Source organism: Mytilus galloprovincialis, chromosome 8, assembly GCF_965363235.1.
Source record: "Mytilus galloprovincialis chromosome 8, xbMytGall1.hap1.1, whole genome shotgun sequence".
Lineage (NCBI taxonomy): Eukaryota > Metazoa > Mollusca > Bivalvia > Mytilida > Mytilidae > Mytilus > Mytilus galloprovincialis.
The window spans coordinates 56,951,329-57,012,276 of NC_134845.1; the positions used below are offsets into that span (position 1 = coordinate 56,951,329).

The 60,948-nt window shown below is 33.5% G+C and overlaps 3 protein-coding genes across 3 annotated transcripts in view; 2 read left to right on the forward strand and 1 right to left on the reverse strand.

The window, feature by feature from the left end:
- LOC143042258 (uncharacterized) overlaps positions 1 to 1,291 on the forward strand; it is an 8,260-nt gene extending 6,969 nt beyond the window's left edge. Inside the window, exon 2 of the mRNA XM_076214521.1 lies at positions 1 to 1,291. This exon is cut by the window's left edge and continues 805 nt beyond it. Within this exon, the coding sequence (XP_076070636.1) occupies positions 1 to 1,144 (1,144 nt within the window). The 3' untranslated portion in view covers positions 1,145 to 1,291.
- A 24,302-nt stretch (positions 1,292 to 25,593) lies between these two features.
- On the reverse strand, positions 25,594 to 42,819 carry LOC143042259 (uncharacterized). Its single transcript, XM_076214522.1, has 4 exons — positions 42,348 to 42,819; positions 31,376 to 31,597; positions 28,862 to 29,519; positions 25,594 to 27,796 (listed from the first exon to the last, which is right to left on the reverse strand). Exons 1-4 carry the CDS (start codon positions 42,745 to 42,747, stop codon positions 27,736 to 27,738), a joined length of 1,341 nt encoding a protein of 446 aa, XP_076070637.1. The 5' UTR covers positions 42,748 to 42,819; the 3' UTR covers positions 25,594 to 27,735.
- A 4,158-nt stretch (positions 42,820 to 46,977) lies between these two features.
- Positions 46,978 to 60,317, forward strand: LOC143042260 (uncharacterized). Its single transcript, XM_076214523.1, has 4 exons — positions 46,978 to 47,521; positions 49,901 to 50,055; positions 50,907 to 51,040; positions 54,408 to 60,317. The coding sequence occupies exons 1-4, from the start codon at positions 47,020 to 47,022 to the stop codon at positions 60,043 to 60,045; spliced, it is 6,429 nt and encodes a 2,142-aa protein (XP_076070638.1). The 5' UTR covers positions 46,978 to 47,019; the 3' UTR covers positions 60,046 to 60,317.
- The last annotated feature ends 631 nt before the right edge of the window (positions 60,318 to 60,948 follow it).

A 60,948-nucleotide genomic window follows, 5' to 3' on the forward strand; every position in this document is an offset into this window, starting at 1 on the left:
AGAACTACCACTATCCTCATGGACACCTGACAAACTTATACCTTGTTTTATGCAATGTTTTGACAGACTTATTTATTGCGTTCTTTATTCAGTTTGTGCGCATTACTTCATTCCAGAGAACAATATGTTTGAGAATAAAATTGAGGGCCGTGCTCGTAAAATACTTTTAGAAAAACTGTATACATTGCATAGTTATGGTTGGCGATGCGTTTTGTTTTCAGATCAAGTATCCACTTTTTGTGCATCAATGCAGTATTTCAGCATAGAACGGAACCCATTGTATATAAATGATGTTGAGAAAACAATTAGTTCGACCTTACTGCAATTGGCAAATAATTCTTTTCGAGGGGTTTTCAAAATTTTGCATAGTTCTTCATTTACTAGACAAATACAAAAGACAGTTTCGTGCGAAAAATTTTCCATGAAATATGTATATACATATTACATGTCAATGATGAGTGCAGTGCGTGCCCAGTCTATTCAACTTAACAATGCATACAGTAAAAATAAATACCAATACCAACAGTACAAATTCTGTCTTAGTACTCTGCTAAAGAATATCTATCATGACGCTGTATCTGGATGGCTAATGTTAGCTTCGTTCTTCTATAAAACAAAACAATATACTAGAGCTGTACGAATTATAATGGATTGTATATTGAAATGTTCCTCTGAAAAACTCTACCCTTACATAAAAATGTCGGACATTCATCATCGACTGTTCAAATTGAAATCACTTCAGAAGAAGAGTATTGTTCATTTGTGGAAATATGTTCTTGTAGATGATATAAGATTTGAAGTAAACTCTCTGTTAATACCAGATGAACTACTGTTAGAAGTGGATTACAACCCGCTTAGAATTCCATCTTCAGTTTATTCCTGTTTTCTTTTTTTTCTTTGTCATTATAATTTAAATGATGCCAGACAATGTCGGGATAGCCTCCAAGTTCTACAACTTGTTACAGAATACAATTATTTAAATGCAGATATGGACGCAAAAGCCGCAGCCTATAATCTTCTTGGTGTTGCTTTACAGACAGTAGGTGAAACTGAAACCGCACGACAAGCGTACTTACTATCTGCTAAATTACATATAGATCCAACCGACAATCCTGCCGTTAAGAGACTTTTTTTATTGGATTAATTTAACTCTTTTAACAAATTTTCAGTTAAGTTTTTATTTCAATGTTGCATGTACACGTGATACTAGGCAAGTGATTCGATAGGAGGGGAGTCTAAATTTTGAATTATATACTTTATATGCTTACACAATAACATACAATTCCAATCATTTATTGTCGTTAATTTCATAAAAGCTGTGTACCAAATTTTTGAAAATGCATCCCAGATTGTTAACATTTCATTTCCATGTATGAACATTCAAGAGACGAATGCATATTGAATATCTATCTGCGAACTGATACGATATTCCAGGGCTAGCATTTCCTTTAACATTTTCTTGATAGAGGGCTGCTACTTATACAAGTATATAAGTTTTCAAAATCTCAGTTGGTCCGGAAGGGTAAGCATATCATGCTCCATATGTGGCACATGTTGTATTGCTCATGTTATTACAAACCCAGTAAATAGTCTTATTCGGTAGATCACATTCGTTGAAACGGAACGGGATTGAAGTTACGACATAAGGAAAATTTCGGATATCATTTATGACACGAAACTTCTGTTACGGTCAACCAACTTGTGATGGCGTCTGTAAAATTCACGAAGGGATGAATCCATCTTCACCGTTTGGAACTCTTAGTTTATAACTTCCTTGTGAACAGCAATCATCTATTAAGGAAATCATGAGAGGAAAAACAAACCAGGGCGTATCGTATCAATTGGGAGATATATACTCCGTATGCAGGCATTGCTGGAATGTTTCTATATTGGAAAAATTACAATTGTGAAGCTGAAATCATCTCTTTTGTTGTAAAGTTTTATTTTCAACCGACCCTCTCTGTCAATTTCTAGATGAAAGTCAAGATATGAGGCATACTTTAACTGTATCTGTTGTATCCTTTATATCTAGTTCAATGGATAGATGAGGTCAATATAGTTGCCAAGTTTTCAATTATTTAGTGAGAGAACATTATCCATATAGCGGAATGTAAAGTTAAAGGATATTTCTCACTCTTTTTCTTTATTACTTTGAAGCTTTTGTATGAAGTCAACCTCATGAGAATAAAGGTACAAGTCGACAGAAAAAGGAACACAGTTACTTCCCATGGGAATACCGATATATTGTTAGAAACACGCCCTCCTACCGTAATAAGTATATTGTCAACCAAGAAATCAAGTATCTTGATAATGACAGTTTCAGGGCCATTTTTGTTTGAATCAGAGGGATTCTTTACAAAGTAGGAGTTATCCTTCCCTAAGACAAGCTACTTTTATTTACGTTAGCCATTCTTTTTTTATGAAACAAAGCAATACCAACTTTTTTAACTTTTCTTTTTGTTTGGAATGGGAAAAAAGTTTAGAAAAGTCATTTTAAGGATCCACATCTGATTCACGTTACCCTCAGAATAGGCTGTTGCACAATAACTTTGAGGCCCGGTTTTGAAAGAAGTTTCGTGGAGCACTTGGCATACCCAGCAATATACCGTTGTGTGTAAGGACACTTATGTAGTTTAAGTTTCCAATACAGTGATGGCGGATCCAGTTCTTCATCTGTAAGAAATTTCAAATGAACATAGAACAGACCTATGATTATCCAGGATTTCCTCTTTGGTAAGTGTCGTAGGGGTATATGTTGAAGTTTAAAGTGAATTGTCTCAGAAAGACTAACTCATTTATCAAGCAGTTTATTAAATGATATTTACACACAAAAACGATATTGTTTGGGAATTTTTCTGCAGGAACAACAACCTATTTGATATGGCAGTAGGACAAGTGTTTTGCAACATTTGGGTCTTTAAAGATTGACGTAGCATGGGTATTGAAAGACCCATTCAGTTCCTAAATCTTAATTTAAACAATGACCTCACAGCCTTAATCCAAATTGAAAGAGTATCTTCGTCTTTCCGCGTTTAGCCTATGGCCTGTCATAATCCTCGACTGAATCCATCATTATTTTGAATTTGTATTTCCAATTGATGGATATAGGCTCACGATATTTCGAATCTATGGATAACACATTTCGCAGGGAAGTTTTATTGACAATGTTGAAGTCACCGATAATAGCATGGCCAGTCGGATTATATGTGAATTAGGAACTAGCACAGGTACAATCAGGAGGGTTAGTCGTGAATTAAGATCGGGGTCGAGCGCGCATGCCCGTGCTCGATTCGAACTCGCAATCGCAGTCCTTACTGGCTAGTGATGCAGCTGTTTACCTATGGATACTACTGGCTAAACGAAGCTACTATCTGAGTTAAGGATTTGACTTGATGGTCGAATGTTTGCATTTATATAAAAAGAACAACATTCGAAGACATCAATCCAATTCACAAACGACTTGTTTTATGTAAAGAACAATATGTGATTGGAAATTTAATTTCCACAACATCTTAATACTTTACATTACATAAAATCAAGGAAATAATACTCGTCATTCATTGCGAGAATTGAATCTGTGTACTGCTTGTGTTTAAAAGGAAATAGAAACGTAAGTATATTTTACGATTTTTTTTTAACACCTATACAAATAATAATATGATATCAGGTGTGCATATGACGATAAGTTTTTAATATATAATGTGGACGAAATTAACATTTTTTTATAAGTTTTAAGTTTCTGTTTTTACATAAACAGGGAATTTCTATGAACATACTCAATGAATTAAGTGTGGCGAATTATAACTACGAGTTAGACGTTGAGTTTCAATACAAGATCCGGTTATAGTCGGAGTTACAGTTCAATTATAATTAGTGTCTAGTTAATTTTTGGAGTAGTTCTTAGTCTTTGAGCTATACATTGGAGTTACTCTTTCAGTTACCTCCCCCTACCTGTTATTGTTTTCGGTAGATTTTCTGTAAGAAAGTCAAGAAACAAAAAAACGAATTGTTTTAATGATACAGTACAACCTTAACACATCACAATAAAAATTGAAAAAGAGAGAGATTTCAATATTTAAAACGAGGATGAATGTAAAGAACAACTCTAAATCTATATTTTTCTTTCTAAAAAAACACCCTACATATCGACTATAGGTGTACCTCAACATGGAAGTCATCACCAACTAACATGCGCATTGTCAACTTCTCACAATAAAGAGTTAAACATAAATATTAATAGATAATTAAAACATTATCGATTTATATCTGGTATTTGAATATCTAATACCATGAAAAGCTGTTTCCCGTTAGATGAGATACAGATATTTCGAGAAATTTCTCGTGGAAATGACAGTAACTCATCTGTTTTTATTTTTCTTTAAATCTTGGGCCTTTGCCCTCATAAATTTGCTAACTAAGCTTTTTCATCCCTGTTAAAACATACCGCACAATGTGAAAATGCTAATGTGCTATGTATTAATTGTAAAAGTAGGTTGAAATAATACCCCTGTGTCAATTTCATGAAAACGATCAAGTCAGTGACCGTAGTTTACTTAATGCAAAGTTAGCTTGGATGCGTAAGTTATATGCACCCGCTGACATGTTGGTTAATAAGTGAACGGATATTATCAAATTGAATATATTTGAACGTGAAATAAAAGAATTAGTCAAAATTACTTTTGATTTAGTCTTTGCGAAATATTTGTAAAAATTTAGCTACATTAAAATACAAAATAAAGTCAATCAGTCACGTAACACAATAGGTACCAATTGGACGACTGACTGTTTGTTAATACATCAATTAACCAAACATTATAAATATGCTGTCAATTTAAAAGGTTAGAACATTCTGCTATATCATGATTCATAGAATTAATATCTCAAAATTCCAAACTACAGGTGCTTCATGTAATTCAAGAAATATAAAACTACTAATAATACAACTGTGACATTGAATAGAATCGAAAATGAAAACACGGTGGAAATGTTTCAAACAACATTTCCTGTTATTTGTGTGAAAAGAAAATAGATTTTATAATTAAAAAGAGTCTATTTTATTTCTGAAACGCTTGAATTTGTAGAGAGATAATGTCCTTGAAACTGAAAAAAACCTGTGAATTACTTTGTTTACAACTATTTGTTTATTTAGAAATACAAATTAGATTGTACAAATCAGGTGATGACTAAACAGCTATAAAAAAAATGTTCATTTTCAAAACATTTACACCAAATTATGATCATAATTTGTAAAACACACGTTTATTTACATCACATAACAGACAAACGGATCATAACCATCTCTAAAAATCAGTTCTTTGTTTGTTAACTTTTTAAACATATTTGCATTGAAACAATTGTGCAAGTAAAAACAAACTTGGTCATAAAAAAGCGACTGAAGATATCACAAAAACATTCAAAACTCATTGGTCGAAGGGAAACTTACAACCACATCTTATAATGATCATAAGGGTGTCAAGTTTTATATTTGTCCAAGCTGATCATCTAGCATGACCCCTATTGATTATATAGAAAATAGAGATAATTGTTGTACGTGACTGATTGACTTTATTTTTGTATTTTTATGTAGCTAAATTAATACAAATATTTCACAAAGACTAAATAGTTTGATCACCTTTGAAATAGATAGAGTAAGTTTGACATATTTGTAAAGCTCTGAATATAAGGATCTACATACTGATAAATCTCAATAGAAGTAATTGCCATTGAATTATGTATTCGATCAGTTTAAATGTTTAGCGTTTAATATCGAAAACTAAACAGAAATGATTAAAGAAGCAAAACAAGAACTACAAAAGTTTTCAATATGATTAAAACTATCAAAGAATTCCTTTAGATGAGTCACCAAATAAAACGACGATGTTTCTACATTTAATGCATCGTTTTCAAATATCCAACAAAGGGAAACCGTAGTTAACTAACGTGATCAGCACGCATTGCCACGATCTACAAATATGCTAATATAAGTGAAATCATATAGTCATATTAATTTACGATTTGTCTATTTTGAAGATTTCTTCTTTCTGTTGTTTTCTACATTTTAAAATGCCTGTAACAAGTCAGGAATATGACAGTTGTTGTCCATTCGTTTTTGATGTGTTTTGTCATTTGATTTTGCCATGTTATTAGGGACTTTCCAATTTGATTTTCCTTTGAGTTCAGTATTTTTGTGATGTTACTTTTTGACACTAGTAAACAGATAGTTTTTTAATAGGTACATGTAATCAGCAATACAAATTATATCGTTATATAGAGCTTTAAAACCCGCTTAAATGACGATTGTATACCACATTCAGTGTTAAACCTATTATATCTCAACACTTTTTGACAGACATACTAATATCAACAGGTAAAATAAGAATTACTTGATTTTTACTGTTGATTATTTTACTATGATGTACCAGCTTTTCATGAACTATTGCACATGTTGTCTATTATTAGGATTAGACTAGATCGATCACAAAAAATGCCCTATTAAGTATGTCTGCGTACCAAGCAATATGACTGTTATACAGTGTTTTCTGTTTACTTCCGTCTTTCTTTGTTATACTCACCGAAAATATTTTGGAAGCATGCAGTGATCACTATGTTCGATCCTCCGTCAATCATTCCTTTCGTATGTCCAAAAGGTGTGGTTTCTACGAAAAGTTGTGAGTTACTTAATTTATTTGTATCATACACATCATCAAAAAAGGATGAAGGAGACGTCTTTTGATTATTGTGTCAAGGGGTCAAGGCCAAGGTAATCCAAAATATGATTAGGAAAATGGTTTCTGGATGGTATTTTAGATTTTCCGTGATTGGTTGAAGTGCAACTTGTACATATGGAACACATAGGGAAATGAAAAAAGTCGACAAATTTGTATAGGGTCACTGCTTCTTGAAAAAAGAGAAGAGTAGGAAAAATGGTTTCTGCATGGATGGTAACTTGAGTTTCCCTTGCTTGATTCGAATGTAACTTAAACATGTTGAAAATTTGTGGAAGACATAAACTCTTATTGAATATTGAGTTTTATGATCAAGATAAGGTCACCGTTTCTACTAATTGTTTTATTGAAATGCTTTATGGGTTTCATGAGTTTCTTTGCTTGGTTAGAATGACATTTATACAGAAGAAAGATTCAGAAAAGAAGCCTATTGATTATAGATCAACAGGTAAAATTTCAAAGTTGGTTTTTCGGAGGTATCTCTCTATTTACCACTCCACAGATATAAGTATCTAATAGAATAAGTATTTGTCCTATCAAGCATATTTTCTCTCAATATGTGAAATTTGGGGAGTATCAGTGGGCAACGCAAGCGTTTTACCTGTCGTTTTCCACTTAATTGTTTATCATAAATAACGCAGTTGGTTTTCTCTCTAAATTTTTTCATAATTTTGTAATCCTGTGGCCTGCTTTAGCTTACTATACGGTAGGGCTTTTCTCATCGCTACGAGATGTACGGTGACATTTCAATGTTATACATCCTTGTCTTTCATTTTCGATGTTGAGGGATCCTGATGGAAGTGAAACCATTCAATCGCATTAGACGCTCCATAGTTTAAAAATAGTTATTTCATTTAAAAATAGTTTGCAATGTTATTTAAATTATCTTCTTCCCTGTATCTAATAAACCATCATGAATCAAATTAATTTATCATAGATACAATGTCACTTCAGTGAACCTAAGTTTATATGTATAGATGTAACTGCCAAACGAATCTCAATGGCATAAAGTATGTCAAAGACCAGACAGAGAGTTTATAACCTGTGTCCTGACCCCTTAGTGGTTGCATTACTTACAAAGATATTTAAATCAAACTAGATATCACTGGAATCAGATTTAACTATTCGCCTGCACCGGACAGAGCTACCGTAGATACAAATAAGTGTTCAATGTTCAAACTAAGAGAGAAGCGTTGTCTCCTCTAATTTGTTAAATCATTTGATAAAAAAATAAAAAGAATCAATCTGGATTTGTTTACCCTAAACAAACATAAGTATGGTACCAGTTTAAAGTTTATACAAATAAAAAGAGATTTTCGCCATGGATATTTTTATTAGAGAAATAACCCCTTTTATTTAAACGAACTGTGTATAGCCAAACTCAAAAAACACTCAGCACAGAAACATACATGAAAAAATAATGCGATAGTACATTACAACATGTAAACCGCAGAATAAAAAAGGTCATCGTCCATTAATTATTGATAGCATATGACATCACACACTACTATTATCAAATAAACTATGTTTGATAATTGTTCAATTGTCCATCAATATATCGTATCATGTGGTTAAAGCAAAATTGAGTTGTTCTTTGAATATGACATTTTACTTGACAATTTGAAAATTCAAAGAAAAAGGTGTGCTCTTATTTCGTCATCGCTTTTTTGTGAAATGTGGAGACGTTTATCAAAGATCGTATCAGACCAAAGTGCTTCTTTATTTTAAGACATATCTCTTTAGTTGAAAACCTTAATAGTAAAAGACATGTACTATTTAGTAAATCAAGTTAAATATGTTAATCAAATCTGATGCAGTCTACCATCTAGAGTCAATTAGATCGCAATAATGAACTTTGTAAACGGACGCTCCGACAAAGCAACAAATATTTATTAGCCGTTCCAAAGTTTATGTTCGCTACAAAAAATGAATGATAAAGAACATTGACTTTTTTATTTCTATAATTTGCATATATTAACCTGCATCTCACTTGCGTGAATAGACAACAATATGGTACTTATGACATTGACGAAATGTGTTTTAACTTAGAATCATAACTTCAAATCTGTTTTCAGTTACGCTCAACCAGGCATCAATATTACTATCCTCAATCATTTTGTATACATTCTAGTTGCAATTGTTTAATTATACTTCTATGTTTACAGTTCGCGTTAAGATAGTGAAGCGAAACTTTCCATTTATATAAAGCGTTAACATTTTTTAACTTCAATTTACACTACTCATACGTATACACAAACTCGAAGTTTCAACTCTTACTCTTACTCGAACTCGAAGGTTCATATTTTACTTTTACTTGAACTCGACGCTTCGACCTTAAAGTCATATGAAACGAGTGAAAAATAATGTTTATCCAATTATTGAACGAATGCATGTATATATCATAAACTTAGTCCTCTGTACAAGATTTTATCATTTTTTACGCAAATATATCGTATAATCGTCAATTTTTTTTTCTCTGTCTGTTATGATTGAACAGATATGGCTGCTCATTAAATGTCGTGTTTTGAAGCCGAAGTTTACCGATTGTCACCTTATAGTAAACAATCAACAAAAAGCATGGGTATTGAGCACGTGTTTAACATGTGCAATCAGATAATTATTTATTCTAATGACAGATCCATGCGTATAGCGATCACCGGATTTTTACGAGGAGGGTCACGCTAAGGTCACTGTGCATACGGAAAATATGTCGGCGATGTGCTTCCTGGAAGCAAGCAATTAAAAATAAATAAATTTCTTCTAAATGTGGACAAATTAAAGAATTTTCCTCAGAAAAAATGTATATGTACATAAGTTGTATAATGAAAACTATCCATTTAGTCATAAAAATAACTATTCATGATTTTTTTTTAATTTTATGTTTCATTTGACTTTAACTCTTATTTAATTGTTGTTCTGTTGTAATATTCAATATTAGGAACACTGTTATTTCATGTTTGCATTTGTAGAAATTTATAAGTAGGAAAATCATTTTTTTTCAAGCTGCGATATAAAATTTAAGTTCATGCGAATATTACAAATTATGTCCTTTTTATGTGGTTTCTAGTAGCCTTTTGTCACATCAAAACAAGTTGTGTCGTGGTTTATTTTTCTGGGTCTTTCGACTTAATTGCTTCATTTGAAAGTTTTTATTTCTAAACGTGTCAAAAGATGGCTTTATATACAGTGGACCATCCATAATTATACCGATTTGAATACAGACCAATTATAAATACATCACGACAGTACGTCAGAGATATTATGGACAAATCTAAATATGGCATTTCCCCCCCCCCCCCTCAATAATTTAGAGCTTTAGATATGAATTACTAGTTCAATCTATTATCTACGAACTATCATAATCAAGCAACCTTTTCCTTTATTTAAAATTTAGCTATGTTTTAGAATTTTGAACAAATTTCATATACAGATAAATGTAATATATATTCGAGTTTCAATTCGTTTTCAATGTCGTTATCTAAATGTATTTTTTGGATTATTTGTTTATATTTGTCATTCTTACAGTTTGTATTTTATACTCATTATTGCATTATAGAAACCATAACAAAACACATATCCATTGGACTGTATAATCATATGTGTCTGTACATGGTTGGAACAGATGATCATCTTAAAAAAATTAGAGTAATGAATGCTGCCAGGGACAGATTGTCGAGTGACGAGAACACAACACATATTACGAGTGGAGGTTTTGGGGAAGGGCTTGACTTGCGAGGCAGCGATATAGATATAATGTTTGTAAATAAAGCAATTGTGATTTATGAAGATATAAAACCGCATTTATAGCAAAATAAAACATATTTTTCAATGGAAACAGATGATATTAAAACTGGTTTTGCTCTATTAAAACTACAACATTCATGTGGTCAATCTATTTTGAATTACTGTGAACAACTGAATGGTAGACATTACTTAAGTAGCACGAGATCTAAACAATTGAGCTTTAACCGTAGCTTTGCTACTATTCACGGACCTTGTATTACTGGTGATATGGGATTAACTAACGTTGCCATTACCCTACATTGTAAAACATGGGTATCATCTGCAGAACCGTGGATAACAAGGTCAAGTAATTCATGGCCAAGTTTTAATGCCAAACAAAGCATACTAAAACACGGTGTACTTTTTGTACCAATTGGAGTTAAGGGATCACCAAAAGAGGACCTGAAATGGCGAATTTCATTTTCGGTTGGTGAAACATTTCTTATAAATTCATTTACCCACACTCAACTATTGTGTTATGCTCTTTTCAAAATTTTTCTGAAAGATGTGATAGCCACCTCCTGCGAATGTCAAGATTTACTCTGTTCATACTTCTTGAAAACGATTATTTTCTGGATATCTGAAGAACTGCCACTATCCATATGGACGCCTGACAACCTTATACCTTGTTGTATGCGATGTTTGAGTAGGCTGATTTATTGTGTTGACTATTCAGTTTGTTTGCATTACTTTATACCAGAGAATAACATGTTTGAGAACAAAAAAGAGGGTCGTGCACGTGAAATACTTTTGAAGAAACTGTATACCTTGTATACCTACGGTTGGCGATGCATATTTTTTTTCAGATCAGGTATCTTTTTTTCATGTATCAATGTCGATTTTTCACAGAGAACCCCATTCATATTATGTGAATGGATTTCTACATACACTACATTCCAATGCATTATTTCTTGCAAATATTGCCGGTACTAATGGCGGACGAATAGACATGAATTCTTATTACAGAGGGATATATCAGACAGTTTCATGCAAACACTCTTCAATAAAACACTTACATGTATATAAATATTATACGTCATTGTGGTGTTCATTTCGAACTAGGTATATACTACCAGACAATGCATACGGCAATAATAAATGCCGATACAAACAGCACAAATCCTGTCTTTGCACTCTACTACAAGCTATCAATCATGACGCAGTATCGGGATGGCTGAAACTAGCTTCGTGTTTCTATAAAACAAAACAATATAGTAACGCTACCCCTGACAAAGTGTGCCGTTTTACGGAGGGTTCGGATATTTCTTACAAATTGCTCCAACTGAATTCATTCAAAAAGAAGAGCATTGTTCATCTGTGGAAAATAATGCTTGTAGAGGTTATAGCATTTGAAAAACACTCTGTATTAACACCAGATGAACTACAAAAAGAGGTAGAACATGGTGCACGATCTGCTCCATCTACAGTGTTTGCATATTTCCTTGCCTTTCTTTGTCATTATCACCTAAGCAATGTTAGACAGTGTCAGGATTCCGTTAGAGATCTTGAACTGGTGATAACAGAAAATTATTTCATTTCTGATGCAATTGAGAAAGCTCATTCACGTAACATTCTTGGTATTGCGTTTCAATTAAAATTGATAAAATTCCTTTGCGAGTTATATACAGGAATAAATATTAAGGAATTTTAATTTGGTCAGCATGCATAATTATGAGACACTAGTCAAACAACGTTTCGCTTACTTACATCCACGTAATTTGAACTGGCGTGGATAGTTATGTCATTGACAATCATACCACATCTCCTTATCTTATATTATATATATGAGGCTCATGTTTTACCCTAAAAAGCTCATACACATAAAATGTGCTATCTTTTAAGATATACTTTATTTTACATGCTATTCTTTTTAATCTTATATGTCATCTATGGTATCTAACTATGCACTGTATAATCAAAATTGTGTTGTTTTCATGACTTTATGTATGTGTGTATATATTTAGTTTTTCAGTTAATTTGAAAAGCTCACTACAGAGCTTGTGGTTATGTAGTTTATTAAAGAGGGAAGAAAGATACCAAAGGGACAGTCAAACTCATAAATATAAAACAAACTGACAACGCCATAGCTAAAAATGAAAAAGACAAACAAACAACAGCACACACGACACAACATATAGACCTTAACTAAAGCGTCTAATAGTTTCTTTAAATATTGTCATTCTTTTAAAATGCCCACGGATTTGAAAGATGTTCAGGAAATATATACTAATACTTCAATGTTAAGCATGTTCCATCGTCTATATAAATGCATTGTACTTATCATCTAGATTATGTATAGAATAGTTTGGGCATGCTTTCTCCACCTAGAACGCAGCTCGTGTTATGTATTAAGTAGCGGAGAATATGACTAAATTACGAAAATTTCATTTTACCAATGCAACGAACCTGCAAAGTATGTCAATGTCACATGTACAATATCAGACGGACATGTAAACCTTATAACCACTTTGTACATCAAAAGCAGTTGACCTACAAGGAGTTATTTCTGTACATGAGAATAGATCTACTCACGAAATTAAAGCTAAACTGATCACTAATGAAAGACATGACGATGTATAAAGCGTTACTATATTGTTTTGTCTTAACCATGAAATAAGTAAAAGATACCTGACATATACCACGAAGACACATTACGTAATCCAAATATAGAATCTACCTTTTGAAACGAAGTTTTATACACAGAGCAAACACCAACAGCACTACACGTGCCGTTTAGGAGGCTCGAATGTACAAAATTTCAGCAGAATTTTAAACAATTTTCTTTTCATTACCAATTGTATTTATTATACTATTAGTTATGACTTTATGATAGGGTACAAAACTCAACCCAAAAAATTGATTCGTTTTGGTGCTAGATGACTTTTAAAATTTTTATACCATTAAAAGGCTCCAAATTATCTCCTTTTGGTGCTAAACAGGCCATTAGAAAAAAATGCCTTAACAAAAATGAATGCTTCTTTCGAAGGTAGATTGTAAGCTTGAATGAAAGGTGACCACATTTTCCTATTAAGTATGTGATTTAGTTCATTTATAGAAGAAAATAGAAAAATCTTATATTTAGCCCCCTTAAATACGCATCCCGATGTATCACGGGCGGGACAAAAACCCATAAATATATACTAGAACAAGAAACTGTACAATTGTATTTAATACTATTAATTAACTACACTGTTATTGGACTTCATATGATAAAAACCGCCTACGCAATATAAAGGTGTCAACTCGGCCAACACAACTGGTATTTAAGTGATAACCGTAACTGGAAATACAGCTATCCCAATATGGCGACTGCAGATATAGGTAAAATCTTTACAGTCATTTTTGTCAAATGTAGCATGTTTTTGTCAATAGTTACTCAGCTGCAAGTCTTTTTCTATACCATTACATCATATTTGAACTGTACCGCTTGTCTAATTGTCGTTTACTTCAGATTGTCACTTTTATGATATTTTTGTATTATGGTTCCATGTAATATTATTGGGGCATTGTGGAACTGCATTTATGTGTCAAATTGTATGAAGGGCAACTCTGCCAATTCAAGCAGCGACGATTCGCACTTGTCTTGTGACTTCATTTTATGTTTAAGCAGTTCCGAATAAGTAAATTCTTGAGTTTACGCCAAGAGGAGCATCATCTTTTCAACTTTTGTTTCCTTTTGTAGACTATGTACCTCAACTGTTTTATCTGAAAAATATGTCTTCACTGGGAACCCCAGAGCTGAAACGTGCACACGTCAGTTTAGCAGGGACAATACTCTGTACCCCTATTTTTGTCATTTTTACACATGGAATCTTTACAGACGCTGTTAGTGGTAAAGAGTATTGCTTGTCATCGACATGTCTTACAAGATAGTGAATGCAGCATTCGAATAGGGACTGTTCGATTCATACTCAGAAATTTTGCAATTGTCAAAAATAGAAAACACCCTTTTTTATTCAATATAGATACTCTACATTATAAGGTGTCGACGTTAAGTTAGTAATGGAACTTGAAAAACTATAAAAAGTTGAATTTTATACAAGACTTTAACAAAACGGTTGCCACATATGTAATATGATGGACACATCAACCTTTAAAAATAAGACCCTTCCATTATGTTTTCATCTTATAATCCTAACAAATCTTCTAACTTTTAAGCTATTTTGTGAATTTGTTTACAAATGATGAAAATAAAATTTCCCTTCAATTCTGCCATGCTTATAGGTATTACAATGTTGCAAAGATGAAGAGTTTGTCCAGCGGCACACATTACAGTCATGTCCAGATTCATCATTATACCATGCTGAAAAACTCTATCGATAAATTCAATTTCAAATGAATATCGTCTTGTTTAACAAAAATAAGATATGTGTGTGAAACGTCTGAAATATACAATGATTGATTTATTCGTTGTTGGTCTTTAACGCCACTTTAATTATTTGTTTGCTATTTCATGGTGGCCAGCTTTTTGTTGATGGAGAAGAAAGCTGGAGCGCCCGGACAGAGCTACTGACCTTCGACTGGGAAACTGTCAAACATAGTTTTGGAGACGAACTAAGCAACACGTGTAAGGCATGTAGGGTTTGAACACTAAAATAAGCAATGAAGCAATAATTTGTACCAATGACACAAGCTTTTTTATCACTTTATACAGTTTTCGTTTGATCTATAGTTTTTTTCTTTTTGGAATATAAATTGAATATAACAAGACGTGTTAAAACGAATTGAAGAAAAAAAAACGGTAGCTGAAAAAAACAATTGTCGTTAACATGGTTAAGATGCTGTCCAGTTGAGTGAAATTCGTGTAGTCTGACTTACAGTCAAACTAAGCACATGCCCATGATTCTTGATGTTGCTAGGTTACTGTCTAATTGCTTTTACTTCATATTGTTACTTTGATGTACAATACATAAGTATACATGTTAAAATATAAAGTTAGGATGGTATGTCATGCATAATTGAGTGCTGAAAAAAGCAAAAGAAAGATTCAAAGAAATAAATAAAAAAAGACAAAATGATCTGATTTTCAAAAGTGACCTGTTTGGTCGCTCGTAATCGATTGTCTATAAATATAGTTCCTGGCATTTTTTATGAATGTAAACCTTTAGTACTGTGTTTTTTAACATATAAAAAACTATGACTAAAAGTATCAGTTATGTAATTTCTTTTATAGTGACCTTTATGATATTTTTGTATTATGGTTTATATCATTGGGGCATTGTGGGACTATGTGTCAAATTGTATGAAGGGCAACTCTGCCAATTCAAGCAGCGACGATTCGCACGTGTCTTGTGACTTCATTTTATGTTTAAGCAGTTCCGAATAAGTAAATTCTTGAGTTTACGCCAAGAGGAGCATCATCTTTTCAACTTTTGTTTCCTTTTGTAGACTATGTACCTCAAATGTTTTATCTGAAAAATATGTCTTCACTGGGAACCCCAGAGCTGAAACGTGCACACGTCAGTTTAGCAGGGACAATACTCTGTACCCCTATTTTTGTCATTTTTGCACATGGAATCTTTACAGACGCTGTTAGTGGTAAAGAGTATTGCTTGTCATCGACATGTCTTACAAGATAGTGAATGCAGCATTCGAATAGGGACTGTTCGATTCATACTCAGAAATTTTGCAATTGTCAAAAATAGAAAACACCCTTTTTTATTCAATATAGATATTCTACATTATAAGGTGTCGACGTTAAGTTAGTAATGGAACTTGAAAAACTTTTAAAAGTTGAATTTTATACAAGACTTTAACAAAAAGGTTGCCACATATGTAATATGATGGACACATCAACCTTTAAAAATAAGACCCTTCCATTATGATTTCATCTTGTAATCCTAACAAATCTTCTAACTTTTAAGCTATCCTCTGAACTTGTTTACAAATGATGAAAAGAAAATTTCCCTTAAATTCTGCCATGCTTATAGGTATTACAATGTTGCAAATATGAAGAGTTTCTCCAGCGGCACATATTACAGTCATGTCCAGATTCATCATTATACCATGCTGAAAAACTCTATCGATAAATTCAATTTCAAATGAATATCGTCTTGTTTAACAAAAATAAGATATGTGTGTGAAACGTCTGAAATATACAATGATTGATTTATTCGTTGTTGGTCTTTAACGCCACTTTAATTATTTGTTTGCTATTTCATGGTGGCCAGCTTTTTGTTGATGGAGAAGGAAGCTGGAGCGCCCGGACAGAGCTACTGACCTTCGACTGGGAAACTGTCAAACATAGTTTTGGAGACGAACTAAGCAACACGTGTAAGGCATGTAGGGTTTGAACACTAAAATAAGCAATGAAGCAATAATTTGTACCAATGACACAAGCTTTTTTATCACTTTATACAGTTTTCGTTTGATCTATAGTTTTTTTTTTCTTTTTGGAATATAAATTGAATATAACAAGACGTGTTAAAACGAAGTGAAGAAAAAAAAAACGGTAGCTGAAAAAAACAATTGTCGTTAACATGGTTAAGATGCTGTCCAGTTGAGTGAAATTCGCGTAGTCTGTCTTACAGTCAAACTAACCACATGCCCATGATTATTGTTGTTGCTAGGTTACTGTCTAATTGCTTTTACTTCATATTGTCACTTTGATGTACAATACATAAGTATACATGTTAAAACATAAAGTAAGGATGGTATGTCATGCATAAGTGAGTGCTGAAAAAAAGCAAAAGAAAGATTCAAAGAAATAAATAAAAAAAGACAAAATGATCTGATTTTCAAAAGTGACCTGTTTGGTCGCTCGTAATCGATTGTCTATAAATATAGTTCCTGGCATTTTTTATGAATGTAAACCTTTAGTACTGTGTTTTTTAACATATAAAAAACTATGACTAAAAGTATCAGTTATGTAATTTCTTTTATAGTGACCTTTATGATATTTTTGTATTATGGTTTATATCATTGGGGCATTGTGGGACTATGTGTCAAATTGTATGAAGGGCAACTCTGCCAATTCAAGCAGCGACGATTCGCACGTGTCTTGTGACTTCATTTTATGTTTAAGCAGTTCCGAATAAGTAAATTCTTGAGTTTACGCCAAGAGGAGCATCATCTTTTCAACTTTTGTTTCCTTTTGTAGACTATGTACCTCAAATGTTTTATCTGAAAAATATGTCTTCACTGGGAACCCCAGAGCTGAAACGTGCACACGTCAGTTTAGCAGGGACAATACTCTGTACCCCTATTTTTGTCATTTTTGCACATGGAATCTTTACAGACGCTGTTAGTGGTAAAGAGTATTGCTTGTCATCGACATGTCTTACAAGATAGTGAATGCAGCATTCGAATAGGGACTGTTCGATTCATACTCAGAAATTTTGCAATTGTCAAAAATAGAAAACACCCTTTTTTATTCAATATAGATATTCTACATTATAAGGTGTCGACGTTAAGTTAGTAATGGAACTTGAAAAACTTTTAAAAGTTGAATTTTATACAAGACTTTAACAAAAAGGTTGCCACATATGTAATATGATGGACACATCAACCTTTAAAAATAAGACCCTTCCATTATGATTTCATCTTGTAATCCTAACAAATCTTCTAACTTTTAAGCTATCCTCTGAACTTGTTTACAAATGATGAAAAGAAAATTTCCCTTAAATTCTGCCATGCTTATAGGTATTACAATGTTGCAAATATGAAGAGTTTCTCCAGCGGCACATATTACAGTCATGTCCAGATTCATCATTATACCATGCTGAAAAACTCTATCGATAAATTCAATTTCAAATGAATATCGTCTTGTTTAACAAAAATAAGATATGTGTGTGAAACGTCTGAAATATACAATGATTGATTTATTCGTTGTTGGTCTTTAACGCCACTTTAATTATTTGTTTGCTATTTCATGGTGGCCAGCTTTTTGTTGATGGAGAAGGAAGCTGGAGCGCCCGGACAGAGCTACTGACCTTCGACTGGGAAACTGTCAAACATAGTTTTGGAGACGAACTAAGCAACACGTGTAAGGCATGTAGGGTTTGAACACTAAAATAAGCAATGAAGCAATAATTTGTACCAATGACACAAGCTTTTTTATCACTTTATACAGTTTTCGTTTGATCTATAGTTTTTTTTTCTTTTTGGAATATAAATTGAATATAACAAGACGTGTTAAAACGAAGTGAAGAAAAAAAAACGGTAGCTGAAAAAAACAATTGTCGTTAACATGGTTAAGATGCTGTCCAGTTGAGTGAAATTCGCGTAGTCTGTCTTACAGTCAAACTAAGCACATGCCCATGATTATTGTTGTTGCTAGGTTACTGTCTAATTGCTTTTACTTCATATTGTCACTTTGATGTACAATACATAAGTATACATGTTAAAACATAAAGTAAGGATGGTATGTCATGCATAATTGAGTGCTGAAAAAAGCAAAAGAGAGACTCAAAGAAATAAATAAAAAAAGACAAAATGATCTGATTTTCAAAAGTGACCTGTTTGGTCGCTCGTAATCGGTTGTCTATAAATATAGTTCCTGGCATTTTTTATGAATGTAAACCTTTAGTACTGTGTTTTTTAACATATAAAAAACTATGACTAAAAGTATCAGTTATGTAATTTCTTTTATAGTGACCTTTATGATATTTTTGTATTATGGTTTATATCATTGGGGCATTGTGGGACTATGTGTCAAATTGTATGAAGGGCAACTCTGCCAATTCAAGCAGCGACGATTCGCACTTGTCTTGTGACTTCATTTTATGTTTAAGCAGTTCCGAATAAGTAAATTCTTGAGTTTACGCCAAGAGGAGCATCATATTTTCAACTTTTGTTTCCTTTTGTAGACTATGTACCTCAAATGTTTTATCTGAAAAATATGTCTTCACTGGGAACCCCAGAGCTGAAACGTGCACTCGTCAGTTTAGCAGGGACAATACTCTGTACCCCTATTTTTGTCATTTTTGCACATGGAATCTTTACAGACGATGTTAGTGGTAAAGAGTATTGCTTGTCATCGACATGTCTTACAAGATAGTAAATGCAGCATTCGAATAGGGACTGTTCGATTCATACTCAGAAATTTTGCAATTGTCAAAAATAGAAAACACCCTTTTTTATTCAATATAGATATTCTACATTATAAGGTGTCGACGTTAAGTTAGTAATGGAACTTGAAAAACTTTTAAAAGTTGAATTTTATACAAGACTTTAACAAAAAGGTTGCCACATATGTAATATGATGGACACATCAACCTTTAAAAATAAGACCCTTCCATTATGATTTCATCTTGTAATCCTAACAAATCTTCTAACTTTTAAGCTATCCTCTGAACTTGTTTACAAATGATGAAAATAAAATTTCCCTTCAATTCTGCCATGCTTATATGTTTTACAATGTTGCAAAGATGAAGAGTTTGTCCAGCGGCACATAATACAGTCATGTCCAGATTCATCATTATACCATGCTGAAAAACTCTTATCGATAAATTCATTTCAAATGAATATCGTCTTGTTTAACAAAAATAAGATATGTGTGTGAAACGTCTGAAATATACAATGATTGATTTATTCGTTGTTGGTCTTTAACGCCACTTTAATTATTTGTTTGCTATTTCATGGTGGCCAGCTTTTTGTTGATGGAGAAGAAATCTGGAGCGCCCGGACAGAGCTACTGACCTTCGACTGGGAAACTGTCAAACATAGTTTTGGAGACGAACTAAGCAACACGTGTAAGGCATGTAGGGTTTGAACACTAAAATAAGCAATGAAGCAATAATTTGTACCAATGACCAAGCTTTTTTATCACTTTATACAGTTTTCGTTTGATCGATAGTTTTTGTCTTTTTGGAATATAAATTGAATATAGCAAGACGTGTTAAGAATTAAAAACAAACGGTAGTTGAAGGCATAGTTCTTTAAAAACAAAAAATTGTCGTTGAGATGCTGTCTTGTTGAGGGAAATTCGTGAAGTCTGGCTTACAGTCAAACCAATCACATGGCCATGATTATTGATGTTGCTAGGTTACTGTGTAATTGTCGTTTACTTCATATTGTCACTTTGATGTACAATACATAAGTATACATTTTAAAACGTAAGTAAAGATGTTATGTCATGCATAATTGAGTGCTGAAAAAAGCAAAAGAGAGACTCAAAGAAATAAATAAAAAAAAGACGAAATGATCTGACTTTCAAAGGTCACCTGTTTGGTCGCTCGTAATCGGTTGTAATAAATATAGTTCCTGGCATTTTTTATGAATGTAAACTTTCAGTACTGTGTTTTTTAACATATAAAAAACTATGAATAAAAGTATCAGTTATGTAATTTCTTTTATAGTGAACTTTATGATATTTTTGTATTATGGTTTATATCATTGGGGCATTGTGGGAATATGTGTCAAATTGTATGATGGGCAACTCTGCCTATAAAGTATTCAAGCAGCGACGATTCGCACGTGTCTTGTGACTTAATTTCATGTTTAAGCAGTTCCGAATAAGTAAATGCTTGAGTTTACGCCAAGAGGAGCATCATCTTTTCAACTTGTGTTTCCTTTTGTAGACTATGTACCTCAAATGTTTTATCTGAAAAATATGTTTTCACTGGGAACCCCAGAGCTGAAACGTGCACACGTCAGTTTAGCAGGGACAATACTCTGTATCCCTTTTTTTGTCATTTTTGCACATGGAATCTTTACAGACGCTGTTAGTGGTAAAGAGTATTGCTTGTCATCGACATGTCTAACAAGATAGTGAATGCAGCATTCGAATAGGGACTGTTCGATTCATACTCAGAAATTTTGCAATTGTCAAAAATAGAAAACACCCTTTTTTTATTCAATATAGATATTCTACATTATAAGGTGTCGACGTTAAGTTAGTAATGGAACTTGAAAAACTTTCAAAAAGTTGAATTTTATACAAGACTTTAACAAAAGGGTTGCCACATATGTAATATGATGGACACATCAACCTTTAAAAATAAGACCCTTCCATAATGTTTTCATCTTTCAATCCTAACAAATCTTCTAACTTTTAAGCTTTCCTCTTAACTTGTTTACAAATGATGAAAATAATATTTCCCTTAAATTATAGGTATTATAATGTTGCAAAGACGAAGAGTTTGTCCAGCAACACATATTACAGTCATGTCCAGATTCATCATTATACGATGCTGGAAAAACTCTATCGACAAATTCAATTTCAAATGAATATTGTCTTGTTTAACAAAAATAAGATATGTGTGTGAAACGTCTGAAATATACAATGATTGATTTATTCATTGTTGGTCTTTAACGCCACTTTAATTATTTGTTTGCTATAAATTTTCATGGCGGCCAGCTTTTTTTTATGGTTAAGAAAGTTCGAGCGCCCGGACAGGCCTAGGGCTACTGACCTTCGGCTGGGAAACTGTCAAACATAGTTTTGGAGTCGAACTCAGCTACCACGTGTAATGCATGTAGGGTTTGAACCCTGAAGTAAGCAATGAAGCAATAATTTGTACCAATGAGACAAGCTTTTTTATCACTTGATACAGTTTTCGTTTGATCGATAGTTTTTGTCTTTTTGGAATATAAATTGAATATTGCAAGACGTCGTCGAGATGCTGTCTTGTTGAGGGAAATTCGAGAAGTCTGGCTTACAGTCAAACCAAGCACATGTCCATGGTTATTGATGTTATTGATTGCTAGGTTACTGTCTAATTGTCGTTTACTTCATATTGTCGCTTTGATGTACACTAAATAAGTATAAATTTTAAAACGTAAGTAAAGATGTTATGTCATGCATAATTGAGTGCTGAAAAAAGCAAAAGAGAGACTCAAAGAAATAAATAAAAAAAAAAGACGAAATGATCTGATTTTCAAAGGTCACCTGTTTGGTCGCTCGTTATCGGTTTTAATAAATACAGTGTAAGAGGAGCATCATCTTTTCAACTTTTGTTTCCTTTTGTAGACTATGTACATCAAATGTTTTAACATGGACAAAATGTCTTCACTGGGAAGCTAGAGCTGAAACGTGCACACGTCAGGTTAGTAGGGACAATACTCTGCTTGCTATTCAATTTGAATAACTAAAAGACAAAAAAACTATCTATCAAACGGAAACTGTATAAAGTGAGAAAAAAGGTTCCGTCATTAGTACAAAATATTGCTCCATTGCTTTTATCAGGGTTTGATAATCTGATTTTCAAAAGTGACCTGTTTGGTCGCTCGTAATCGGTTGTCTATAAATATAGTTCCTGTCATTTTGTTTGTATCTAAACTTTTAGTACTGTGTGTTTTACATATAAAAATCAGACTAAAAGTATTAGTTAAGTAATTTATTCTATAGTGAACTTCATGATATTTTTGTATTATGTGGCTAGGAAACTGTCAAACATAGTTTTGGAGTCGAACCAAGCTACCTCGTTCAGTGTTCGAACACTGAAATGAGCAATGAAGCAATAATTTGTACTAAAGACAGATTCTTTTTTCTCACCTGATACATGCAGTTTTCGCTCGATAGATAGTTTTTTTTGTCTTATAGTTATTCAAATTAAATATAGCAGGTGGTTTTAAAAAGAATTGAAGAAAAACAACAAACGGTAGCTGAAGGCATTGTTCTTCAAAAGATATGTTTGCAAAAACAAATTCGCCTTGCTCCGCTCGGCAAATACATTTTGCCTCACTATTAAAAGAGACTAGTTACGACCCTGCAGTGACAATACTCTGAACCCCTGTTCTGTTATTTTTGCACAGAGAATCTTGACAGACACTTCAGTGGTTCAAAATATTGCGTGTCAATGACATGTCTACTAAGATAGCGAATGCTGCATTCGAATAGGGACTGTTTGATTCATTCTCAGACATTTTGCAAACGTCGAACATAGAAAACACCCTTTTCTATACAAACTAGATATTCTACATTATAAGGTGTCAACGTTAAGTTAGGATGAAGTCAAATTACGGTTTGACAAAGAAATTGATATATAACAAACTTTAATTCCAAACTGTTTAGTATTACTTGTTAACGGCAAAATCCATTTATCTGTAAAATACGAATAAATTAAGACATATTTTTGACATTTTGCTGGATACTATCTATTTGTGGTGAAGTATAATAAAGTATATTGACAGCAAACCACCTCAAGTTAATACAAGTTTCTAATTCTAAAGCAGTGTAGGGGAGGTAATCCAACATATCATTTTTGGATTAATTTTGAATAACCTCCCTTACACTGGTTTAAAATTGTCTTAATTGTCCATTTACCAAGAAACCCTTGTTTTTACCCCCTTTTTTGCCCCTAATTCCTAAACGGTTTGAGCCATAAACCCCCTAAAGCCATTCCTAACCATCCCTTTATGGTATGGAAACTTGTGGTATAATTTCATAGAGATCCATACACTTGAACACAAGTTATTGTCTTCAAACTAGAAAAAAGCCTTTTTGGGCCTCTAATTCCTAAACTGTTAGAACCATAACCACCAAAATCAATCCGAACATTCCTTTAGTCGTTATATACCTTGTGTTAGAATTTTATTGATTTCTATTTACTTTAATATACTAAAGTTATTATCTGAAAACCGTCTGTCTTCGGACGATGCTGACCACGGCGACAATGTGATACCAATATACGACCAATTATTTTTTATTTTTTTTTAGGTCATATAATAACTTCTTGTTTATATTAAATGAAAGTTATACAATTATTAACTTTTGATTCTGAGGTTTTAATATCTACTTTAATAAATACAATAACACTAAAACATTGCACAGCATTTAAATCATTGCACACACTACATTACAAAATTTTGATAGTTGTAAATAAACTACAAGAACAAAGCGTGTTCCTTTTTAAAAACAAGCATTTCATTTAAACACTGTATATAGCTTTGCAGCTACATTACAAAACAGATAATAATATGATACCTATTATTTTTGTGTAGGTAATAGTAAATGCCATATGTAGAGATAAATTAAGAAATGGTTTTTAAGTATTATTTCCTTGGTCAAGATTCTATAGCATTAATTCACCGACAAATATAAAAATAAAAATCCCAACAAATTTGTTGAGGAACATCTTGAAAAGACAAGGGGTAGACTGACTTATTTCAACAGTGATGTTTAATATGACATCCTATGGCAGACACATGAATAATAAAGATATTTTGTGATTTAACTTGTCTGCAAATCTAATTTATCATTTTGAAAGACATTGTAACATTAAAGCTACAATCATTAAATATAAACTCTAAAAATTGATAAACATTTGTGATACAGGTGAGCTTTAACAAACCTTTTTTGAATCATTATCTCAAAAAATCAAATAAAAATCATTAATTGATTACTTCTTAAATATTTATTTAAATTCATATAAAAATTCATTAATTTCGGTGTAAAAACTTTACTTTATTGAATATCAATAATGCAGAAGTAACTTAAATGATTTTAAATGACTGTACAACAGTTTATCAAACAGTTCATGTAAAAGTTTTTCTTCTTCAAAATTTGGAAGAGAGAATCAAATTCTCACAATTCATATTTTCTGTAAAATTCTTGATCACATAAACAAGTCTTGACAGTTTACTGAGCAAACAAAATTAATAATTTATGCATAAATAAATATAATCAGTTCTCTCTCTACAACAATGACAGAAATTTAACAAAACACAAAAAATGTAGCACGAAGGAAAGTAAAAATAAATTATAGCAGTAACAACTGGAATACTAAAATATTAACTCTAGAAAATCACAATGATATAAAATAAATTGTTCACCGAGCACAGCTCCAACCCGGAACAGTTGGTGCAAAAATGGACGCAATATTGGTGCTTAATACAGGTCTGAATTTGGATTGTAATTAAGCATTTGACATATAATAGGTTTCTAGCACAGAATAACTGTAGTCAAAGAACTTAGAATTGGTTATATGATTTGAATTTATATTCAATTTTTGGCTTGTGTGCAATACACCATGCTGTTGCAATTTCCCCTGCCCCCAAATATTTCTGCCCCTTTTATTGGTAAAACAAAAAAGATTTTTGAAATATTCTTTTAAATTTTTTAAATCTTTAGAAAAAATGCTCCCCCCCCCAAAAAAATTTCTTTTTTACCCCCTCCCCCATATTTTTTTTGCCCCCACCAACCTCTTTTTCCCAAAATAATTTCTTTACCTCAAGATTTGGTCATAATTCAAATTTCCAATGGAGTTTGCAACCATGATTACCAATTTAATAATTTAAAAGCAGTGTAAGGGAAGTAATCCAAATTCAACATTTTACTAAAAAGTAAACTATTAGGACCATATCCCCAAAAATCAATCCCAACCTTACTTTTGTGGTTATTAACCTTGTGTTTAAATTTCATAGATTTCTATTCACTATACTAAAGTTCTTGTCTGGAAGCCAATTGTCTTCAGACGACACAAACGACGACGAAGACAACGTGATACCAATGCGGCCGTATAAAAACTTTTCCTGAATTTATGTCTGCTAAAGATTAAAGACTTTTTTTAAGGAATATCAAAACATTCATCATGAGCTCATTCATAAACCATCATGTTTAAAATCTACTCTAAAAAAATACACATAATAAATTAAAATATATATATCAAAAACAACTAAACAGTACATTATCACAATAAAAAATCATTTGATGGAAAAAGTAAATCAGAAAATTTTGAAAGAAAAACTTGATTAGCAGGCGCGGATCCAGAGGGGAGGTTCCGGGGGTTGGAACCCCCACTTTTTTTTGACGATCAATGCATTTGAATGGGGACATGTAATTAGAACCCCCCCCCCCTTTTGTCCTGGGTTAGGAACCCCCCCTTTTTAAAATGGCTGGATCCGCCCCTGATTAGGTACATTGATGTCATATGGGTGTTATAACTGTGATTGCAACATAAAAATTTAATTAAACAAATTACATTTGACTCACTATGATACTTAAGTTTTATATCTGGATAAAATCGTACAATAGGATATATATATTGTGTACAAGATGTAAGTTTGTACAAGTTATAACTTGTACAGGGTTTTAGTACAAGTTATAAGTTTTTTGACACATACCTTCTTGCACCAGGTAATGAAGGTTTATCTTCTAAAATGTATCAGTTTAATGTTTTTAAATTCATATTGATATACTTCAACCTAACATTTATACACCTGAATTGTTTAAATTCTAATTTTATTTTTCTCCTTATACCAAAATCATATCCATAAAAAAGTCTTTTGGTGTTCTTATAATCTTATTTATATCAATGTTCAGTATAAGACTGAATCATATAGTTCTGAAAATATAATCGAAAAATACGAAACTAAAGACTGTGTGCTTGCATCATCCATTTTTGTTCAGCAGGTCATAAAACACTGATATCTTGTACAAAAAAACTGTACAAATTATAATTTGTGCAACATTACAACTTGTACACAACATATATATATACCTATTAAATTTATAACAACAACGTTTTATTTGACATCATTTGTCATATATTTTTTTTTTATTATTTTGAATACCCTTATAATATTCGATTCAGTAATTTATTGATCAACAACTATCTACATGACTACTACACTACTGGAATGTTTAAATGACTGGTACTATGGAATTCTTTCTCACAATATTCAAACTTGTCAACAGAAAGGGACTTTTAAAAAGCTTCTCTCTATCCCATATTACTAATTTTGATAATAATATCAGCTCCATCGTTCTAATTCGCCGTTTCAGAATCAAATGCATTCTGGGTAATATTTTCAAAAGCGTACACCAAAGCATCGTGATTGGTTAAAAACGTTCTAAACAATAGAAATTTAACCAAACACGTAAAGTTATTTTCATTTTGGGGTACGAACAATGAGATTACCCATAGTCATTTAGATTCTGAAAAGGCAAATTCCATCAATTAGTTTACTAATTGCAATAAAAAGTCTACTCTCAATTATAAAATGTAATATTAGTCAATATCATAACTAAAGTATCAAGAGATCACAAAGCTATTCTACATCTGAACAGTGCATTCGAAAGATTATAACAAAATACATATACTCATATGTAAATCTAAAAATAACTAGGTCATATATACTTGTAAAGTTGAACTGTCATGGTGTTACACAAGAATTTCGGTTTTTTCATTTCAACATGTTCAATTGAAAAAGTGACCTATAAGTGGCTGAGATATTGATTGGTATTGCGCTGGTATCGTTACCCTTTCCTATAAATAGCTGCACTGAATCAGTCGTCATTGGTTACCATCTGGTACAATGTTGTATGAAGCAAGTCTATGTATTATCATTGTTGTTTGTATTCCTCCATGGGTTTCTCTGAATTTCGAATTCTGATGTCAGTATTCCTGCAATAAAAAAAATGAGGATTTTTTATTAGATACAGATTTATTATCTTAGAGTCAAGACAGAAGACAGATGGACATCCATTTAAGAATTAAATGCTTCTTTTTGTAAATTTATTGGGGTGTAAAAGCGTTGACCGAAGTACATTTTGTATGAAGCGCGGAAGCGCTTTTCCGCGCTTCATTTTGAAAATCTACACACGGTCAACGCTTTTACAACCCTATAAAGTTACAAAAAGAAGCATTCAATACTTATAATTACATTTTTTAGCTATGATCTTGAAAACAATAATTTTATATATTTTGTTATTTAATTCACCTGTGCACTTTATTGTTGGAGCACGTGTTATCATGAGTGAAAAGTTGTATTGAGCAATGCAACTGCTTACGGAATAACACGTGATGTGCAGTAAGCCAATCAGAATTAAATATTATAATGAAACATACATCTAATGTAATTATAAACAAATACTTCGAGAGCATTCAGTATAATAATATACAAATGTATGTTAATACTTAAAGAAAATACAAGTACATCAAACCAATTTTTTTTAAATATATAAAAATGCAACAAAACCAATATTAAAGTCTTTCAGTTTGTCTTTTGTTAGAACGAGCTATCATAATAACCCCATGACCTGTATCAACCGAGACTCCCATACTTCTACAAGACTACCAATTGTGCTGATAAAACTGTTTTATAGTTCTTATACATGATTGATTGTTGGTTGCTTAACGTCCAGTGGCAAATATTTCATGCATATTCAGGACGACACCTCAACTGATTTTAGCACCCTAACTGGTGTCTCATTGACATACACCCTATATATAATCATGCTAATACAGTGACGAACCTCTTCAGGACTTAAGATTGTGTTGGTTTAATCAGTATCACAACGCATACAATTTGATATGACGGTGCTTTAGAACATGTTTGGTTTACAGGTCTTTGGTTTATACAGGATTCAGTTTATGCAGGTTTCACTGTACATGTATTATTGATGTATGCTGACATTTTAACCTAAGTTAGTTAGACTGTCCAGTAAAGTGATCATCATTTGCACATACCTTTGTTCTTGGTTGTCTCTGCATGAAATATGGTAGGCAGGAATTGTACTTTTAAAATCTGACAATTTGAAATCTTTTGCCTTGGCAGGAAGACCCAAGTTCATCATTTCTTCTAACCTCTCCATTCTTACGGAATCCACTTGTGACAAAAACCCTGCCGTTCCTCCAAGGGCTATAATTCCATCCTTTGTAAATTGTGGTTTAAAGACCAAATGATTCATCATAAGCCATAATTGGAGAAGTGACGACTTGTTTAACACTTTCTGTTTGGGATTTGATTCGGACTGGCGCCAAAATGGAATTGGCTGATCAAAATTTCTCAACAGTACGTCATGTTGTGGGTCATAGATATAAACATCAAAGCCAAAAGGATTCAGTACAATGGTAGGGATTGCTGTGACAATGTCTGGACTATTCCAGTTTTTGGCTATTTGGTATCGTCTCTGGTAGAAAGCAAATGTAATGGCCTGACAGACAGCTTGCTTTACAACGGAATCCCGTCTTAGGAAAGCAGCCTCATTGTCTAGCAGGCTTTCAAGCTGGGTTGGATCGTACTCACAAGAGGTTGTTCGTCTTTTTTTAACAAATATTTGACTATGACCCCCTGTTCCTGGGAATAACATGATATCTGGCCTACTAAACCATAAATATCTATTTCCTAAAATAGAAAAGTCACAAGTATATATATATATTAATACAGAATCCCAATCTCTTATTTATATTAATACATGGAAATATTGGTCTCCATATGACAGGTTTGGCAAAGTATTCTATGGACTGGAAAACCCAGAAGGGAAAACCTGGTGCTGAAAAGTTATTGAGAAAATTTGTACATAGAGTTAATGGACAAATACTTTCACATACCTATACACTTTATACTCACCGTGTACACCGGTACAGCAGATATAGGTATAAGTAACCAAGCGGCTGTGTTAGATTTTTTTCTGACACAGTATGAAAATCTTTGTTTTGTTTACATAATATCAATGTGTACTTCAATCTAAACATTTGTTGTTTCAAGAAATGTTTTGGTCGTATGTTGATGATTAGAGAAGTCTCATTATTTTCCCAAAACAAGAACGCTTTCTAAAAAGATGTGCAAATACTTGTAAAAGAATTTAACGCTCGTCTCATCCGATATGATTCTATATTGATTTTAACTCTTATTCTGATAGAAGGCCACTGTCAGTCAGGGGTACTACTTGTACAAGTTATTTTTATTTACTTGAAGAAGTAAAAAAAAATGTACACATATAAGTAAATTAATAATGTTTAAATAATCTCCCTTTAATTTTTTAGAAAATTTACTTGTATAAGTAAATTTTTCTTACAATCCTACAAAAATTCTCAAGTTTTGAAATGTAAAATCAGGGCTTTAATGATTTATCCCAGTTTAGCTCATATTTTTTAATAAGAGTTCAATGTTTCATCTCATTAATTCAACAAAGAAACTGATTGGCAAAGATCTTAAGTATTTGCCAAGGCCTTCATAAATTGCTCTTTGGGGGCTTGTAAATTAACAGTGTTCTGAAGATAACAGACAAATGGGATTTTCATTGCCCATGAAATTACACTTAAATCATTAGTAAAGACATCTGCAAAGGGCAGAAAACTTAAAATTATATTAGAGCAAAGAAATCCTAAGAATTCAATAAAAGAAGATAGGATGACTTTTTTACCTATACAATTAAGTAAAAAAATCTGAATGTCTGACAACTCAGCCAATGTTTTTTTTTACCTATACAAGTAAATAAAATTCACTTGTATATATGTAATTAGCCTATAAATTTACTTATATAAGTATATTAATATTACTTCTTCAAGTAATTAAAAATAACTTGTACAAGTACCCCTGACTGACTGTATGTACATAATATGTATAGCTGGCAAAATTATTATAACATATATACAGGTTGCACTTTGTAAATACAACTGTTTCTCAAACCACACCTCTTTTGGGGAGATTTAGAATATTCATAGAAAATTAATTTTGTTTACATACTGGTTCCCAGTTATGCTCTCTGTGTTCCATCTCATAGAGACATAACTTGGGAATGTTACCAGTAAATATACATGTGCATATTGTTTACATTGAAATCTGTGGTAACCCTTCATTCGAGGTAGGGGTAGTTACTTTAAGAAAATTAGTGTTAGTTTAAACTCTGAAAAGTTCAGGGCATATAAACCTTGAAAATATGCCGCACAGCCCTATATTTTGACCTTTGAAAAAAATTGTGGTGCATATGAACTTTCAATTCTAGGATAATTTCAAAACTTCATAGTAAAAGTGGTACAGTTTTAGCCGTAAAAGGAGTTCCTATGGGAAATTGCATTGTCAATATTTACAGAAATGCAACCTATAGATATATCTGCTGTATGACACATTTGCAATGCATATATAACCCCCTATTTTATTTGTAAACCAACAAATTAATTTAAAAAAAACTTGGCTAAATCCTAACATACACATGATATACATGCATTACAATTGCAATGTCAAACCTAATGACTTACCAAATGTTGTCTTCCCATAATGCACTTTTCTTTGACATATATTACAAGGGCATTGGTCAGGTTTATTTTTGTAGTTAACTTTAACTGTACATGTGTTGCCAAGTTTGTTCTCCTGAACTAAATGTGATAAAATGTGGGTAACAAAAACCGCTGACATTTCTGGTTCTGATATGTTGTTATAGTTGTTAAACACGTAATTCGACAGGCAACCTTCATGGTATTCTGAAAGTAAAATAATATTCATTATTATTGGTTATTCAAGTACATAATGCACCTCCAAAAACAACCTTCTGTATTCTGAAAGAAAAATACATTGATTGTTATAGGTTATACAAAGTGCATTTATATTCTTACATTGCCAAGTCTGAGTGAGTGTTTTAAAATTAGTAAATTTAACCATCAGATTTGGATAAATCCAATAATCAAAGAGTACCTAAATATATGAAACAGCATTTCAATCATGAGAAAAATCTATAGTCATAACTGAAGAGTCGACTATAAAAGGCCTGACATGAAAAATTTGAAACAATTGAATTGAAAACTTTAAAATATATACATTATACATTGTCTTCTAAACATTGGCCCAACAATGTTAGATCTGTAAATTTGCATTTGCAAATTTTTCGTATTTCCTTAGCCAGGATTTGAACTCATGCTACTGAGATATTGTGACACCAAATCGCCTTACAGTGTATCCCACACGCTAGACCACTTGACCACCTAGTCTTCAAAATAAAGCTTTCGGTGGCTTGGTGTTACCTTTCCTTGTCAGTTTTAATCTAGCGTCGTAATACAGGACATGATATATAAGGCATGAAGATGGAATTGTTACAGATCAGCTGAATTAACTATTACAAAGGATCCTACAATTTAATGCAAGATACAAAACTAGTTTACATAAAAATCTGGCCAGAGTTGTACACAGAAGAGTGCTTAAATAAATGATGCAATTTACCATATAACCAATAACCAATTTCCAAGCGCGTCCAACACATTACTAATATCAAGCTACATGTATGATAATTTTTTCACATAAATCTAACAAGAATTGTACAAATAGACAACTTTCGAGTTCAATGCATTTCCGTCAAAAACTCTGGTTTTAGCATGCTTAGTGAACATCATTCGTGCATTTAGGGGCATCGTCACTTCTGTTCCAATGTTGAGCGAGTGGTTGGAAAACTTTAATGCTATATTGCATGAATTAATCGGCAAATAAGTTTCTCATAATTGACTATCAACACTGCTGTCATTAGGGAATTATAATTAAGTACTTACAAAACAAATATAATTTTTAGATTATCCTGCATAATGATGATCAATCAATAAGACGCTTGATGAACATTAATAGTGCATGGATACAGGCGATCCCCTCTATCTGGTAAATGACATCATAACGGCATGCATGATTGATGAGTTTTTTCCGGTGACGGATGAACTCAAAAGTGGTCTATTAGAGCCCTATAGAAGCAATTTTTCTTATAGTTTTTTTTTTCAAGGGACATAACTCTCTTCAAAATAACTGCTCCAATTAAAATTTTGAACTCCTCCAAGAAATTGCTGATATAAACCTATAACTTAAGTTTCAAGACAAGAATTGTACACGTACAAAATGTAAGAGTTCTAACAAGACTGGATGGACAGACCCACAGACTGACTGACGCCTGGTATTTCTGTATCCTGCTCAATCTCATCCAAGACATTGTTGATAAAAACTTATGATAAACATCAGGCAAGATTTAAAAATATGAGACCCCTAACTATGCTATTCTCCATATAATTATTGCTTCTAAGGGGCACAACTCTTTTAATCAAAGAGCAGAATGCTCTGAGGGATACGATTGCCATAGTTTTCATTGACACATGTATAGCAGTTCTGCCAACTTTTCATTAAGCAAATGCGTGAGATTTGGCCAAAATTTAAAAGATCAAAGAGGAAAAAAATAGATCCAAGGATACTGCCGCAAAAAAGCATGAACATGCGTGAGTCTCACGCATTTTTGGCAGCCCTGGTACAGCTGGATAGTATTATTTATTTTCAAAACTAATTCAACAGTTCAACTGCACATGCAAAATGTTATAATCAGAATAGTCACACAACTTTAAAAATGGCCAATCCTGGATACAATACCATACAAGTGTATGAGCAACGTTCTTATTGTGTTTTATTTTTGTACTATCAATTCCAAGTTTACTTTCCACAGCAGTCACTGAGAATGAGATAAGGTGTTTCACTTCGTATCTAATCACCGTTAATTCTAGGAGGAACCCCATTTCTAACTCTTTAAATATTAATTTCCTTTGGGTCAGTGCCAGTGGGCATGACTCCTTTCCATACACACTCATCTGTTTAAATTGAGATCGCTCTTAATATAATACGACGTTTATCGACATCTAAAGAGTTAATTTTCTTGACGAGTCATACTGCATTTCAATTTTGACGGAAAATACTTCCGGAAGGGAGACAACTCGAAACGATAATATGGAAGACTCCATTTCGGGTGAAGGGGTGTTATAACTTATAGGTAAACCCGTTACAATGTGGACATTTACTTTTATAATTTAAATGATGTATACGATTTAAAATTATGCAACAACAATAACCCTCAATAGCAGACAGACATAGAAATAATCTCAATGCAGCGGGGAATCCAGAGCAACCACTCAATTTGATACCCCTTGAAATCAAGACAAGAGTGCACACACTGAAATGTCTCGCCTTCTTTACTAATCATTGATATTATGTTGATAGTTCTAAGTATAAAGCTTTATTACAACTGTCACATAAACTTAACATTAACCAAGATAGCTAAACAAAGACCAATGAACCATGAAAATGAGGTCAAGGTCAGATGAACCATGCCAGGCAGACATGTACAGCTAACAAAGCTTCCATACAACAAATATAGTTGACCTACTACTTATAGTTTAAGAAAAATAGACCAAAACACAAAAACTTAACACTGTGCAATGAACCGTGCAATTGAGGTCATGGTCAAATAAAACCTGCGGGACTGACATATAGATCATAATATATTTCCATACACCAAATATAGTTGACCTTTGGCATATAATATTAGATAAAAAGACCAAAACTTAAAAACTTAACTTTGACCACTGAACCATGAAAATGAGGTCAAGGTCAGATGACATCTGCCCACTAGACATGTGCACCTTACAATCATTCCATACAACAAATATAGTAGACCTATTGCATAAAGTATGAGAAAAACAGACCAAAACACAAAAACTTAACTATAACCACTGAACCATGAAAATGAGGTCAAGGTCAGATGACACCTGCCAGTTGGACATGTACACCTTCCAGTCCTTTCATACACCAAATATACTAGCCCTATTGCTTATAGTATCTGAGATATGGACTTGACCACCAAAACTTAACCTTGTTCACTGATCCATGAAATAAGGTCCAGGTCAAGTGAAAACTGTCTGACAGTCATGAGGACCTCGCAAGGTACGCACATACCAAATATAGTTATCCTATTACATGTACTTATAATAAGAAAGAATTCAACATTACAAAAATTCTGAACTTTTTTTTCAAGTGGTCACTGAACCATGAAAATGAGGTCAAGGACATTGGACATGTGACTGACGGAAACTTCGTAACATGAGGCATCTATATACAAAGTATGAAGCATCCAGGTCTTTCGCCTTCTAAAATATAAACCTTTTAAGAAGTTAGCTAACGCCGCCGCCGGATCACTATCCCTATGTCGAGCTTTCTGCAACAAAAGTTGCAGGCTCGACAAAAACTATACGCATGCGCATTAATACATTAACAAACCCGCGACTTGCGATTTGGAACAAAAACGTTTATTAAATGATATGATGAATGGTTCTTCATTTCTTTATGAGAGTACAGCATCAAATATCAGTTTCATGACCGTAAAATAAGAAAAACGCCACTTCAGTTCCTATATGACAAATATAGAATTATTGGAATTCAGAGAATTCTCCCATTTATCAAAACTGGGGAATTCCCTCTGACGTGTTTCAAAATTTATAAAAACACTAAATATAAATACTGCTTAATTCTGATTTTCCGTGTTGTTAAAAACAAACACGTATATAATATATAAAATTAAAGTCAAGGGAAATATTAAACATGAAGATTATGAGAAGAACATTACAGGAAAGTTGTTTATGTTCAATCCTTTTGCTTGTTTTTACCTTTTAAAGCAAGACAATCATAAGAATCTGAGATGTTCAATGATGTTGCTGAATGTTTAGAATAAAACGGTTGACGTGAGGGAATGCAGCCCTGAGTCAACGGTAAAAGTCTACAGATTGCTTGAAAGCAATCGTATCCCAAAAAACAGCTGTGCCAGGAGCCCATGATTACCCTGTCAAGATTTTCAAATAATAAAGTTCAATAACTTGTCATATCAGAAATTTATAAAAATCAAACTGGAGCTTATGTCAATAATGTCAATAGATATAACATTTCACCAAAGTTTCATGAGAACTGCTGAAACTTTGAAAGCATTTTTGAGCTATTGTCCAAAAACTTGAAAATCCTCCCTTTTTTTATAAATAAAATCCCATAACTTGGAAACCTAAAATCTATATCAATAAAATCAAAAGGGAGCTTACGTCAACAGATATTAAATATTATCCAAAGTTTCATTAGACCTGCTGAACGGATTTTTGAGTTCTTGTTCAAAAACTGGAAAATCCCCCTTTTTTAAAGAATAAAACCCTGTAATATGGAAACGTAAATTTACAATTTTATAAAAATCAGAAGAGAGCTCATGTCAAAATATTTAAACAATTCACCAAATTTTCTTGCAATTTGGTTAAAGCATTTTATAGTTATTGTCTGAAAACTGGAAAATCCCCCTTTTTTAATGAAGAAAACCCAATAGCTTGTAATGGTATAATCTAAAATCTATAAAATAAAAACAAGAGGGAGCTCACGTCAGTAGATATAAACAATTTCTTTAAGTTTTATGCAAATTGGTTAAAGCGATTTTGATGTCTGACATGTTTACGATGGACAGACGGACAACGGTATACCTTTAATACCTCCGGTAAAAAAGGTATACAAATTATTCATGACATTGCTAATATAAATTTATGATATACGTTTCGTAAAAATCTGACAAGAGTTTAACAAGAGACACTAGCTTATTACTTACTAATTTTGCATGTGATTAATGTTTTCAAGCTGAAGGGGCATAACTGTTTTTAATTATTCATCTTCATTTAGACTGATTTTTTCAAAACTGGTCAAAATCTTGCTTCAGGGTATCAGAAGTTTTGACACCCCAACGATATTTTTCATATATTTTTTTTTAATCTTATCATTATATTGAACTTTTTGTTTCACAAAATCTAAAGTTGAAAGATATCCACTGAATATTAAAAAAGTTATTGAGGTTAGAATTAGTCCGACCATAGATTGTCAAGTCCCTTCAGGTCTTTTCATTTCTCCGTTCAGGTCCAACTTTTAGCATCAAAAAATGTTTTTAATATAAAACATTTAAATTTTAATGAAATTTGGATATTTACAATTAATAAAATTTCAACTTGAAGAAATTCCATCCAATAATAAAAAAGTTATTGCAATTTGATTAATTTTAGTCGTACACTTTCAGGTCTTTTCAGGTCCAGTTTCAGGTCTTTAGTATGTATGTATGTACTCGAGATTCCGCCAATCTAGACGCACCCCTTGATTGATTGCAAGGGTACAGCGGATCCATGTACACTCCCTAAGGATTAATGGAGATGTGTCCTTTACAATATTATCCCACCACCAGAACAATCCCCACCCAACACCACCTAAGGGAGCGTGTAGGACACCTGGAAGTCTGTTATTATGGTGGAGGAAGCCGAAGTACTCGGAGAGAACCACCGGGCCACTCGGTGGAAACAGACAAACCAGAGAGATATCAGAAGATTGATCTCCAGGTCAAAGTAGGGGACAACTTTGACCAACGGAGGCCCCCAAAGTACCCATTCTAGTTTAAACTCCGGTCTGGGTACCAGAGATGTGTGTGAGAGGGTGAAAATTACCCTTCTGATGTACTGATATTTTTAGCACCCCGAGTGAGAATCGAACTCGGGACCTTCAGCACTGTAGCCATCGGTCTTAACCACTAGACCACGAACTCTTGTTTTTGCATATAATTTAATCTGGGTTCAAACGCACGTGTGATCAATCAATAAAACGTGAAAGGAAATATAAAAATCAAAATGTCTTGCCATCAGTTGTTGTGGTTTTGGCTCAATGCCGAGTACAGGCAATCATTGATCTGACAAACGGCTACCCGTTGTTCGTCATCATTTACATTCGAAGATATCTTTTATGAAGCTAAAAGGGTAAATAAAGTCTGTCAATATTTTCGTTTGATGATATCAAACACATACGATTTCGACAACAGCCGTCGGTATCACCTATCATAGTTCGAGATTACTCTGACGTATAACGGCTGTTTTGCCAGACAAGCTGGGGCTTGTCTGGCAAAACAGCCGTTGGACGCCAGAGTAATTTCAGACTTCACCTATCAATATTGGCACTGACATGGATAGTTCTGTGTTGGAGAGTTAAACTGTAAATTTGTGAATTTCGAAATAGAAAGAACACCCTCCGATGATCCGATCCAAACAATAATTTAATTGAATTACCAACAGGTCCCCCTAAAGAAAATGTGTTTGCATTATTAATAAAAAAAAACAATAGAACTTCCTAAAAAACCTAAACCAAAATCGTGTGAACAGGGCAAGGAGAAATTGATAGAAACTGTTGTGTGACCTTATTGATCTGGCTAGTACTATATAGATTGTGGGTGATCTTCAGATACTTTAGAATAAGGGACAATTGTGCAGAATAAACTTTAAAATGCTTTGTGGTATAAAGACCCTATCCATCAAAGACTGCAATTTACTGTGAAATATGCCAAAATCCTACTATCAAAATAAAATCTATCCCATATCAAAACTTTATTCATTCCCAGAGTGCATCTTACAATTCACAGTAGTAGCTAGTTTTGATGAGAACACATATCCTTCTGTTTGTCTTTTAGTTTCCAAGCACAGCTCTTAATATAACAATAAGGAGATGTGGTTAATTCCCAATGATACAAATATCCACCAAAATTCAAAAGAAGTATAGATGTAAGCAATTATATGCAACCAAACATTCTTAAACCGTGAGAAAATCCTGTGTTTTGTTTGGGGCCTTTCCAGAATTAATTGTATGGGGGGAGGAAGGCACCTGTATTAACATTTGATGGGTGGTGGTTATTTTAAGAAAGATTGCTTGAACATTTAAATGAAGTATCCAAATTAAAATGTATGCATGGTGGGGTCAGATAAAAAGTGCCTTCCTTCCCTCCACCATACATTTATTTTTTGAACAGCCCTTGGTGAAATTTAATTCAACCTCAAACATTGTCAAAAAAGGCTGTTCCCCATAAAGTTACAAACTGAAAGTATCAATTTAATAACTGTCATGTGTTTTGCATGCTCTTTACATTTGTGAAGGTCATTGGTATTGCCATTTCTAAGTCACATTTAAGAGTTTTCTTTCCAATATTTGCTGCTGCAAGGTGAAAGAGTCTACAGTTGTTTGCTTAGAGTCAGAATAATGTATTCAAATGGGATAACAGGCCTTATGCCTCAAAACATCAGTGATTTTCCTTCTTTTTCTGTTTGATAAACCTAGCATGTATCACTTTAAAAAAAAAGATATCGCTCGCTCCTCTTGCAGACCACTCAAAATCTCATTTTCAAGAATTTTTTAAAAACAAAAAAATTTCGCTCGCTTGCCCCATTTTTTTTAGAGCAAATGTCCGAAGAACTATTTATCAAATTGGTGTGGCCTAAGTTTTCAATTTTCACTACTAAAATAACAGGATGTTTACAGTATTGTCTCCCCTCAAAACATGTATATATATTCAATCTTGTTTTCAAAATAATATTAATCATTCAACATTTAGACATCAACTTCATCAAAAACTACCTTGACCAAAAACTTAAACTTGAAGCGGGACAGAAGGACGGATGAACAAACGCAGACCAGAAAACAAAATGCCAATAAATGGTACATAATCAAAGCGCTGTAAGCGCTGAAGGCAGTTAACCAAAAACCAAGACAACCGTAATTATGAAAGCTGTGGCAAAGTTGACTCAACATTAAACATTCATATATAGTACATTTATGTTTATCTAATGATTTATTTATTAAGGCAAATAATTTATATGTTATCAAGGTTTCAAAAGCAATGCATATAGCAATGTATATTTTTTTTATGGTGAGTCTGCAGTGGTACAAGTTCCCAATGAGTGCAGTTGTTCTACTTGGTAGTTAACCTTGGTTTTATTTGAATGCTAGAAGTTCAAGTTGACTTAGTATGAACATGTAATAGTATGAATGGACTAGTTTCCCTGGAAAGAATACTGAATTTGTGTTCTATAGTACAAAAGTTATGAGACACGAATCAGAAAAATGTTCACTACAACAGGGATCAAATGTGAGGTCTTACCGACTTGCCCATAGTAAATGTAAATGATTTCTTATTTTGTCCCGTACATATGAATATATATAATTTAGGGGTGGTGATCTCAACGGTTTTCAAGTTCTTAAACAGGTAGGGGTAGGCAGAGGATTTAGGGGGGGCCTTTTTGGGAAAAGAATTGGTTGCTTATATAGGGAATCACTGAAGCGTATCTGGGAGCGGGCCCATCTTAGGTCAGTCAGTGAGCCCCCACTTATGAAAATTTCTGGATCCCCCACTGGGGGTAGGGTGACCCTAGGGACTTCCCCTAAATTTCATTTTATTTGTTATATTGTCCCATACATAAATACATATGGTTTAGGGGTGGGGATCTCATTGGTTTCCAAGTTCTCAAACAGGAGGGGTAGGGTGACCCCAGGGACTCCCCCTATATTTCATTTGATTTGCTATATTGTCCCATACATGAGTATATATGGTTAAGGGGTGAGGATCTTGATCTAAGGTCAGTCAGTGGGCCCCCACTTATGAAAATTTCTGGATCCCCCACTGGGGATAGGGTGACCCTATGGATTTCCCCTACATTTCATTTAATTAGTTATATTGGCCCATATACATGTATTAATATATATTGTTTTGGTGTGGGGATCTCGACCGTTTCCAAGTTCTCAAACAGGAGGGTTGGGGTGACCACAGGGACTTCCCCTATATTTCATTTGATTTGTTATATTGTCCCATACATGAGTATATACATGTATGGTTTAGGGGTGAGGATCTTGACCATTTCTAAGTTCTCAAACAGGAGAGTGTACAGTGACCCAAGGGACTCCCCTATCTTTCATTTGAATTGTTATATTGTCCCGTACATGAATATATATGGTTAAGGGGTGTGGATCTCGACCGTTTCCAAGTTCTCAAACAGGAGGGGGTGGGGTAACTCCAGGGACTCCCCCTATATTTCATTTTATTTATTATATTGTCCTATACTTGAATATATGCAGGGGCGGATTTAGTCGGAGGGGGGCGGGCGTGCACCGCCCTTAAATTTGCAAAGCATGGGTTGTTCTCAGCTTAATAAAGAATATTCTGATAATTTTACCTAAAATTTTTTTAGCCTCGCTCTGTTCGGAGAAAATTTATGACTGATTTAGACTGTGAACATGAACATGTATATTCATAGATATATACTATTCCCAGCTGTCACCTTGTATTGGATTTTTAAATTAAAATTTGTCAAAAAGATTTTGAGTTTCTGTATAAAATATTTTTCTGCTTTTTCTTTCTTTTACATATATCTTTTGGTTTACAATTCCAGTGTTTATATTCATTTACCATGCATAGATGTATTTTTTCACCTGTTTGGATTTATTTTGTAATTGATCGCCAAACCAGGAATTACCCTTATCCGCTTCCGGAATCGGATCCGATATTGTAAAATTTTGTCTTCACAGCCGCCATTGTTATGTATTTACAATGTTGTTTTTGTCAATCAGATACGATTTTACTCGAATTTATACAATATTTGTCGGCGATTTTCTGTATAAAGCTAGCGGTTGAACAAAATGAACATCGCTGTCATGAATAATAATGATAAAAATAAGTTTTTAGCTCGTTCAATTGGAGACTTTGGTGAACATGGTGAAAAGGTTTGCAAAGTTAATTCTTATTTTCTTTCAAGTCGAAGGTGACTACGTCGGGCGTAGATAGAAAGCAACTATCCTAGTCGAAATTCCGCTTGCAAAAGTGGAAGGTCACGGACCTCTGACCCCTGCTAATTTGCACACCTGCCTCCAAATTGAAAAGACACGAAAATTTCTTTTTCTAATTTTGCCATTAAGGAAATCTAAACTGCTTGTCTTAAGAGATTTTCGGCGATTAAATATTTCATACAATTGTTCTTTTACATCTTGGCCAAAAGCACAGGTCATAATAAACTACACAAGGATTCCTAATGAGCACTACTTCCTATGTGTAACCTCAAAACTTTTGGATAAATCGACGATCATTTAAGGTTTTTCTGGTCATATTTTTTGTAATCCAGAATAAAAAGTATTAAAAAAGTGTTCAATTAGTTATATATAACATAGTAGCAAGCTAGATAATGACAATGGCAAGTATTTCAGCATTTATTGGGTAGAACACAAATCTAGGGTGCTCGCATAATGCAGCTTAACTGCATAAAAACATGATCAATATAATACTTTTTCACCAATTAAGTAAATAAAATGGTTAATTTTAGTTGGGGAAAGTTTTTTTTATACAAAACTGTTTAAAGCACCCTTTACCATGTTTACCTTATTCAAACAATGTTTTGGCACTAGGTTATACTTGTTTACTATATTAGAACAATGTTTTGGCACTCAACTGCTCAAGATAGGGTCTTATCCTAAAGCACTCGACATGCTAGTGGGCTCTCTGCCAACACCCCTCCCCCCTTTTTTTTACTGTTAACAATTTCAAATATTTTTAACTGTATATTTATTAAAACCCACCTAAAGAACATAAATACTCATTTAACAAATTCAGGACAAGATTTTGCCTGTTGTCATCCACAATATTAGCGTCACGGATGACATCAAATCCCTTGCTGAATATTGACTCAAAATCAACGGAGTAAGTACTGATGGCATTCTGGTTTACATCTTGGTCTGTGAGAAACTCTTCGCGAACAAACTGTCTACTGTTGTTTTCAATGTATGAAAATACTTCGGAACCACCAAAACGCTTTCCGAAAGACAACGCTCCAACTCTCAAAGGACGCAATTGAAAATCTTGGTAGCTAGAAAGTACATCTGTCAAAGTCGTGTTTTTCCCATTTGAAATGTGTCTGCCGCATCCTTGGGGGTTTAAACTAGTTGGAATATGTCTTATGATAAGGGAACAGCGGTACATGATGGTTGTCAATGATTGTCAGTCTTAAAGCATTAGTATTACTGGAACCATTCACTCGATAATTCTTTCACTGACTGCAAAATGCAAAACACTGGGTATGTTTCATAAGGGGAGAGTAACGAACGATCCTATGTTCCTCTGAAAACTGGCGGGGTTTGATGGGGCTCTAGAAGGAGACAGCATTTCCCATCATATTCTATAATATTTGTGACATATTTCTCTATTTTATAAAAATATAAGAAGTTGTTATGTATATCAGGGACATGTACAGTAATGTGATACAAATAACGTTCGTTAAAGTTGAATATGTCGATCTCTGTATCATATGTCAGTTTAGTTCTATTATCTCGCCCATGATTCGTCTATAAAGTAAGTAAAGTACAACTTAATTTAAATAAGACGAATTGTCAAAAATGGCTTCTTCTTCCTGGTACGGGAAAGACTCCGGTGCCGGAGTGTGGAATATCCGCCCAGCAAGCCTGAGGTATTAGGGGGGTCTCATTGGGGTGTGCCGATCCCGGATCCCGCTTACTGTTTTGTCACATTCCCGTTTCCCGCTTACACTATGTACGTAAGCAATTCTCATTTTTTTGTCATTTCCTGGATCCCGCTAGACCTCATTTCCCGTTTTCACGACACAATAATTTGACTTTCACGTTTCACGCTTACAAAAAATCGGCAATCCCGCGTCACGCTTAGACCCCAATGAGACCCATTATTAGGAGGGGTGAGATATAAAAAAAAAACTTGTTTAACCATACCGTTTCCCTTGTCCTAAATCAAGAGCCTCTAACCTTTGTAAATCTTATATGAGTTTTAATTTTAGTTCATATATGTAGGACTCTAAAGTGCGATGGTACTCTAGATCTAAAGTGCGATGGTCACGCTATTTTTAAAAGTACGATGGTGTCTCACGCGATTTAATTTTCTAATATGTGATGTTATATCACGATAAAATGCAATTGACCAATATATAGGTTTGGGGGATTAAAACGTTAAAAAAAACATGGATTTAGAAAAATATTCTTTTTTGCAATAGCTAGTATATTATATGTTATTCAGGTCTCAGACAGGGTATATACTGTGACATTCCCGGCTTAGAGTTTATATCCCCTGAGCCGAAGGCGAAGGGGATATAAGCCCTAAGCCGGGAATGTCACAGTATATACCCTTTCTGAGACCTGAATTACACATCTATTACGGATTACCCCTGACTTAATGTTATTTTTCAGTGCAGGTATTTGTTTGACAACACATATATAAGTTGAAAAACCCAACCTGATATGTTCGGCATTCGTGAAGGATTTTCTGATTTGCTGTGAACATAATTTTATCGTGTATGTAATAGTTTATAATAACACTTTTAACATTTTTAAACATATTAAAAGTGTAAATTGCGTGATTTTGTATCAAAAATGTATTATTAACTGAAGCACGTCATTATTTTCCCTCTGTGAGCCTCTGACAGTCTGATAGCTTTTGACTACGTCACATAGTAACCGGTGTTATGATGACGTTTATGAGGTTCCAATAGGGGATAAAAACGTCGTATATACCCCGGCAGTTTCCTGAATATATACTGACATCTCTGTGTTGTTATCCAATCACAAAAATCGACACATTTGTACTCCGTAATATATATATATATATATATATATATAACCAAGGATTTGTATATTTAACTATACAAATCCTTGATATAACCATTGCAAAAAAATCCATCAATTCAAATTCAGCAAAATATTTTATCATGTGAAGATACAGTAAAGTTACTTGGAATTGATATTGATTGCCAACTAAAATATTATGCACATATAAGTAACTTGTGTAGAAAGGCATCACAACAGCTGAATGTTCTTAAGCATCTTAAGAGAATTAGATCATTTTTAAACAGATTAAATAAACTTACAATTTTTCGTACTTTTATTTTGAGTTATTTAAATTTTTGCCCTTTGGCTTGGCATTTTGGTACAGAGAAAAATTATCCTCTGAAACTCTTCTTGAGAACGCAAAGGTTCCAACCCTATACAAGTAAGACGCATCAGGACAATGGCACTTGAGAGTTATAAAATTTTAAATAATTTGGTTCCTGTATGTTTACAAAGTTTACTCCAAATTAAACACACTAAATATTCTTTTATATACAGTAATATTTTGGAAAAACCACAGGGAAGAACTACCTCATATGGAAAAAATCTTTTAGTTTTGCTGCTGCTTTTTTATGAAATAGCTTACCAAACCATTTCAGGACTGTTAACAGCTTCTCACATTTTAAAAGTCTTGCTCAGCCCTGGAGTGGAACAGAATGTTTTTGCTCTGCCTGTAGATAATTTGTGTTACAATATTTATGCTTTTTATGCTGCATTAAGAGCTTGCATTGGAACTGAAATTTTGTTTTTACATTTTAAAATTTGAAAGATTTGAATTTTTTACTATATAAATCATAAATTATTTTAAATTAAACTGCAAATTTTTAAAAAAATTAGTGCTTCATATATATGTTTTGGTATTTTGCAATATACATGTTTATGCTATTACTTGGAGTTAATTTTTGGTGCTGCATTTTATTATTTATTTTGTATGCTGCATTTTATTATTTATTTTGTATGCTGCATTTTATTATTTATTTTGTATGCTGCATTTTATTATTTATTTTGTATGCTGCATTTTATTATTTATTTTGTATGCTGCATTTTATTATTTATTTTGTATGCTGCATGCCTTGGTTTAACTGTTATTGCATCTGTTTTTATATTCGGTGAAAAGCTCATTAGAGCTTATTTTTGTACTGTTTGTCAATATGCCGAATCCAAATAAAGCCGGGTTAAGCTTGTCGTACACACAGTCTATCACTAATGTGAACACCCCCTTACAGTTGTCACTGTAAGTTACAAATACCTTTATTTTACCGACGTTAATTTTTTAATAAAATCGGCATTTATACTTTAATGGGACCCCTAAGTAGACTGCAACGTTAACAATTATTTAAATGTTTCTGTTCGTGTTCAACAGACGCAAAATACAGGATAGGCCTACCTATGCGTATACTATTTTGTATCTATATAGAAATTAGGTCAACTACAGGACACAAGTCCTTCTTCCAGCACCCAAAAATAAACACATCCGTGTCAGCCGACAAAACCTGGTCCGGTTTGAAATTAAGTCATAGACATTCCATTTTAAAAGTTGTTAATCAAATATTTCTAATCTATCTTACGGCATGTACATTAATTATTGGTTTGAAAAAACGACTGCTAACGTCATAATCCAATTACGTTTTTACGTCTATACTTTCGATGACCATCGGACTTTAGCGTATGAAGACATCGTACTTTAGCATAGACCATCGCACTTTAGCATGACCATCGTACTTTAGCGTCCCCATCGGACGTTAGAGTCCTACATTTCGGAGTTTAGTAATCCAGTTCAGTTAGAAAAAAAGTATGACGTCCATTAACACATTTTTGTTTAATGGCCAGCTGAAGCACGCCTCCAGGTGTTTTCTGCTCTTTGGTCGGGTTGCTGTCTCTTTGACACATTCCCCATTTCCAATTTTTCCTTTTTATAAATTTCATAATTTCGGAGTATCTTCACAGAATATAAAAGTGGTAAATAAAACAAATATTTAAACATTTTAATTATACAGGATGATGTAAATGAGCAACTATATAATACACGTAAAAGGCTCATACAAAAAGCACAGAAAAACTTTTATAAAATTAAAACAGGTTAATATTCTGGGAGGATGTCACTTTTTGACTATGTTCTTAGTGGTAGAGAAGAGCTACTAGCATGAGTACGCAAGCTTGGTGGTAAATGAAAAAATAATCCAAAAATTTAGATTAAATATATAAAATAAGGTTGTTGGTTTATCTAAGCTTGTTAAAGAGTAACAAGATAATATTCATGTTTTTCAAGCTTAGTTAATGATTGTGTAAATGTGTTTTTTGTTTTGTGTTATATGGGGTTTATTTTTGTGTAAAGAGAAGATATTACTCTGGATATTTTCCACCCAAAGTAGTACAAAAGCCGTATTCATGTTAATACGTTTTGAGACAGCATCTTCGCCAATCAAAAATTATGAGCCATGCAGTTACCACCTCTTTAGGTTGGTGCCAGACTGTAACCCTTGCTTGGCTAGAGAAGGTAACGTTTCACAGATGACCTTGCGGTCATAATCACATAACGTCACTGACGTCGCCAAATCGACAAATGAAATACCGGCGATATCTTGTTTTGGACCAATGTCGCCGAACATGAACATCACTCCAAATGAGTCAATATATTTTCACAAACTATAGTGTAACAGAAGATATAACAACGGAAGACGAAGGTTTTAACTCCAAAGAAGAGGATAGCATTTATAATAGTTCTCCTAGAACTCCTAGAACGGAGGAAGATGCAGAGACGGCTTCGATTGTTTCTACGGATATAGTTGAAGAAAGTACTACAGAAACAGTTCAATTGCATTCTGATACCATTTCAAATTCCAGTTCCGACAGTATTGATTCTTTTTCAAGTATTGAATCACAGATAGAGCAATTTTTCCAATATCAGAGAGAAAATCGAGAAAAATTTGGCGGAATTTTAGAACAACAAATTTCGCGGTTAAGACGGGAACAATTTGATCCAGAATTCCCAGAAAGAAAATGCTTCACGGAGGATTCGACGCAAACAACATGTGTTGAAAATAAATCTTTGTCTGCGATTTGTACATACGTAAAATCATTGCGTGAGTTAATTAGTGAGAAGATCCAGGCAGATGATATAACAGGTACTTTTAAAATGATAAACGAAGCTGTCTTTTTTGTGTTGTTTAGTTACTGTCTGGTGGGTGTTATATATACGGCAAACTCTCACGAGTGTGACACACTTTTGGTATATATGTGTTATATGGGATATAGGGGGTAAAAATATATGGATTTGGGATATAAGGGATACAAATATAAGGGATACAAAATTGGGATCTAGGGAAATGAAGGAAAATAGTGGGAAGTTCCAAGAAATCTACGAAAAAACGGGATTTAGAAAATGCGCAACCCCTTGTCACGTCCTCCAGCATAAATGTCCACAATAAAGAATGTAACCAGGTAAATTGTTTTGGTTGTATATTAAAATAAACACCTCAGGATCAATGGATTCGTTTTATTGTGAAATATAAGAAATGACTAAAAATAATCAGTACAAAGAAAGATAACTCTATTCATTCTAGGTGATAATACCTAAAATACAATACTCAAATATTTCCTACTGGACAACTATGGTTACAAGAATATGAGACATGTCTATCAAACTGTTAAACTTGTAGATCGACTAGTTCTTTTAAATGTATTTACTTTTTTTCTATATTTTTTTTGTTTTTTTAATCAGAACCGATCTGATAAAAGGGAATTGGTGGTGACCATGTAAATGTTTTCTACATTCACAAAGAGTGATCAATAGCCTATAAAATCTGAGGATGTGAGATCATACACCGCTCGTGGCAAGGCGCGTGTTCGACTTAGATATTTTTTTACATGTTTTGCAAGTTGCTTGTAGAAACTCGTCGACTCGTCGACATTCCCAGGTACTCTTTCTTCTTTTTTTCCACTTACAACGCTTTTAAAAATGAAAAAAATGTAAAACAATAGTCAGAGCAGAACACACATTGAGATTGTTTTTTTGCCGTAAGTCTGGCATAGTAATAATAATAGCGGCATATACATTATATATATGTGGATATAGGGGGTAAAAATATATGGATTTGGGATATAAGGGATACAAAATTGGGATCTAGGGAAAAGAAGGAAAATAGTGGGAAGTTCGAAGAAATCTACGAAAAAACGGGGTTTGGGAAATGTGCAACCCCATGTCACATCCTCCTGCATAAATGTCGATAATAAAGAATATATGATACATGTCTATTAAACTGTTAAACTTGTAGATCGACTAGTTCTCTTAAAATGTATTTGCTTTTTTTTTATTTTTGTTTTTTTAATCAGAACCGATCTGATAAAAGGGAATTGGTGGTGACCATGTAAATGTTTTCTACATTCACAAAGAGTGATCAATAGGCTATAAGCTCGTGGCAAGGCGTGTTCGACTCGCATCTTTTTTTACATGTTTTGCAAGTTGCTTGTAGAAACTCATCGACCCTCCCAGGTACTCTTTCTTTTTTTTCCTTTTTTTCAAACAATATAATATAAATTCATTGCTTTTAAAATGGAACATGCAAAACAATACTCAGAGCAGAACACACATTTAGATTGTTGTTTGACTTACGTCTGGTGGCAAATATTACATGCACATAATTGATCAACGACAAGAACAAAGTCTAAAAATAGGATTGACAAATACATTAGCCAATCAATATTCCTAAATGTAGACACCGAAGTGCATTTGGTAGAACAATGCGTGTTCGCTTTGATAAGAAAATTGAGAGACAGTATAAATAGAACAATGCGTGTTCGCTTTGATAAGAAAATTGAGAGACAGTATAAATAGAACAATGGTTCGTTTACTGAAATGAGTTTGTGTTTTTTCTTGATAATATAAGTCCAGAGGCGGATTAAAAAAAATCGTGGGGAAACCCTCGTAATGTTAGAAAACATTTGTTTATCATTTAGGGAATCACTGAAGCAAGACTGGAGCCCCACCCAACCCCTTAATAAACATTTCTGGATCCGCAACTGAACTTATTTTTGTTTGTTTAAGTTCCAGTGTCAAATTTTCATGCATGTGTACGATGAAAGCAAATTGAAATTATAACTCCAACATTTTAAAACATTTAAAAAGTCATCTGGGTCTAAAACGAATTAATTTTTTGGGTTGATTTTTGTACCATATCATAAAGTAACAACTAATAGTGTCGTTAATAAAATTTGTAATGAAAAAAGAAAGTTTCATTTTTGCTGTTTTTTTTTTGTACCCTCGAGCTTCATTAAGAGCTGTTATCGAAAAAATTTTACTAGTGTCAAATATTGCATGCATATTTAGGGAAAGAACACATAAAATGCATTTACCCAAAAGTAGATGGACTTAGCAAATAGGCAAGCATATGTGTTGTTCGGCAAAAGGTAAATGATTGTATACGATTGACACAAAATTTCAAAATAATAAAATATCTACTAGTATATAAGCATGCCGTTAAATCATTCGTTAATTTCTTTGATAGATCTAGAAGAAAATTTACAGCACTGGTACCGAACACTTTCGGAACACGCAGAAGATATCGGATTGACAGAAGAAGACAAAGAACGCTTAATTCATGGCAAACAAGATGAGCTCTCTGAAATAATTCAAAATATTATTGACAGATATAACGTTCGGGTAATTATTGTGACCAGATTGCTTCCCTTCATAAGTAGACATTTAATCAGGAAGTCCCTCTTAGTCTTTAGGTCAGTCGGTTGACGCGGAAACTTAGAGGTCAGATGTTCGATTTCTGGAGGAGACAAAGAGGATTTTGTATGTTAATCATGCTCTCCGGTTCCAATATACAAAAATAAACAGATGTGGTATGAAGCGAATGAGACTATCAAACAGAGTTCAAATGCAATGACTTGCAAAGAAAAAGTGTAGGTAACACGTACTAGTATATACCGTTTAGTCTACTATACAAGGCATCGACATGAAAAAATGGAAAACAATTTAAACCAGAAAACAAACTATCTGAATTCTGCCAATAAGATAAACGGAAATCAACATTAGTATACAATTAAATGTCATTGTGGCAATTGATTGCATTGCGTAATGTGAACGTCACTGCATTGGGACGTTCTGAAGAAACAGGTAACTGTTTGTATGGTCTTTCTTGTTCATATCGAGAAGCCAAATTGATGCGCATCCATATTTTGGTGGCCATTTTTTCTCCTTTCGTTATTTTTTTTACCTTTCGTTTTCTCCAACCTTGATCCATTATTCTTTATTTTGAAATCCCAACCAGATTTTCCGTTGTCACAACATTTATCGTAAAGTATGTAAATGCCGGATAAAATGGTAACAGACTTTTACATGTTTATGACACCGTTATGTAATGGATGCTTTGTAAATAAGCTCACGATATTTAGTAGTGTACCAGAGGATATTTTATTTTACAACTGTTTGTCTCGGCACTATTTAGGTCTTTAAACGTGGTATACACTGTTAGTTAAGAACACAATAAAATTTATGCATTTCAGGTTATAAGTTCTGGCGAGAACATGTGGTCTGCAGACAAATTAAGCCCAAGGAGTTTAACTCAAGCTGCAAGGAAGTACGACAGCTCAAATATAAAAGAAAGCGACAGAAAATCTAACACTCAAAAAGATAACAGGTCAGTTGACTCTTTCTCTTTTTTCCGAAACGGTCAGTGGACATACACGTAGAAGCCGATCTATTAAAAATCATTCGCCTACATTCTTCGTGATTTTTTAGGTCGATGAAACATGATTGGGTTACCTCCCTTTTACCAGAAGAAAAAGTTAACTAAAATTACAAAAAAGCTAATTATTAATATGTCTGATAGTATATTATTAGTTACATGGTGTGTTAGTGACCTAATACGATATATATGGGGTCAGTAAATTCCATATGGGGTGAGAGCGAAGCTCGAATCCCCATATGGAATTTACTGACCCCATATATATCGTATTAGGTTACTAGCACACCGTGTAACGAATTTATCTTAACGACTATCTTCACATGTGGATTTTGACTAGTGGCCTATCAAAGTGATTAATTCTTTAGAACTTAGTAATAAGACTACTTCCATTTGTCTATACAGAAAACAAATGCCCACAAGGCCTAAATTAATAAAATATTGTTTGTTTGCCCTTTTCCGACCTTATGCTTTGAAACAGGGTAGGTAGGTAAAATATTTTATTTTTCTTTCCAAAAAAATAACTTAGCTCGGTACATTTTTTGTCATGAGTAGGCAGGTAGGTATAATATTTTATTTTATAGAATCAAAATCTGCATAATATCATTTTTGTTTGTATTGCATTTGTTTAAGTATGCTTTTGCTAATAAGTTTCTGGGACTTTTAGTATAATAGTCCCAGGAAGTTTTGAAAAAAAATTATCATGTAGAATGTGAATTGAATTTTTTTTTCAAATGTCAAAATATAGGGCTGTGCGGCATATTTTCAATGTTTATATGCCTGAAATTTTTAAGAGTTTTAACTTACACTAATACTCTGTACTACGTACCGTGTACGCTTACCTCAACCTAAAGGTTTTCTGTAAGAGATAATTTTATCCTGGAAATGATCTGTATGGAAAACCTTAGCGATTTTACTGCCAAATATTGTCCACTTTACAGACCTTTGGTTCATGTCAGACATAAATATATAATTTATACTGCAATCAGCTATTTTACTATACAGATAAAGCTATACGTATAAACGTTAGCTTTATACGTCAATGACCTCAACTCACCTATAAGCCCCGCCTACTTACAACGTCACGTCACAACCATGACAACATGTAGTAACAATGGTCAAACTTTTATGAATTTAAACCTGTTATGTCTTCAAATTGGTAATTTATATACCATGTTTATCAAATGTTATTAATTAAATTCATTTTCCCTTTCTAATTCCTTAAATTGTCAATGCTTACCGCCTAGACTACGCTCATAGGGAAATACCCCAAAATGGTACCCCAAGGGGGAAATTCCAAACACTTTTTTTTAATAATGTTTGTTTCATATTTTTATTATTTTTTTAATCGATTTCAGTATAAAAACAATATACGTATAGTGTCTTGAAATATGAAATTTATTTGTATTCGGCACGAAACAGGTAAATGCTCGGTAGAACCTCGCATTTTCCCGTTTCTAAGCCTCATACAAATAAATTTCATATTTCAAGACACTATACGTATATTGTCTAAATATAAATCCTGGTCAAACCGGTCATCGTTAACATAATCATCCTGATCTACGGATCACCGAAGGCCATCCCTACATAGGATACAACATCCGTTTACAAAATATTTTATACACACTTTGATAACTTTGTATTGGACGAACTTTTTTGCCTGCTCTTTAAGTAAAAAGACACAGAGTAACGTTCGTTATATCATGCTTTCAACATCGATTTCAAACAAATGCTTTGAACCTCTAAATGCAAGTGTTCATGTCAAACGCGCAAGTGATACTAAACGGACTAGACCTTATACAGGAAAGATAAAACCCGAGGATTCCGGTAAAAAAGTTTTGAGCGGGAAATACAAATATAAGATTTTTAATAGGAACGAAAAAATAAAATAAAATAAAATCTTGCAGGTAAATACAAATAAAAGATTTTCAGGCGGAACGAATTTATAGGGTCGGTCGGTAAAGGGCAAACAAACAATATTTTAATTTAAGCCCAATAACAACTTTTTAGCTTTAAATTAGTTTTATGAAATTCAATTTATTTCCATCGTTCAATTCACATGATTCATGTATCAATTTTTTCGTCTTTTGAAAAGTTTCAGATTTCTTTTTTGTTGTTTTGAAATGGGAGTAACTCCTTAATGCCAACAATATATAACAACTTGTTAACTTGAATTATGTTTAATGAATTTATTTCAACCTTTCATCATCAATTTCTTCGTCTGTTGGATCCTTTCAGATTTTTCCTCAACACTGTACATATTGGTTTTATTCAGGGTTGTGCTATCTTTTTTTGTTTTGAAAGGGAATTAACTGCTTACTAACCCCATATGGTTGCTAACCCTATATGGTAACTAACCATGTATTTTTTTAGGACACCCTATATTAAATATACATAGTCACCACGTGTAGTCCTTTAACCAATCATATCTCTATTAATCTAAAGGAGGTAAGATAAATAGAAAGTATCGGAATTAAGGATTTCTCCATATGCATGTCTTAAAGTGTAAAATAAGGGCTGGAATTCAAGACCGGTTCCATATGTACATTGTATGTCTATTAGTGTATACTAGAAGCTAGTTTTTCTCTATTATGAGTAATTCCTTTTAATCCAGATATAAGTTTCCCTGTATTAATGGCGTATCATTCCTTATTTGAATGCTTTATTATTAATGAAGTTCCTTAATCTTGATTTATAAATAATGAATTGAATACAGTTTTCATTATATGCGTTTGGTGGTTTTTATTGCTCCTTTAGCTCCTTTTAGCATTATATTCTATAAAACATAAGCAAGTAGTGTTATGCCTATTCTCTATAGCTTTAAATCGGTTATGTATGTTGGCCGGATGCGGCAATTTCACCTTTTTGCGTTTCCGTGATTTCTTCTTTCACTTTGCAAAAGCGAAATCGAGAAATCGAAAAATCGGGAAAATGGGAAAGCGAGAAATCGAAATGGAGAAATAAAAATCGAGATATCAAATTTTCCGTTTCACGTTTTCGCTTTCTTGCTTTTTTGCTTTTTCAATTTCCTGGTATCCAGAATCTTGGAATTCACGATATTTCGATTTCTCGATTTCGATTTCTCGATTTCGATTTCTCGATTTCTTGATTTCCCGATTGTCCGATTTCTTGATTTCGCTTGAAAATGTAAGGAGAAAACGCGAAAACGCGAAATGGCCGCATCCGTCCACCATAGTAATGGCGTCCTTTTATTTTTCTTTGTTTTTGTCATTATAATGCCTTTAGAAAGAAAAAAAATACTACACTTAAGTATTCATTGTAATTTTTAAAATTTCTTTCATGACTTTAATTATCGTTATAGTCAATTTTCCCAATATCTGAAGAAATACGACACACCAGAAACTTCAAAGCAAGGAAAGTATCTAAGCAATGACCGGGACAAAAAAGATCCAGCGCAATTTACATATGACCAACCACAAATAAAAACTTCCAAACTGTCTTACCCCGAAGCTGGTCGACAAAACAAATGTTATAATCCTATTCCGAGTAGCAGTGCATATGAACAATATGATTCCAAGACTCCTCGTCAAAGAAAACTATCAGAATATGGAGAGAAACCTTATTCTGATCCACTGGATAGAATATCACAAAAATATGATTTGATAAAAAGTAAACCAAGAGATGATCTGTTAACACGACAACCACAAAATCAAACTTCTTCTAAACAACTGTCTAATCCTGAAGCTGATTGGTACAACAAACGTTATAATCCTATTCCGAGTAGCAGTGCATATGAACAATATGATTCCAAGACTTCTCGTCAAAGAAAACTGTCAGAACATGGAGAGAACCCTTATTCTGATCCACTGGAAAGAATATCACAACAATATGATTTGATAAAAAGTAAACCTAGAGATGATTTGTTAACACGACAGAAGGAAAAATCAAATTACGAACCAAGTGAAAGAATGTTTCAGAAATACACTATGGAAGACAGAAAACCAGTAGACGATCTGACGTCTGAGAAATATAGTTCAACGACAAAGCAATCGGGAATTGATAGATATAAAGACAGCTATAAAGACATGACGTCATCAATACCAGGAAATAACCAGTTTCGACCAGTTATCAATGCACGTGCTCAACCAGTCGATTCGTTCTCTCGTAAAGACATTAACCGTTCGCCGTTATTCAAAGACGATAAATTTGCTACCTCGCGAGAAAAACCGAAGCAAAACATCGTTAATAATGAACCAACAGAGGACGAAATTGTTCAAAATATCTTAGCCGCGGCATACAAAAAAGAATTGAAAAGTACAAGATTACCACAAGAGACAAACATGAATGACCAAAAAAGCAATACAATACAAGGTCAGCGAAAACTGTCAGATAATGGAGAATACACCTATTCCAATCCTATCGACAAAGTATCTAAAGCATATGATCTTATAAAAAATAAACCAAGAGATGCAAAAATCGGTTACGAACCAAGTGACAAAATGTTTCAGAAAAGCAGCACAAAGGACAGAAAACAGTTAGACTACCCGACGTCACAGAAAAACAGTTCACTGACAAAGCCATCGAAAATTGACAGACATGAAGACAGCTATCAAATGAAGTCATTAACGCCAGCAGAAAACCAGATTCGAGAACGCTCAGTGATCAATTCACGTGAGCACCCAGTCGATACGTTCCGACAAAAGGACGCAAACCGTTCGCCGATATTCAAAGAAGATAAACTTACTACCTTACAAGAAAAACCGAAGCAAACCATTATTAATCGGGATCTAACAGAAGAGGAAATTGTTCAAAATATCTTAGACGCCTCTCTTAAAAAAGAAACAAAAGAAGATAGATTACCCCAGGAGCGAAAAATAAAAGAACCAAGAAGCCCAAGAAGCGATATGTTACCAAAAGGTCAGACTCGTGATATGGTGCTTTCAAACCCGCCATATAATGTATTTCATGGGGACCCAATAAATAAACAAACAACCGACGACAGACAGAACCTAAAAGGGAATGTGTACCCTGGTAAAACTGATGACATCTACAAACGAAAAGATACAACAGTACAAAGACAAAACCCTGCATTTAGCTCTGATTCACATAAAGACCAATGTAAGCCAGCAAAAACCTATGCCACAACAAAACAAACAAGTTATCAAACAGGGGTTAATAACAAACCAGGACCTAGTCGGAGTTCTTTAGACGAAAGAAATAGGAGTAAGGATACTTCTGTAACAGGAGAAGATAGATACAAGCCAATAGCTAGCAGAAGTACAGTTGAAGAAGCTTATAACCTGGCAGATAATATTGTAACAAGAGAAGAAAAGTACAAACCAACAGCTAGTCAGAGAACAACAGAAAAATGGCTTCAGACGATAGAGAGGAAACGTGGACCAGTTAAAGAATTAACAGAAGAGCAAGGAAGTCAAGGTGCGGTAAACGTCCCTTTAAAGTCAGATGCAGCATGGGATAGATTACGCCAGGCGCAAAAAAGTAAAGAACAAAGACGCGATATGATACCAAAAGGTCAGAGTCGTGATATTATGCTTAAATCCCCGCAAACAAATGTTCTTCGTGGGGATCCAGTACATAAACAAACAACCGACGACAGACAAAACCAAAAAATGATACTTTACCCTGATAAACCTGACGACATCTACAAACAAGATGATACTAAAGTACAAAGACAAAACCCTGCATTAAGATCTGATTTATATGAAGACCAATACAGACCCAATAATACCTCTGTCGCAACAAAGCAAATAAATGATCCAGCAGGGATGAATTACACACCAGGAGCTAGTCGGGGTACTTTGGACGAAATATATAGGCGTAAAGATACTTCTGTAAAAGAAGAAGAGAGATACAAGCCAATAGCAAGCAGGAGTTCAGGTGAAGAAGCTTACCCGCTGGCTGATAATATAGTTACAAGAAAAGAAAACTTCAAACCAACAGCTAGTCAGAGAACAGCAGAAAAATGGCTTCAGGCAATAGAGAGGAAAAGTGGACCAACAAAAGAATTAACAGAAGAGGAATGTATTCAAGGTACAGTAAGCGTCCCTTTAAAATCAGAAGTAAAACAGGATAGGTTACCAAAGAGACAAAAAGACCTTGAACAAGAAAGCTCCGTTATACCAAACGAAAATGATTCTATTCGACATACCTACCCTCCATATGATGTTATACATCAAAAAGCAGTAAATACAATGGCAAGTCGAGAAAAGCAAAAACAAACAGTCGACAATAGTCAGGGTAGCGTTGCAGACGGTTTCCAGCAGACAGATGGTTTTGTAGCATACGACCATTCAATTAAACCCACAGAAAACAAGAGGACAGATGAGAAAATGTATAAGCAAACAGATACACCTGTTAATATGAAACAGAATCTAAATCCTGTTACTAATGACGACATGTATATCTCAATAGATAGACCTGTAATATCAAAACAAGAACGGATCTCCAATGTAGGTTCTAGTATGTCGGATAAAATACATATGCCAGAAGAAATTCGTTTAAAAAAAGAACACATACCAAAGCAAAGCTTTGCCAATAGTCAAACTGTCGACCAATACAAGCTAGTGAACAGCCATATTACAACTGACCCAAACAGTGTTTTTGTCTCAAAAGAAAAAGAACAAGGACAGATAAATCTTGATAGAACTGAGACAAACTATAAACTAACAGATGATCCTCAAACAAAAGAACAAAAACCTGAAGCAATTTATAGTCGTTTTACAAATGAAAGAAGATATAAACAGACAGATAAATCAGCAGGTATCCCTATACTTGACGGAGAAAAATACAGAATAGTTAAAGAGGAACAGAGATACGAACCTGAGGCTAGTAAAAGTACATTGGATGAATTGTATACGCAAAATGATAACTATGTTCTAGAAGAACCGCTTAACATACCAATAATTAATCGACGAGCAGAAAAAGAAAGACCCAAGCAAGTGACAGATACTCCAGTTACAAAAGACAGAAGAGACAAAGAAATAAATAAAGCATATATTAATGAACGAAAAAATCAGCCCACTATTAGGGAAACTACAGATGCACCAACAAACATTGAAACAATTAGTCCGAAAACAGTTGAAGAACAATATAAGCCAACGGAAAGTCGCAGGACAGGCAAAGAACAAAACAAACCACAAGAAAACCTAATAAACCAAAGTCAAAGACAGCAGACATTTTCAGAGAAATATAAACCAAAGGAAATTCCTGCTTTTACAGAACAAAGACACAAACCAACAGATAATCAAAACACATTTGATAACAGATATACGTCAATTGAAGTTCCTTCTGTAAAAGATCAAAGAAGCACACCAGAAGATAGTTTAAGTACAGACGATGAAAGACGTAAGCCAGCAAGTAATTTTAATACAGTAAAAGAACAGAATAAATATAAACCCACAGAAAGTACTGATAGGAACAAACAAGTAAGAAAATCCGTAGTACCAGAAGACCTACGATATCATGAAATTATCAAAGATGAACGACTTGAATCTTATTTAAAAAGTAGAGATGATACGGAGAAAGGCATTGATAGACAAAAAAGTATTTTCGACTTACCTAATCCTGATGATGGAGTGCAGGTGTCGCTGAAACCGACTAAAAGTTGGTGTCCAGATGGTGATGGCATATTTTTACCGACAACACGTGACTCTGAAGAAGATTCAGATGTAGACTTATCTTTTAGTGAATTGGAAAAGACAATGTATTCTAGGAAGGCATCACCTCGGCGAAAATCAATAGCTGATGAATTGGAACAATATTTCACGGACCATCCCGAAAGTCCGATGTTATCCACCACATTACTGTCTCTTCCAAAGACTCCGGGGATGCAGCGTCCACAATATCTTAATACATTAAAAGAAGAAAATACAATTGAGGATCTTAAGGAAGACAACGAAACAGATAAGAAACGAATTTCAAAAGATGATCTTTACTTTGAATCCACATCTTATAAAGGAGGAGGTTCGATACCTTCATACACCACTGCTGATGAATACAACAAGAGTTCTGGTTCTTCGTCTGAATATGTTGTAGCAGACGATATGTTATCGATGGATACGGAATTTGGCGGAGAATTTAAAGACTATCAAACTGATATTTATGAAACAGGTGATCGACGAAAAGCAAGCTTTAGCAACAAACCGAATACTTTTGTTGAAGCAACAAAATTTGGAAAGATTGCAAGAATACCGTTAGACCACTCAATGCCCTATAACAACGTTATGTGTAGGAGCTGTGGCGGTGAAATCAGACCGTATGGCACGGAACAAATAATACAAATAAACACAAATGTCCATGAAAGTCATATTGAAACTTTTCAAGATTCTTCTGGAAAAGTTTATTACAGCACTGTCAAAAACAATTTCCACGAGGGAGACAAAAAGCCCATCACACAAAACGTATTTGTAAATTTAACAGGAAATCAAATTGACCAAAGTATGGAAGGTAACTCGCGCAATCGGTCATATAATTATGTACAGTATAACAGCGTATGTTTAGAATGTCAAAAAGCGAATAAACCCAATGGACAAATAAATTTCAAACAACAAGCTGTTTCCAAATCGACAGATCCTAAACGAACTCAGCCTGACAATATCATTCAAATGAATATTCCAGAAGAGAGAATACAATCTGTCGAAATTCACCAAGGAAATGCAGAAATATCCTACGCATCTCCTAAGAAATATACTGTATTGTGTTCTAGTTCAGATTCCAATTTGTGTGTTCATCAGTTCAGGTCCACTCTATTACGCGAGGACGATTTAGACACGATTCCTTCGAATTGTATAAAAGTAGAGGTATCGGTACAGCATTTTCGCTTATGGAAATGTCTTCTAATTGCTAGTGCACTTTTTATTCTGTTCGTTTCAATGATTAGAAGGACAAATGGAAATGGAGACTTTCGTGATTTTTCGTTGTTTGATGATTTGTGTACTTTGATACACCTGAAAAACTTCGAACCTCCGCCATGTTTCTGAAAACTTTGCAATTGCAGTTGCACATCGAATGATCAAATAAAATACTCAAGCTGGCGGATTTTATATTAAAAAAAATGTGCTTGTTTAATTTGATAGTCAAAGATGTTGTTAATTTACTAAAATAAAATAAGGGGTTTTTTTTCAAAAAAGGCGCGTTTATAAAAAACTGTCGACACAGATATATGCATTGCCTTCATGTTATTCTCATGTATGATAACACCATTAACATTTATTTATGCGTCGGTTTGAATAAAAACAATGCTAACTTGTTAGCTGTTCATTCAGTCAATGAACCCAGGTGAGATAGCGGGACCATGTAATTACCATGTAAAGTATACATGCAAATGTGTAAACAAAATACCAAATATCATGTGAATGAGATGTATTAATGCTTATATACGTATACACAACTGTATACCAACTATAAGTGACTTACCAGCAGCGGTTCCCCTTATACTTAATCACAAACTTAAACATACAAACTAATTTTTTTTATAAACAGACGTTTCAAATTCGAAACATTGCATGTATGAAGAGGCGGGCCAAATACGGGTAATCTAAGAAATTAAGCCTAGTATGCTGATACAACTGTGCATCAAATTGCAATCATCAATAACCTACCACTTTGGCTAGTGATTCCCTTTAGACGATGACGAAATATTCTTCGTTGCCTGACTGTAAAAATAAAGCAAAATAGATTAAGTGAGTATGGAGACCCGAGTAGTAATGTTTCCTTAATTGCACTTAGATTGAGCACGTTTTCAAAACTTCTTTTGTAACCTCACTGACAAAGTGTTGATTTCACTATATAACATATAAATATGCATGTAACACTTGAATGACACTTATGCTGGAGATCATAACAAAAATGAGTTAAGAATTTGAGAATGCAGGGGCGGATGC

Coding starts and splice junctions, on each gene's coding strand:
- LOC143042259 (XM_076214522.1), bottom strand. CDS start 42,747: ATGTACCGCTGTTCCCTTATCATAAGACATATTCCAACTAGTTTAAAC. Junction 29,520..31,375: donor TTATGGGAAGACAACATTTG/GTAAGTCATTAG, acceptor TTTCTATTTTAG/GAAATAGATATTTATGGTTT. Junction 27,797..28,861: donor AGAGACAACCAAGAACAAAG/GTATGTGCAAAT, acceptor TTTTTATTGCAG/GAATACTGACATCAGAATTC.
- LOC143042260 (XM_076214523.1), top strand. CDS start 47,020: ATGAGTCAATATATTTTCACAAACTATAGTGTAACAGAAGATATAACA. Junction 50,056..50,906: donor TTGACAGATATAACGTTCGG/GTAATTATTGTG, acceptor TATGCATTTCAG/GTTATAAGTTCTGGCGAGAA. Junction 51,041..54,407: donor AACACTCAAAAAGATAACAG/GTCAGTTGACTC, acceptor TTATCGTTATAG/TCAATTTTCCCAATATCTGA.